Source organism: Toxotes jaculatrix, chromosome 15, assembly GCF_017976425.1.
Source record: "Toxotes jaculatrix isolate fToxJac2 chromosome 15, fToxJac2.pri, whole genome shotgun sequence".
NCBI lineage: Eukaryota > Metazoa > Chordata > Actinopteri > Toxotidae > Toxotes > Toxotes jaculatrix.
The window spans coordinates 17,359,828-17,431,059 of record NC_054408.1 but is presented as its reverse complement, the minus strand read 5'-3'; the positions used below and the strand labels follow the sequence as shown (position 1 = coordinate 17,431,059).

At 39.8% G+C, this 71,232-nt stretch overlaps 5 protein-coding genes across 6 annotated transcripts; 4 read left to right on the top strand and 1 right to left on the bottom strand.

Moving 5' to 3' along the window:
• Window positions 1-12,886: 12,886 nt before the first annotated feature.
• On the top strand, window positions 12,887-15,084 carry cxcr4b (chemokine (C-X-C motif), receptor 4b). Its single transcript, XM_041057763.1, has 2 exons — window positions 12,887-13,030; window positions 13,422-15,084. The coding sequence occupies exons 1-2, from the start codon at window positions 13,025-13,027 to the stop codon at window positions 14,544-14,546; spliced, it is 1,131 nt and encodes a 376-aa protein (XP_040913697.1). The 5' UTR covers window positions 12,887-13,024; the 3' UTR covers window positions 14,547-15,084.
• Window positions 15,085-17,970: 2,886 nt separating this feature from the next.
• On the top strand, window positions 17,971-44,014 carry dars1 (aspartyl-tRNA synthetase 1). The gene is made up of 18 exons (XM_041057532.1): window positions 17,971-18,105; window positions 21,025-21,127; window positions 22,957-22,986; window positions 23,346-23,403; window positions 25,056-25,148; window positions 26,304-26,406; window positions 30,649-30,751; window positions 31,356-31,436; window positions 33,474-33,533; window positions 36,011-36,122; window positions 37,755-37,889; window positions 39,829-39,976; window positions 41,183-41,329; window positions 41,689-41,731; window positions 42,312-42,392; window positions 42,916-43,027; window positions 43,211-43,282; window positions 43,421-44,014. Exons 1-18 carry the CDS (start codon window positions 18,083-18,085, stop codon window positions 43,510-43,512), a joined length of 1,596 nt encoding a protein of 531 aa, XP_040913466.1. The 5' UTR covers window positions 17,971-18,082; the 3' UTR covers window positions 43,513-44,014.
• Window positions 44,015-44,141: 127 nt separating this feature from the next.
• Window positions 44,142-48,825, bottom strand: LOC121194588 (protein lifeguard 3-like). Its single transcript, XM_041057533.1, has 12 exons — window positions 48,721-48,825; window positions 47,955-48,245; window positions 47,773-47,840; window positions 47,513-47,577; window positions 47,356-47,409; window positions 47,162-47,212; window positions 46,985-47,024; window positions 46,717-46,754; window positions 46,485-46,572; window positions 46,024-46,119; window positions 45,853-45,906; window positions 44,142-44,661 (listed from the first exon to the last, which is right to left on the bottom strand). Exons 2-12 carry the CDS (start codon window positions 48,226-48,228, stop codon window positions 44,512-44,514), a joined length of 978 nt encoding a protein of 325 aa, XP_040913467.1. The 5' UTR covers window positions 48,229-48,245; window positions 48,721-48,825; the 3' UTR covers window positions 44,142-44,511.
• Window positions 48,826-49,513: 688 nt separating this feature from the next.
• Window positions 49,514-58,241, top strand: pnkd (PNKD metallo-beta-lactamase domain containing). The gene is given in 10 exon segments (XM_041058024.1): window positions 49,514-49,671; window positions 50,250-50,365; window positions 50,670-50,782; window positions 51,577-51,635; window positions 52,055-52,147; window positions 53,074-53,237; window positions 54,458-54,544; window positions 54,806-54,921; window positions 56,189-56,344; window positions 56,346-58,241. Coding segments are annotated over 10 exon segments (1,083 nt in total). The 3' UTR covers window positions 56,367-58,241.
• A 1,346-nt stretch (window positions 58,242-59,587) lies between these two features.
• On the top strand, window positions 59,588-67,812 carry gmppaa (GDP-mannose pyrophosphorylase Aa). Of its 2 annotated transcripts, XM_041057989.1 has the most exons (13): window positions 59,588-59,712; window positions 60,704-60,801; window positions 61,287-61,390; window positions 61,686-61,878; window positions 62,106-62,165; window positions 62,277-62,407; window positions 62,561-62,575; window positions 64,791-64,925; window positions 65,268-65,365; window positions 65,451-65,497; window positions 65,688-65,780; window positions 66,628-66,796; window positions 67,285-67,812. In XM_041057989.1, the coding sequence occupies exons 1-13, from the start codon at window positions 59,673-59,675 to the stop codon at window positions 67,383-67,385; spliced, it is 1,284 nt and encodes a 427-aa protein (XP_040913923.1). In that variant the 5' UTR covers window positions 59,588-59,672; the 3' UTR covers window positions 67,386-67,812. The 2 variants fall into 2 exon arrangements, with proteins under 2 accessions (XP_040913923.1, XP_040913924.1); XM_041057990.1 differs by lacking the exon at window positions 62,561-62,575.
• Window positions 67,813-71,232: the final 3,420 nt, after the last annotated feature.

The following is a 71,232-nucleotide window of genomic DNA, read 5'->3' as shown; positions in this document are numbered from 1 at the left end:
GACTGCCCGCCTACACTGAGCAAGGTAAAACTGCCATTTATTCTCATAGTCAGCATTTAAGACTTATTTTTTTCAAACCAGAAAAAAAAAATCAGCGGAGTGACATAATTCCACATGTTCCTGGAGCAGTTGCCCTCATTTGAGAAATTTACAAGAAAGGAGTTTAACTGTCTTGACAAAATATGGCAGATCAGTTAGTATCAAGATGATGACACTTCATTTAAGGAATTTCTCAAAGACGTTGATTTGAGTTGAGAACAGATGAGGGTGTCAGGGTCTTTTCACCTGTTCTAACAAGAAAATAAGATCTTAGACCTCAGTAATTGAGCAAATGACTTGTTAAGATGGAGATTTATTTTTGCAGTGAACTGAACTGACCTGAATTGAGACATACACACAAACAGACACAGACAAAAGTGAACACACCAGATCCACACAGACATGACACACCCAAGGACACACACAAACACACACACACACACACAGATACACAGAGAATACAGATACACCCTCCCCCATTACTGATGGAGGGGCTGCCATCTGCCCTCTGAAGCAGCCACACAATGACCGGATCAGACGAGTCGACTAATGAGCAAGACTTTTCTGCTGTTAAAAATTCATTCGCTGCCTCTTGTTGTCAAACAACCTGCAGTCTCTGCAGCCACATTACAGCTGGAACAGGAGACCAGGGACAGACTGATGTCTGTTTGTTTCCAAAGCACTGGCCCAACTGCTTTAGCGCCTATGACTTAATCACCTGTGGCTTTTTTAAGCAATACGTCGCAGAGGTCAGATCTGTGCTGCTGAAGACATGCAACTGTTGTGTAAGAATTCATGACAAAACACTTTGTCAACAAAAAAAAAGCTGGTGTTTTGACACAGTCTGACGCCAGTGTGGCAGCATGAGGAGACAAAAACAAGCTCCTCTACAGCAGTCGATAGTTCATCTTTTGAAAACTCTCACGCAATATGAGATGAGGGAAGTGCGACTTGAGCAGTGCATGGCTGCTATAGTGTCTCGTGGTCCGTGGCACAGTGGGGGTGGAGGTGTGGGAGGTTATTGATCTCACTGTGGACATCTGTGGCATCTATTAGGTGGGTTGTCAGCCATCAGAGAGGGGAAGTGAGGGCAGAGTGGAGTGGTTTTTTTCTGTGTTCGTGTGATGGAGCAGGCAGACAACAACAGCAAGACAAAGGTTCACTAAGAGTTCACTCTGTTTCTTTCCACCAGACCAACATAGGCAACTTGTTTTTGTTTCTCTCTGTCCTGTTTGTTTGTTTCTCCCTCTCTCTCTCTGCAGAGTGTTTACTTGCACTTGAGGAGTTAACAGGATTCACTGGAGTATTAAGAAAGCAGCAGTAAAAGAGATAAGCAGTGCATCTGCAGCTATCATTTAATTACCACGGCAGTGGAAAAATGGGCTTGCTCGGGCCAAAAATCATAGATAGTGCCAACAAAATATAGTACTGGGCGGATTTTTCACATTCTTTGGAGATGCAGCCAAACCACTGGCTACACGTGTATTCGTAAAAAGATTTTGTCCAGCCTGAAGTTAAAAAGATTATTTGATATCCGAAAAGAAAAAATGTTGTAACATCACATAATTTAGATTCAATAATTGTAGTTTGGGTTAGGTTTAGAGTTATTTTTGAGAGCTTAGAATGAAAGTCTCTCATACAAAACCATATCACATCATTAAAGGACAGAAAAGAGACAGCTCGGAGATAGATCAGTGCACTTGTCGGAGATATGCATTATATAACCAAATCTAAAATGGATCCTTTTAAAAACTTGATTTATGACATCTTGCTGTCTCCGTGTTACAAAGCTGGTGTGTTGTCATTATCTATGTAGGAGACATAGTAAAACCCTACAGATGATTTAGAAGCTTGATGAAGGAAGAAATAATCCTTGTCACCCTATTTTGATGGCAGCCAGCCTCTGGGCATTCAAACACAGTACGTGTAATGAATCACTGGAGATGGGGGGGCGGGGGTGGGGTAAAAGATACAGAAAAGTAGTTGTGTGTGATGCCAGGAAGGGAATAAGGTAAAACACAGTGGGTGTTGCATGAGTCACCTTTACTGGAGCCATGTCAGAGACTACTACTGATGTTAGGTGAGTAAGACTAATAATAAGGCTGAACAACAGAAAGGTGAGTAAGGTCAGGTTTCAGGTACAGGAGAAAGTCTGTTTTATGTTTATCTTGAAAATTATGCCACAAGTTCCTGTGATTACATGTATGAAGTAGGAGCTTGTTGAAGCTGAAGTGTTTACGTGATGAAGTGAGATTACATTTGCATGTTAACATGAATAAAACCTACAAATATCCCTTTCTGCAAGCTCAGTTTTAACAAAGAAGACAGCATCTTTTCTCTGTTCATGATAAAGGAACATCAAATAAACCAATACTTTATTCTTAGTTAGTCTGACTAACTAAGAATAGAGAATAGTTTGGCATTTCAGGAAATATGCTTGTTCACTTTCTGGCCACTCTCATTTCTGTACATCAAATGTGAAGCAACATAAGGCAGTTTTTAACTGACCTATTTAAGAGGACATTCTGTGCCTATTTCATGGACATGCTGGTCCTTGTCAATAAAACAGCAAATTGTCATTTATACATTTGTAATGTAACGTTACTGTTACTGTCCAAGATGAAGTCTACCACATACCCCACTGGAAAACAGCAAATTGTCTTTTGCTTTAGATTATGGCTAAAGACAGTACCTTTATCATCCTCTGTAAAATTTATAAGCCTTGATGTTTCACTGGAAAAGGTTTGATATAAAAAGAAAATCTGACTGATGTCACATGTCATCTCATCTCATGACATTCTCCATTGAGGACATGGAAAAGTGGTTATTAAAGGAAACAGGAACTAATGCTTTTGTTTATACAGATCAAAGGTTGGGCGCCAGTGAAGTGCCATGTCTACAGTTTTTTTTTTTTTTTTTTTGGTTTTTGTTTTTTTGTTTCTTTGTATTTAAAGAAGCAGCAAACAACAACAGAAGACCCACAGTCACGGGGCATGAAGGGTGCAACTAAGAAGTTACTTCTCTAATATTTCTCCTACAAATAAACCTGTGTGTCTGTGTGCATACATAAAAAACCAGATGGAAAGCTCCCGAGGGGGACGGGGGTCCTCTTTAATTCTATTACTCTGTGCACACACGCACAAACACACATCACTCCAAGACATAAGCAGCAAGTGGATACCACAGCGGGTAGTTCTTACAGATCCAAAGCTGCCCTGAAGGCAAGAGGCCCATGATGGATCAGACATTGATTTGATTTGAAGTGAGTGTGAAAGCCGCCGTTCGTGCCCTCTGCCAGAGAGGTGAACCGTGATTGAGCAATGGCTGTCTGGAGGGTTCACTTAGGACACTGTAAGTAGACAGGGTGGACCTGCTGCTAACAATCACCTTTTGTACAAATCGGCTGGAAATGAATTGTTGATTCACAGAGTAGAAACAAAAAGCCAGTCCCAGCTGCCTCCTATTCCGCCACTCCATCCCTGAGCTGCTGCTTCTTGTACACGCAAACAGATGCACACAATATATGTATAAAACTATTGTTTTACTATTCTTGCATGTCATCAAATATGCTGTCTTTTTCGAGTTGGCTCACATGAGGGAAAAGTGCCCCACCCCCTACCTAAGATTCTACTTGTTTACCCTTCAATAGAATTCTGGTGCCAGGTGGGTTACATGTCTGAAATCTTTTCCACCTACACACAGAGATGAATCACAACTTTTGAGTAAAATCCAAATCTGCCTTCTATGCAGCAGTAAGCAGTTTAAAAACAAAACTGTGCCCCTTTGCCATCTTTTCAGATAAAAGGGTCGCAGAAAAACTGAGCTGGCAACATGCTGTATGCAGTGCTGAAAAAACAAGGATATTGGCAAAACATATGAAAGCATCTAAAGTAAAGGTACTCATTAGGCAGAATGGCCCCTGTCAGTGTTATATTACAGTATATTAATGGATCCCTATTATTGATCTTTAATGCAGAACTTTAATGTTGTACTGTAGTTGTTGGAGTTTAACAGCTTCACAGGTTGTTGTGTTTCTATAAAAATGAGGCATATTCACACATTCACTTAATCTGAAAAGCAACTTGTTGCTCAAGCTCTTAAATGAGTCAAAAATACAGTATTTGCCTCCTAAGAAGAGGTTTAAAGCAAGTACAAGAATTCCCCTCCCTCAAAATTATAGTCATAGTACAATAGTTGAGTAAATGTAATGTATATTCCACCACTGGCGGTATGGAGTTTACGGATATTGTTCAACTAGATCAAATACATATTTACTGACTGTTTTTAAGTTGGATTAACTACCTCGCATTTTTTTCTATAAATGAATCGGTTTGGTGTTAAACTCAGTTGACACAGCAACAATACAACCTAACACCAGTGCGTTTGAAACAAAAGAGGAAAACCCCAGCTGTGATGTACAGGATGTGATTTGTTTTGCACCTAAAATTCATTTGAAACAAAACTAAAAAGAACAGAAACAAAAACTATTACTTCATCAAAAGAAAATCCCACAGAAGAGACACCCCGGTACTGTCCGCGTTGTTTTTCTTGACAGGTGAACGCCACCACAAGTGGTGCTTGGCAACCAAAGATGGGGAAGAAAATAAAAACAAGTAAAGATGTCAAGGACTAGCGCGTGGAAGAAGCAGGGTGTGGAGGTCACCTGTTGGTGTGCAATAAACACTCAAAATACACAATGTTTATCTAAGACAATTAAGCGGTGAATCACAGCAGGGCATGGAGCTAACTGAAACACACAACCTACGCCTGCTGCCAGATGTTATTGATGATAACCCAGAAGTTTTGTTGACACTCCTGATAATGACAGGTTCCACCAGCTGCCTCGTGGCTGTCCTCTCTGGCCACTACCGCTCAAAGCAAATATTCAAGTGTCTCACTGTTTGACAGATAATGATCAGTCTGAACAATATGAGTTCATAGGAGCTTGCTCCCACCTGAAGCATGAAAAACCTCTGTCTGTCCCCAGAAAGGCAGCACTTCATCACATCCTGCTCTTCAAGCTCACAGTTTTGATAAGCTGCTAATAATTCGTTAATGCCTATTTCCTGCCACGCTGTTGTTCAGAGGAGAGTGTGCTTTGACCAAGTAGGCCTGCTGAGGCAGAGGGGAGACCCCGTTATAATTTCCAGGAGGATAATGAGAAATAAGACTCAAAACAAGCACAGAAAGAAACAGCCCCTGATGTATCCTGATCAATAGTCTTCCTGTGGGAATACACTGTTGTTGATATGCTGACAAAATGACCAGCACCCGTCCTATTTCCTGTCATAAACAACAGTAAGCCTGCTAGATAATCAAAAAGTCAGAAGCCCAGATGATGCTCTAGGCGCAGCAGATCCAGATGTATTGTTTACTCCACATCTTTGTTTACACAAAAACACAAAAATCCTCCCAGATTTGGGGCGGTGGGGGGTAGGGAAGGAAAAACTCTGTATCAGCAGAGGGATCTACAGTCTTTGCAGTCTTTAGAAAAAGAAAAGAATTCAGTTGTGCTGAGAAAATAAACCCAAAGGCAGCTGAGTACAAAGGACCCAAGCCAGCACCTTTAGGATTTCAACTGAAGAGTTGGCTCGAGGAGAAAACTCTATCATAGGGCTGAGGGAGCACAGAGGGTTGGATTGTTTAGCTATAAATACTGGTATTTTTTAATTCACCAGGGGCACTCCCTGTCTGCCTCAATACAAACATGAAGAGGAACAATCCCAGACTCCTTTCAGTGGCATTGTGATGCTCCTCTCTAAGAAATAATACACATTTTAGTCAAAGAGCTTCCTTTGTTTTCACATTCCCAGTGTTAGGTGCAAAGCTCCGACATCACCAGCGTTGGAGAAAACACTCAGCAAAAACAATGTGCTAGCCTCCTTTTACTCCAGGTAAAACAGGAAGTTGGCACGAGCATTGAAATGCTTCACAGCAGGCTCCAGCCTGATGAGTAAACTGTGATTAATTCATGTGAGTCATTAACTGAAAATGAGCACAGAAAAACAACATTTTGTGTGTGTGTGTGTTAAAAGACAGCAATGGTTTTTACTAGCCACTGCCCTTTCCTGGAGACTGTAGGAAGAAGAAAATAAAACAACTATTTGTTTTCTGTTAGCTTCAGGCAGCCAATGTAGACAGTGTCATCTTTCAGACGAGCAGGCACCGCAGGGGCGGCAAAGCATCCCTCTGGCCAGGGCTGATAGATGTTCCTCCACTGGTGCTTTGTTCTGATCTGGTGCTGGACACTTGTCCCCCTCGCTACAGACCAGAGCCTTATGCTGTCACTCATCACAGGAAGCTCTGTCCATCGACAAGGATGCTCCCACACACAAATCCAGCTCGTCAGTTTCTCATCACAGTGTTTAAATAATTAATGAAGTCTGCCTTCTTGTGCTGAGTGGTGCTATAAATCAGCACAAAAAGCCGAGCGCCAAAGGCAAGAGGTTTTTACGCTCAGAGCCTCTTTGGAAAGGATAAAATGTTAGGTTTACTTCAGTAATCTGACACTGCAAGGTAATGCTCACGTGTCGCCACCTTTAACTGGCGCTCTTCAGAAACGAAATGTAGATTAACAGAATAATATGAGCTTCTTTACCATCTTTATTAAATTACATTATTTGCTGTTGTTTGGGGGTTTGAAATTTAGACACACCGTGAATGGATCCTTTGCAGATTGAAATGCAACCAATAATGCATGTGCCTAATTTCAAATCATAACATTTATATTGATCAATAAAAGTGAAACCTGCTAAAAAATAAAACTTTTATACTGGCCAGCCTTTATGAGATTAAAAAAAAAACCTGTTGCTGACATTTAATTTAAAAACATTCTCCTTCAAGGCTCTTGATGTTAGAAGTAATGCAGTGGTCTGGCCTGACAGCAGGTTTATTCCCTCTTTCCCTACTCTGGTCACTCGACTCTGGAAAGCTTATCTGCTGTCATCTGGCCTATTGTCCCCATTATCTGAGGTGATCAGGTCTGAGCTGAGCCTCTGTTTGCATTTGAGTCTCCTCCACCATCCACACAGGCCAGATGGAGGGCCTCCACCTGCAGAGAGCCTGAAAGAACGCTCGCTGTGATCTTCTGTCGCATAGAAATGCAGCAGAGGGATCTCCCACCGCTGTCTGGAGAAAATGGTAACTGGAGAAACTCACTCATAAAGTGACTACAGCAGGTAGCTGACATGCTCAGGCAGTGACAGTTATATTATCTTGTTTTTTTATGAAAACCTAAAAGGAACTGGTTTTTATTTGAGCATCTGAACCGTCATGCAAATGAATTCACTCAAATCATCTGAGCAAGTGAGTTTGAGCACTGCATGATGGAAAAATGCCATGAGCCACTGGAGGTCGTTTTGAGTTTTAATACTGTTGCAAGGCAAAACCACAGTGGAGACGTTGGTGAAAAAGGAAAGGGAACCCCGGTTGCATTTATCATGGACTCATAGAAAACACCCTTCCTATGCAACAACTAACTGTATTTCTCAACCAGCCTTGTGGCTTGCTTTGGATAAGTGCCACATATGGATATATATTTCTCCCCTAAATGCTCGAGGCTAGTGTCACCCATTTCAGTTTTTATTGGTTCATGCCCTGTTGTCTAATTCTGCAGGGAGTCCATGTCAGGACAGGCAGCAGCAGGATTCTGGGTAATCAGTGTAAAAATGTTCTAGAGTTGGAAAAAAAAGCCTGCTTCCAGTTTTTGCCCACCAACGTTGTCAGACTAGTGGCTGAGGAGTGTGCTTGTTAGTATTCAAGTGAGAAAATAAATCACTTGGGCCTCATTTTTGAAGGAAAGATCCTTGTGTATTGCTATCCTGCAGTGACCCCAAAATATCTAACTGAACACAATTTAATCTGACTGTAGACATTCACTAAGGTAGATGTTCAAAACCCTTTTTTAAATTGGGTAATGAGACACCAACAGGAGTTTGAGCATCATTCCTTAGATCACAAAAAGACAGAAAAGACCGTGTTCAAAAAACAATGGTTGGTTACAATATTTTATACAATATTTTTAAGTTAAAACTCTGATCCCAAACAGGGAAATAAACCAATGCATCCATCTACCTTGTTAATGTTATTCTAAATGAAAACTGAATGCAGAATGGCATTGAATAGCTGGACTATTAATGTTTCACATTACATTATAAAACACTAAAACATACAGAGAGTAATATTGAATGTAATTTCCACTGAGCTACAGGCTGGGTTTCTGCACAATCCTTGCATTTCATACTGAAATCACAGGGGTGTTGTGACCTTGACTGAGGTCAAAGAAAGAGTTTTTTTTTTTTTTTTTAAGGCCCAGAAACACTTGCAGCCCTGCAGCAAAGTAGGAAGTTTAAGAGGGTGTCGTTCAAAGATAAGGGACAAGCTTTGTCTTTAAAGTGGGTCTATTGTTGAAATGCAAGCTCTTTCTTCAAACACAAACATTTAAGCAGGCATGCAAACCGGATGCTTTTACAAATATTTTTTTCTGTGTGGAAATATAATCATTCATATTTATCTGTGCCAACTTTGTGAAAAAAAAAAATTCCACTGGTCCTGACAGCTTCTACATGCCATTCAAATCAAGCAAAGACTCTTTTTGAGACAATGGTCTTTTCTGCACAATCTGCACATTCACAGTTAAACTCTTGTGATAAGTTGTGTATTAGAGTAATACTTTTTTCCAGTGTTATGTTTTTGACAACTTCCCTCACAGGATCAATAAAGTATATCAGTCTATCTATGTGTCTACTCACTGAGACTTGATTCATCTTGTCTTGACACAGGAAAAAACCCAAACAAAGACTCAGAGAGCATGTGGGATAAGTCCCTCATCTTGGCTGAGGACCACCGACACCCCCCCCCCCCCCCCCAAACAACCCTCTCCCCTTAAAAAGAGCTGTACGCGTCAACCATGGAGAGACGGAAAAACAAAAGCACCCTGAGAGAGCCTTGACTGATAGATGACTGATAAAGAAGTTGTGCATTCCAGGGTGAATAATGAACATAACTCTATGCGCAAACATGCAGGGACATTCAGATCATCTTAAGTCATTTAAAAACAGCAGAATCTACACTTCAGCCCTCTTGGAATATTACAGAAGTCATAGCATTTAAATTTGGAGGAAAAAAATACAAAATATACGCCACACAACAGATACAATACTACCACAGTAGCTATGGTGGAACAAACAGTACTTTAATAAGCAGAGGATGTTTTTGATGTATTAAATCAAAGTGCTAGTGAAAAGGGTCACTACAAATAACACAACACACATGAAAGCCTCCTCTTTCACTATTACACAATGCAGTCTCCAATGCACTAACAAGCACACACAGTTCTTTCATGCATGTATTGAGTTGAAATACACGTAAACCATTTTTCAGTGCTCAGACAAGAGATTAAAGGTATTTGAGTTACCCAAAACCTTTTGTGTATTTATGGGCAACACCCAAAGTCAGCTCCAGCGACAAAGGTTGGATGTTATTTTTCTATGTGGTGATTTTTAAAAAAAGGAGAAAGTGAAGGTGATATTTGAGCAGAGGTATCATTATGAAAAATTATCCCGTGCCAACTTGCTGGGGGCGGGGGGGGGGGGGGGGGGGGGGGGGGTGAGTTGGAACTGGAGGATTGGTGTTGACTGAACAGCACTGCTCATTCTTCTCTTTATCTCAGTGGCATTCTTCTGCTTCATTTCAATAGCCATTCTTCACTGAAGAGCCCCCTTCGCCGTCGTTCACACTTCTTGTGATTTGTATTCTAAGTAGCTCACAGATCTTTTGTATTCCGGGGCGATAGCAATCTGAATCCTCTCTCTGACAGTGGAGGCCGCAGAAATCCTGTTGAGCCAAAAAAAAAAAAAAAAAAAAGAAAGAAAGAAAAGAAAAGAAAAACAAAAAAATAAGACGAAAAAGTCATATTTATTACGAGGAGATGAGGAGTGAGACCTTTTTTGTTGAAATCCTAGAAAACGATAAGCTCCATGTAGGTTACACTCAGACTCACACAGAAAATGGAAGAAAAATTGAAAAAGTGGATTTATTGAACTTTTTCTGGAAATTATGTGGGTTTTGTTTTTTTTTTTGTTGTTGTTTTGTTTTGTTTTGTTTTTGTCCCAGTGCATTTGTTCCAAGTTATTTGACATTATTTTGACAAATCTGGGAATTTCAAGGTTTTGAAATTCCAGCAAAGTTACTGTTTAGCTTCCATATGTATCGTCATTTCAACATTTTTCTAAAATCTCCAAACATTTGTTGAGTATGAATTCATCCATCCAGGGGACCTTCTTTATGTAAAGTAATACATGAGAATAAATATTGTATAAAAAAAATACAAATTGGTTGTAATGTTTTGTTATGAAAGAACAAATACATTCATATGTCTGTGTACTTTGCATTGCTGGTGGTTATTGCGTTTTGTTTGTTATGGGGGTTTTCTTTTGTGTGTGTGTGTGTGTGTTGTGAAATTTTCTAAACATTTTGCACACAAATGTTTCATGTGAGCAAACTGACCCAATGTCACACAACTTGATCATTTTAAAAGTGCATAACCATGAATTTAAAAACAGACTTGGGAAATATGCAAACATTGTAGTTTTTTAAAAACATACAAAGGTATCAGGAGAAATACTTCTTAAAATGTTATTAAAAAAAAAAAAAAACATTTCAAAAAGTGAGTCAGTGGAATTCCCTTGTGTGAGTTGGGGAATGTAAAAAATAAAATGTATGTGAGTAATCCAGATCCAAGACTTCTGCTTTCTGACAGATAACAGAGCAACTGTCTGTGTCTGAATGACGTTGATAAGAGCATCATACCAATACAGTGGCCTTTCTCTGAGCTGCTGATTCCCTGGTTGCTCTCCTCAGGAGTCTGACTGCAGGAGGATCTGAGGATGCCAAACACACAGAATTAGCCTACACCCACTTTGATAAGACCAAATACAGGATTATTACTCTCATTTAAATCCAGTGATGTGGCGTTAATATGTATGAAAGTTGAATTATTGCTGATCATTAGATTATCAAATCATTGATGTTGGGTTATTGGATTAAATAATGATCACTGAGCTTCTCGTTTGTTTTCTGTCTGCATCAATGTGGGGTTTCACAACGGCATTTTCAATAGATTACTTGTAAATCAACCTGCATGAGTGTTTCCTATGTTTTCTGTTGACACCTCACATGATGACCATCCTCATTCTAGAGAAACTGAAAATGAAAACTACACAGTTTCCCTCACACAAGGGGATTTTAGGCATACCAAACACCAGGTGTCTGGAACAGCAAATGTAAAAGCCCTAATGAAGTGGCTACAAAGTGAATTAGTTTTCTCAGTATGATGGAGAGGAGCAAAACAGTTTGTTTGTTTGTTTGTTTGTTTTTTTCATTATGGTTTGTGCAAACTTAACGTCAGACAGTAATGTTCAGTGCTGCTCAGGAACAGGAAGTCACAGAGTACAGCCACAACACACACAAATCAGCGGTTTTGAGAAGCACCTCAAAGTCTCACCTTTTTATCACAGTTGTGTGGTGATGTTTTCAAACTCAACTGGGGGAGGTGGTGGGGGTCCGGGGGGTCCGGGGAGAGGCGGGGGATAAGGGTTGTATGAAGTTCCAAAGTGTACTGTACCTTTAACAGTGTGGTTTTAGTTGCTAAGCCTTCACTTTACCTTAACTAACCTCTGACATTGCTTTCAAAATATTAGGTTGCCATGCAGCTTCAAGGCGAGGAGATAACATCAATCGGGTCAATGATGCAGATCGATTCACTGAATCTATTACTTCTCTCATATATCAAAGACATGAAGTAGTATTTGCATGCCACATGGAGGATATTCAGTTTCAGACAACCGTCAGCATCGTCTGATAGGAGGGCGGGGAGTTTCGTGTGGCCTGGCCCTGTCATCACTGCCTTAACTGAAATCAGAGAGGGTTGGTAAAGCTGGGAGAGAATGAATGTTCAACACTCTGAGGTTCGAGAGCCGTTTGACAGAAATCCCACATTATAGGGCGTGTGGTTCTTTTCAAATCCACTGGGGGGGTCATTTAGCACTTGGGAGCGCAGACATAACATCACTTGAGAAGTGGAAGTGTGTGTGTACCAAGGTGAAGACAGATTCAGACCTCAGCTGATGAAAACTGTCATCAGACACCGTTATAAAGTGATTTGTAGAGAGAAATATGAGGCAGGGAGAAGACCCTGAACGACCAAACTAAATGTCAGTCCTTCCTCAGGAGGGAAGTGCAAAATGTACTACCAGAAAAAAGCATGTGTAAGCCTAAAATTGCTCTAATTTTCCAACAGCACTCCTGAGGGGACATGTGTGCTGACGTAATATAGTATCTATTACTATGTATCTGTGACTTTTTTGACCTTTGCAGCTTTTTTGTCAGCTCTTGTAACACAATAGTAACATATTAATGTATTTCCTGAAGGGGTCCTGAGTGCACTTCATAAAGAGGTAATAATGATATAAGCATACTTAATATGAGATCTCCTACTTTGATTAAATATTTTACAAACAGTGTAGTATTCATTTGGGGTGTTTTGGTTGGGTTAGATTTGGTAAGAAGAGCAAACACCATTAAAAATGTGTGTCTTTAGAAATAATCTAAGCCCTAATGCCCTTAAATATTTTTGTCACAGAGGCCAAATGATAACTCACACAGTCCTTCACAGTCCCCAGACACTTGGTTCAGCCTTGCGCGTTTTTTAAAACGAGGAGATAACAGACGTTTTTTTTTTTTTTTTTTTTTTTTTTTTTTGGAGGGGGACACAAAAACTTTCACAAACTGACGCCCTTACCACAGGCAGACTGGTCGGTTTTATAGCCAACCTGTTTTTGGAGACGGCCTCCTCCTTCTGCGGGGGAGGGGTCACGAGAACTGGCGGTATTTATTGAGTTGGTCGTTGAGCGTGAACTGTTACTCTGCTTTCGAAACGCGGACACACGCTCAGGTTATAACGTTACATTTTCCACGAGAGGCAAACATGCAGGTGAGTTTCTTTGTTGTTACTTTTCCAACCTAACATGTGCCAGTTCTTCATTTTTGTTTTGTTTTGTTGTTTATTTATTGTTTGTTTTGTGTTGTTTTTCTTGAGGTTGTTTAATTACCGTTCATGAAGGTTTCTGTACTATCGGGTCACCCGTGTGACATGTTTTTTAGTTCACCATATTCTTACTTTTTAATGTCAACTTTTAAATGAATACTTCCAAAAATAAAATCAGCAGTCTGGAGAGAAGTGCAAGGCAAAATTTTGTGCAAATCCAGTTCAAGAAAAACTTTATCAGAATTTCCCTTTTTTTTCCTTTTTTTTTTTTTGTTTGTTTTTTTGTATGTGAACAATTAGTTAGATCCTTTCTAATTTCAATTCTTTTTTATTTCAGTTTGACCTGTCATATGAGATGTTCGAGAACAGTACTGACAACATCTCAGAGGAGTCAGGAGAGTTTGACCTGGACCTGGAGGAGCCATGTGGCAGTGCGTTGAGCAGCGACTTCAACAGAATCTTCCTACCTACAGTTTATGGAATAATATTTTTTCTGGGAATCATTGGCAATGGATTAGTCATTGTGGTCATGGGCTACCAGAAAAAAGTCAAAACTATGACCGACAAGTACCGGCTCCATCTCTCCGTGGCAGACCTTCTGTTTGTCCTCACGCTGCCTTTCTGGGCCGTGGATGCAGCCAAAACCTGGTACTTCGGAAGCGTCCTCTGTGTCTCTGTGCACATGATCTACACAGTCAACCTGTACAGCAGCGTGTTGATCCTGGCCTTCATCAGTCTAGACAGGTACTTGGCAGTCGTGCGGGCCACTAACAGCCAAGCCACAAGGAAGCTGCTTGCGAGCAGAGTGATCTACGTGGGTGTGTGGCTGCCTGCAGCCATACTGACTGTACCTGACATGGTGTTTGCCCGGGTGCAAAACACAGGATCTTCAAACATCCTCTTGACAGATGAAAGCATGGAGACTGGAGACTCCAGGACCATCTGCCAGCGCATCTACCCACAGGAAGGTGGTCTCATATGGACAGTTGTTTTCCGCTTCCAGCACATCCTGGTGGGTTTCATACTGCCCGGCCTGGTCATCCTAATCTGCTACTGCATCATCATTGCCAAGCTGTCGCGTGGCGCCAAGGGTCAGGCTCTGAAGAAGAAAGCGCTGAAGACCACGGTCATCCTCATCCTGTGTTTTTTCTCCTGCTGGCTGCCCTACTGTGTTGGCATCTTTCTGGACACGCTCATAATGCTCAACGTGATCCCTTCCTCTTGTGAACTGCAGCAAGCAGTGGAGAAGTGGATTTCTATCACTGAGGCGCTTGCCTATTTTCACTGCTGCCTGAACCCCATCCTGTATGCTTTTCTGGGAGTTAAGTTTAAGAAAACAGCCAAGAGGGCACTGACAGTCAGCAGCAGATCAAGTCAAAAAGTGACTCTTATGACTAAAAAGCGAGGGCCAATTTCATCCGTGTCAACTGAGTCTGAGTCTTCAAGTGTTTTGACAAGTTAACAAACAGTCAACATTAGAGTCTGTGACTTGATACTCTCAGAGGATCTAAGCTTTAATTTCAAAGAACTTACTACATTTTGTACAGATGTAAAAAAAAAGATTTTTTTATACATTTTGTTTTTGTTATTTGTTTGCCTTGTGTACTGCATTTGTGTGTCTTGTGAGGGTTTTTATTGTGAGTTTTGCAAATTTTATGATACTCAGAGCAGATTGTGTCCTCAGGCAGTGCCTCATTTTCATTCATTCAGCTTTACAATCAAGGTCCATTTTTCCTGTTTTCATCTATACAACCTGTGTTGCAGTATCAAAGCTCAGGCAAACAAAGCCCGTTTCTGGCAGGGATGGTAGCTGCATTAGGAAACATGTACATAGTTTGTAGCATTTTTGTGTTCGCACTTAAGTTGTGTGATAATCTGAAAGCTATTATTTATTGCTGTCATCCACACTGGAAGTTTTGTAAAAGAAAACTGCATGCTGCTTTTTTTCACCATTTTAAATGTTCTTTTTTATGTAGAAATAAAAAATTCAGTGCTTCTCATAATGAGTGTGGTGTGCATTTTCACCTAAAACCAGCTCCTCCTCCCCTCAGGGGTTGAGGTGTGTGTGTGTGTGTGTGTGTGTTGAGGTGGTTGGGGGGGGGGGGGGGTCTCTTAACACAAATGTCTCCACCTGATCTGGCTGTAAAGCAGAGGGAGGACTGAACAGACAGACCTTGTAATTGCAAGAACATCTGTGCACTTTTACATCTTAAGCAGCCATTACACAAAAGCTAAAACCTTCAGTTATAATTAGCACCCATATGGCTGTTTAACAAAGAAAATAGCATGTTAAGCTCTCCTTTGACTTCTTTCCTTTTCTTGTCAGTTTGCAAGAAATACTGCTTCCATTATATTTGGCAAACAAGCTTTATCCTCATTCTCTTCCCAGAATGGGTCGATGGGTCAACTTAGCCACTCCCTGGCTCACAAAAAAAAGAAATAATGGTATTCAGAATACAGGTTAGATATTCTGAAAATGCAAATAGGCAGACATAGTCTTTGTTGAGGATTCATGCAATATATCAATGGTAATAAATTTGTTACGGAAGACATAAAAATGACAAGTTTGAACACTCATGTCAGCCTCTCTGAGGACTCTTTTATCTGATTTTAATGCTAGCAATTTAAGTTCAAGTTGAAAACCAAAGGAAGCTGCCAACAATAGATGTCAAGGAGAATGAAGTCTTCAAATAGCCGCTGTGCAGTGCAGTGCTGGCATCCATTCAAGACTCCAATGGAGATACATTTCCATTTCTTTACATGTAAAATAAGGGTGTGAAGTGCCCCCATCAAGCCACAAGGTTAATGGTTATTTTGGGGCTCTGGTCTCTCGCAGTGAGACAGGATAAAACAAGAGGATCTTTTTCAGTTGGAAATGTTCCCAAATGATTCAGAATTAGCATAAGAGCTGTGCTGCCTCAGCTCGTGCAGGGAGAGATTCTTGATTAACACTTCACTGTGCTCAAATGAATTCTCCTCATCTGCTTCTTCAATGGTCATCAGGAAGCCTTGTTGCTGGACTGGGATTATATCAGCCACCATATATACAGAACTATATCTGATGTGCACAATGTACACAGTAAACTGACTTATGGGAATGTAGTTGATTTAAATCAGATATTAGTTGAGACCTCAAGAAGGACACAGGTGAATGCAACGGTCAAGAGGACATAATACACATACAGATTAATAAGTTTTTAATGCAAAATAGCGCTTTCTGCAGAGGGGGGTCAGACTTGTGCTTGAGTCCAACACATTTCCATGTCATTTGTTTCATTGATTTGACGGATTACATAGTTGAATGTGTAAGAAAGACCTTTTTCTAAATACTAACCACCATCATCATCATCACCATAAGAAAGCATGTATGGATGACACTCCAAATTGTCCAAAGTGCCCACTTGAGTGCGCAGATTGTAAGTACTCATAACCCCCTTGGGAAGTCAGTGAGGATTTCTTTCATTCATAATAAAAGCTTTTGTTCTCTTTATGTGATGAGAAAATATACTGCTCACCAACACATCTCTGAAACTGCCTTACAGAAGTGTTTATTGTAGATACACTAAGCCTTCCTAAGAGGATGATAATCTTATGATCCCATGGCCATCATCTCTTGCAAAACATCAACATCATCTTCCTGTGCATTGCTGCAAATATACCAGATTTCTGACATCTGCTAGTTTAAGCAAATTCATGTGTGTATGTTGCAGTAGAAAGGGGTTTCGTGTTTGCTTTACTGGGTTAAAGGCCAAAGCTGTTGAAATGGACAGGAAATAGTTTCTGCTGGTAATTCATTACCAGTGTACTGGAGACCATTGTGCAGTCTGCATAGGACCTTATTTGGGTTTTGCTATTGAGATGTATTAAAATTATGAGTGACAGTATTAGTACCAGTAAGTACAGAGATCAACTGTTTGCTTTTGCAACTAAAGATGATAGGAATACAAATATTGCATGTTCCTTTTGACCTGCTCCTCTAATGGTTACATTGTTTTGGCTGGAAACGTGAGCAGCAGGAAGGCTGTTTCCTGCATCAGGAGCTCCTGTGGCCAACAGCCTGAGAAAAGCTTTGATGACACCCACACTGCATTCAAACCACCATCACTCGCTGTGCATGGCCATTCCTGCAAAGGTCACTGGATGCACTTAATGCACTCAACCAAAGGCGTGAAAGTAATTTCATGGAGCTTGTAAAAAAAGCCCACACATGGTGTTAGCAGTGTTACCATGTGATCATGTATGTGCACTTTGTTGTAGGTGTGATGTTTATTTACTAATTTAATCCACTTTAAATTGTAATTTTTCTTTATCTGGCATTCACACAGAAATGTTGTCATTTGTATAGCATACTTTAAGGGACTATCATGATTCTTTAGACCACAATTTGTCCTCGTTTTTCTGTTTTATTTTTTGGTATGTGTCTCTGTATTTTGATGTAGAGATGTAGAAATACCCAAAATACCTCACAATATACTGTCATTAGTTACATGCCAGTCAGCACCATTTATTACGCATTATTATCAATTTTGCTCTCTTTATCCAGTTCACTTGCAGTCCAAACATCCAACAGTCCAAAATGTGGCCTTACTGGAGATACGTCCGTTGTCTCATGTTGCTTAGTAAATTCACTCATCAAAGCAGCTTATTATTTCCAGGATTTATTTTAGAGCCGATTGCTGCTGATAAGCATGCTATGACAGCACTTGATAGCAATACGTCCAGTTTTGAACAATGTACTTCTAAGTCATTTTCCATTATGTGTTTACATTATTTTGTCTACCCCGTGTACCGGTCTGGCAAAACAAAAACACGTCTCTCGGAACCACACTTTAGTCATGCGTTTCTAGCCGGAACCCAAAGCATCCGGTATTTGGTGCTCCGTCGAAGCAAATCCTTCCTTCCTGTGCCCGTCCATGCTCTTAACAGCTGATGTGTTGCCTCTCTCTGTCAGACAGCCGTGAAATATTTTCTCCTCATTTTTTGAGAATATAGCTCGACATGACTAAAGAGGAAGTCCAGGGGTAAGGATGGCGTGAAAGCTGTGCATGCCATAACTCACGTCTCACAGCGTCACCGGCACACAGCGTGTTTTACTACTGTAAGATAGGGCTAGCACGGTTAGCAGCTAGCTAGCGTTGCCTTAACATGCAGCAGATTGCATCATCTGACAGTTTTAGTAAAGATATCAGTGGGTTTACCCATAAACGCAAAGTATTTAAAATATCAGCCACATAAACATAAACACAAAATGAGTCTAAACGATGCTAGGTAACCAAAATTACCTTATCTGCAGGGGGAGGAGTTGTCGTTGTTTGAACACCAAATTACATTAAAAAAAGTTTGTCAGTTTATGTTGGCCATGCTTAATATGCATGTTGCACTGGTAGAAAGTCTTTTGAGTTTACAGGTGATTTCGGCCTATTACATCTTGGTTAATATAAGTGAAGTGTCAGCCTTTATGTAGTTCTTGGTAGCAGAAGCCAAGCTGGAATGTGAATTAAGTATTGCATAGTGTGTTGCATGGGGCATTTGCCCAGATGCCTGATTAAAATCTGGCTTCTTATGAGTCATATAATAATCTGAGTTATATTCTTTCTCACATACATACTTTTTTTCTGCATACAACACAACATTTAATGCTCAGTTTTACAAAAGGAGTTTTCAGATCCCAACCTGTCAGGTCGTGCTCATCCACATTCCATTGTTGTACTGTTTCAGTATCTCCTCTGGTTATGGGCCACTTCGCTCTCAGTTTTAAGCTGGAGTTATAGAGGAGGAAGACTGTATGCGGTTCCAAGTAAATTAGTCTGCTTTAAGTTACTTTAACTTATTGCTGAAAATACATTGAGTGACTGATTGAGAAAAAGGAAACCAGTATGGTTTAATGCAATACACAGTCCCACAGTAAACATTACCTTACTTAAAATGTTCATGTGTGTTTTGAGACTACCACTAGTAGTTATTTTTGTTACCTCAGTTCTAAAGACTGAACTGCAGTATATTAAAAGGTGTTTACAACAGTTTGTTTTGGTAACTCAGTGTAGTTTAGACTGCTAAGCCTCATACAAGGCAGTGTTTTGTTTTATGTTCAGCTGTTCCTATCCATTTATTGTTCTTTTGTGATGTTAAATGTCTGTGAGGGTGTAACAGTTGAGCTGTGGCTGGGCTCGGGTTGTAATACACCTGTTGGACATATGCTGTCATGTTACTCAAGTTAACTGACTGGTGGCAGTTGCCAAATGGAATATGCTGTTTATGTTTAACTGTACATAATTATGTTTAACATATAATCATTTGTCTGTGTTGTCTTAAATAAGGAGTGTAAAGAATAGAAAGCCACAAAGTTTGTTTGTGTGCTGATTTCACAGCAGACTATAGATGTTTTGTAGACAGCTGCTCCAGACAGTAAGACTGACGTCACTTGCCTGAGGGTAACAAAAATTGTTGATCCAGTTTAGCAGATTCAACTGGCTGTTGGAACATATAAATAAACCTGCTCGAGTTAATTTTTATTGATCTACTTCAAACTCTGTTTTAATGTAGTCCACGTTCATAACACAGCTGTAAGACAAGATGGCAGGAGGTTATTTATATGTATGTATGTATGACTGTATCTATGTGTTAGGTTTGATCCATACGTGTAGAGGCTTCAATGAGAAATACAAGACATTTTACAAGTGCATCCTAATTTATTTATTTTTTCACAGACTTGTAATATATAATTTTAATTTTTAATTTGTTCCTTAATAATAAAAGAAAAACACAATGGCTGTTTGAACAGTGATGTCCATTTTAAATCTGGCAGTGGGGGAAGTGTAAAACCTAGTCTGAAATCCTCCCTTGGATGACATCTGTTGGGATTTTTGTTTCTTGTTTAGGCTTTATTGCTATTCATAGTTAGCCTTTGGTCCTTGTTATTTCCTGTAACTAATTGGAGCAGCTCCCATTTTGCTCATTGGCTTCCTTCAGGTCTACACACCTGGTCACTGGGAAAACCAAACAGCCCTCATGCATTCATTCATTCACCTGCAATCTTAGCACACTTTTTCTAACAGTGAATTCAATGATCTAAAGACGTGCAAAGTTCAGACTGTTTATAATCTTAAGTCTGTGATCCACTGGTTTGTTGCTTTATCTTTTACAACTTTTTAGTGTTTGATCAGATAATTAGGCTTAACACTTTCCCAGCATGCATCTGATAATACTGTGATGTTGCTGATATCGACCAGTATTTTTAATGTAATTAAAGTAAAACTCTTAAATTCTATTATTAAAGTCAAATTCAAAATGTGAACATACACCTAAATATCTAGGTGTTATACAGTTTATAAAGTTTTACAAAGTCTCAGCTCATGTACATTCATACCTTAGACTGGTTCAGGTTCATTTCTGATGACCTGTATTTTGCATTATGACCTCATTACTACATCTAGATAGGTTTGTGGTGTTTATTTAGTTGACTGTCCTGTGGCTGCAACTAAACAAACTTTATAGTCAAATGTTACATGTTTATCGGGTCTGACATTGTGTTGTGCTGTGGAGTGTGGCAATAGCATTTAAAAAATAAAGACACCTTTACTTTCAGATAAGACTAAATGTTATCATAATCGGATAATCTGTATTCCTCACAAATTCTGTAATGGATTAGAGAAGTGTTGGTGAGACTACTGTCTTTTTAAAGCCTTAGTGTTTGTTTAGCCAGTCTTACTTTCTGACATCTCTGACTCCAGACTCCCATCCCTCCTTTCACAAAGGCTTACAGCTGTTTGGTCCTGTGAAAGAACAATGGGATTAAAGGTAGCGGAGACTTAAAAGCTGTAGGTGGCCATGGTTCAGAATTGATTTTCCCAGGCGGTCAACAACTTCCTTGTGGGATGCAGGAGAAATAGGAGGTGGAAGTTGACTTAAATGTTTATGTTGAGTGTTTCTTCCTGTTTCAGGGCAACAGAAGAGGAGCAGCAGGCTCAGTCAAAGAAAGCCCTGAAGAAACAGCAGAAGGAAGCAGAGAAAGCAGCAAAGAAGGCTGAGAAACAGGCCAAGCTGGTCAGTGTTGTGTTTTTTTTTTTTTTTTTTTTTTTTTTTTTTTAGTTTGTTGTTTGACATCCGTCGCCCCCTCTTACAGCTGGTAAGGCTGTGACGTGCAAGTCTGCTGGGCATTGTGGGTCCAGGAGGGTAGGTTAGTCGGCAGGGGTGCAAGAGTATCCATTGTTTAAGTATTCCTGTCATTTTGGCTTTGTTTATGTCCACCCAAACAAAGTGCTATTTTCTTCTACGCTGAATGCATGACACATTGGCTCCCTCTTAACATGCAGTTGCAACCATTGTTCACAGTAAAAGTCTGACCTACTGCAAAGTCCTTGCACTACAGAAAGTCTAGTGGGTGGGTATGTCTGATCATAAACTCTGTGCTGAGTACCGATCCAACACCCGTGTTCTCCTTTTTCCCCAAATCTGTATTAAACTTGCTTGTTGCATAATACTCACTGTGATCACTCTTATTTATTTTACCATGAGGCTGTAACTAGAAAAGGTAACTTATTTCACCATTCATACACCACTCTTTTTAGGCTTCTTCATATTTTAATTATATTGTCCCAGGAATTACCTTTAACATGCCTAATACATGTTACACACATGGTATTTGCTGTACTGCCGGTGTTGTGTACAGATAAACACCTGACAAACAGGCTTAGCTACTGTGATAAACGATGATCAGGTACAATTCTGCATTTCCTGTCGGTCTAACCTTATGTCTTCAGCACAAGGTTTGCAAACCGCTTGTGGAAAAGCTTGATCAACCTTTGATGACATTAATCATGAGTGGAATAGTCAACACATCTGGCCTTCACACTAAAATGCATGTTTTAGAAGAGCATTCAGGAAGTGATGGTTAACATAAGTATGTTGGTCGTGCACTCTCAGCACGGCCTGCAGGATATAAATGAGGAAATCTGTATCCTTTGGTAGAAAATGTGTTAACCAGCTTTGGTGATGTATCTAAGGCTGATCAGACTGTGCGTGTGATACATGTCTGTCATGTATCAAGTGGCTTTTATAGATGAATGCATCAAAGTTTAGTGTCTTCTCGCTGGAATACCCTGTCATCATGCGTCACAGAAGAAGCAGGTGTTATCACGGTTCAATACACCAGCTATTGCTGCCTACATCAGCTTGGTGTAGTAAGCATAACCAAGGGGAAGACCTGAAAGCTGAGTTGAATGTTTATTGAGTGAGTGTTGTTGTGTACTTTCTCTGCCGACACTTGGCACTTAAGTCGCTCCGTCGTGGGTCGGTTCCTTCGTGGCTATAGCAGGTCTATTTTCAGTAGATCGTAAGCTGCAATATCATCCATCATGTGACTGGATTATCATATCATATCAAGGATGGGCGATTCCAATTCACTCCATTGCCATGAGCCATTTCATACTCCAATATCAATTTGCATAGAAAATGGAATTGTAACTTTGCCAAGACTCGATCTCGGCGCACTCTGGGAGTCATTTGCCTAGAAGTCAGTGCAGACATAAAGAATATCTGTCCACTTACGCTGTTTCTATTACAAAGCAATATCTCCTGCTGCCACTGCTCATTGTCTATGATGTGTTAGAGCAATGTGTAGAAGAGCTGTGCATTCCAGGGATCTGAGGCTTGGCTCCAGAGCTGAGCTATGATTTATTAATTTCATTCAAATCCCCAATATCACAAGATGAAAACACAATTTATACGACTGTTGTAGCAAAACGTTTCAAGTTGCCCCATTTGAAGTTGAATGTTTTTGAACAGTTTTTTGAATTTAATAGATAGTTCTCTTGTTGTTATTTCCTGGCTATTGGCAATGCCCTTAAAACCCCCGTCGCCTCTTTGTGTTTCAGGCTGCCGAACAACAAAGCACAGAAGAAGATGTAAGTATCCTGTACAGATCACAGTACTCTTCCCCTAAAACCAGTTCCTTGCCTTTCTGCCTGACTTTGATTCTACCTCTGCTTTCACACCTTTGCAACAGGTTGTATGGAAATACTTGTTTGCTGAACTCCTGTGTTTCTGTCGTCTGTTCTACAATTTTCTCTGATAAGCCTCATTATCTGTTCTATCTGTCTGTTATCTCAGATGTAGTAGACAGACTGACGCTTTACGAAATCAATAGTGGTGGAGTTGCTGTTGAGAACAACAAATAGTTGATGTGCATACGTGAAAAGCAGTATGATGTGTTATTTAGCCTTTTAATGAAATGAGTGATCTCGACTGCTTTTATTTTTTTCAGGACTTTGCCAAGGACCGATATGGTGTCTCGGCTATGGTCCAGTCCCAACAAAAACTGGGTTAGTATTAAAGCCACTGGAGCAAATTAGAAAGGGATAAAAGCTTTGTCTTTATGTGATCATAGGTTTAGTGACCATATATACCTATGTCTCTGTCACCTGAGGGGATATTTGGTGTTTTCAGAGTAGATGAATAGAGTTGCATTTGCTAGCATTAACATGTTGCCCTGCTCCTGTCTCTGTGCATCACAATGGATCGGTTACTCCCTTTAGATGTTTTGTTTTTTTAAACATATTTCATTGTGTACCTGCATAGTGTCACAGGGAAAGAAAGCTATGCAGAGGAATACATTTATTCACACCTACAAAGTGTGAAAAATGTTTCACAGAATACAGTGCACACAGTAAACAGTGACTTCCTTTGTCTGGAACAAATGTCTTCAATGTTAATATTATTTCAGAGTATCAAGGTTTAGCTGGGGATTTTTTTTTTGATTTATCTGTGCACTGCATTGCACTCAGTTTCCTGTCAGTCATTGACACTAGAAGAGGAAGCCTGCTACAGAAAACATTCTCCTCAAAAGCCACTGTTTTACAACTTACTGTGTCTTTTTATTTTTAAGTGTTCGTCTCTCTGGCTTACCTTTTTTTAAAAAAAATTTTGTAATTTTTCACATAAATAATTGGAAAAATTTAAACCAGGCTAACAAAGTTGGCTTGAGATCTTGGTCAGCTGGCGTGATCCTTGCCATCATCTTGCTTAAAAGACAAGGACATTGCAAATCATTATTGCAAGTCATTGATATAAAAGTCACACATAAGTCAGCCTTGTGTTGGAAAACACAGGTTGAACATGGACACTTTAGTACAAAGAGTTAAAAGGCACATTTCGCCTTAACATCCACTCTAGAGGTGAGTAAATTACAATAACATGATGAAATGGAGAACGTGCAGGTCCCTCCAGTTTCATGTTTTCATACAATGTGACATCCTGATCCAGAACTTCTCTGATTACGTTTGTCTGGCTGTCAAAAGTTACTGATGTAACACGATTACAACTGATAAACATCATGAAAAATGCTTTTGATCCCTTCTCTCATCACTATTGCCGCAATGTCAGTGATAATTGCAGTAACTAATAGTGTGTGATAGCTCCCGGATGAACGAGGCAGCAGGCGGACCTGTCGAGGTCGTCCGTCTGTCTGGATGCTCTTTCAGCTCCAGTGGCAACAAACAAAGTGGGGCCTCCCTCACCTGCGTGCCAAGCTCAGCCATAGGAACGGGAGAGGGGAGGGCGGCTTGGCTTTTATGTGGGTTGACGCAGAGTTCCCAGCCAAAAGGGCGGCTCTGTTTTCTCTGGTGTAGCCTCAACGTCTGCCTCTTCTGCTCACTGATAATAAGGAGAAAGCATGCCCCTGAGTGACACAGGTGAAACTAGAGTCAATTTGTCATAAAGCCCACAGAGAAAAGCTGAGTTAGACAGCTTTCAGCAGGCCTCCTAGTGTGTCTTATTTATTAGGCAAGTCTGTAATTTGAGCATTTTATTGTGTGTACGTCTACACACGCACATGCATGCTTATTCACATTTCTTTCTGCCTTTGGGAGTGTGCAGGGCAGAGAAGGGGGAGAGGGGCGTGAGGTGATGAGGCAGAAAAGTTCTTTGAAGTAATAAAATTTGTGTGTGTGTGTTTGTGTGTGTTTGTGTGAGCCAGACAGGGTGTTGGTACGGGTCCAAGACCTTACTCCTGAGAAAGCTGACCAGCTGATCTGGCTGCGTGCCCGAGTCCACACCAGCAGAGCCAAAGGTGAGATCACTCCTCATCTTTGTTCACCATTTTTCAGCTCAGAGCGACTTTCCTTCAGGGAAAAGACCAAACAGCCACGATTGGATGACCTCTGTGCTCATCCTCAGTTTACTATACTGAAATGTCTAAAACTTCTTGAGCCACTTTTAATCACACCCTTCTCTTCAAGACCAAATGGCAGTACCTGTTGGCTTTGACTTGCTGTTATTAGAGTTCCCTTTGACATCGCTGTCTTAAGGCTGATCAACGCTGAAGGTCAGAACATACCAAACCATACCTCAGTGTGAAATGAGAATTTTTCTGCTATATATTTCTTTCTGGGATTGTGTATGCACTTGCAGAGTTTTTGTTTTTCCTTTGACAGCCTGAGGGTGTTGTTGATATCATTGTCAGACTTAGCATGTCACTGCCAGCTAGAAGATCAGATAACCTCTGTTAGCTGGGTTCCAGCTACTGACAGCCATCTAGCTGCACTATTTGAATACAATGAACCCACTGAGCTTTGTGAGGTTATTACATTTCTATATGAAACCTGAGGCCTGTTTACTGCTGTGCTTCAGCTGTGATTACAAATAAACTAAGGTCCCAGTGATGATCTTTTAGCCATTTCCTTCCAAGATAACGTCCACAGTTAAGAGTCACTTCCCCTCCACTCAGTGTCTTCATTCTCTCTGCTCGCTGTAAGGATGTCCGTGTAAGCAGAATAACATCCTGATTTGGTCTGGGATGAGGTTCATCTGTTGGTGGGATTTTGGCATCACCACCCACCCCCTTCTCACAGACAACAAACATCAAAGTACCTGGGTGGTCTGACTTTGTCTGCTGTCCCAAGTTATTGTTGGCTAACGTGTTTACACTGGTCCTAGGTGTGTGTTTTTTTTAGGAAGGTAGCAATCACCCTTTCTCCACAGAATACTCTTCAAAGAGAAGACACAGTTCACAATTGTGTGACACTTTACCTGTCGATGACAAGAAGGATCTTTACAGCTGAGGGAAACCCTCTTCATCCCGAGTAACACTTAGCCCATTTTGACTGCACAAACTTGCATTGCGTCAGAGTGAGCACCCAAGTTTTTATCGTGACAAGCCTGTCAAGCTGGTTTGAAAGAGGTCTTAACACCACAGCACTATCTATTGTTGTTGTTTTGTTTTCAGGGAAGCAATGCTTCTTGGTCCTGCGTCAACAGCAGTTCAACGTGCAGGCACTAGTTGCAGTGGGAGATCGTGCCAGCAAGCAGATGGTCAAGTTTGCAGCAAAGTGAGTACTGAGACGGCTCTTCCTGTCAGAGAGGGCAAAGAACAATGGTGGGAAAATCCAGGGCCCTAATCGTGCGTCGATCCATTTTCACACATTCTGAGTGAGGTGGATGCCGGGGAAATCAATCATTTTTCACTTGACAACAAAAGCCGGCTTTTAACAGGGTGGGATACAGCAGTGTTTTAATGGAGCTGTTCCTGTCAAGATGGCAGATACAGCGGCGTGGATCAGAGGAGGAAGAAATACTTCAGATCCAAACACCATTAGTCATGTTAGCAGCTAAATTGTAGCCCATTATTGGTAGTCTATGAATGAACACAATTATCGCGGATATGCACTTTATTAAAAGGGCTGAAGGTTGTACGGCTGTTAATAGGGCTGCTTTAGGCTGATGTTGTTCACGAGGGTGCTCATTTTTGTAATAATTCCAAATTTGGACTTTAAGTCCACATAAAAACATTCACAATGTAATTCAGGTTTATGGTGTAATTCAGGTAATTTACTAAAACATACAGTGTTTTAGTAAATGACTGTTTTCCAGCACTCCCATTGTTTGGTGAATGCAGTGTATTTGTAAATGGGGAAGATTAACATCAATTACTTAACTGGCGCCTCCTCAGATATTGCTAAATTAGGCATAGGGCAACACCCGCAACTGTAATCTGCCAAACCAAAATGGCAGTTATGACACTGGATAGCAAAGAAGTAAAGTAATGCAGAGACTGTAGTGTTACTTAATACTGTTTGAAACAAGCTCAGTATTAGGTTGCAGCAATTATAGCCTTACAGCCTCACAAAAAGCTGCCATCAAGACTGAAGACGGAGCAAGAATCTGCCATTTCAGCCTCCCAGAGAAGCTTACAAGAGTTGAAAGAAATCAGATTCATTAGAAAGGTTAGCTATCACTAACTAGCACATCACTAACAAAGGAAGCAGTGTGATGCATCATTGGGGATTTATCAGACTCCATCATTGTTCCAGACAATGACCTCATACCCAGTGCTGAGACTGCTGTGGGTTGACCAGAGGGCGAGTGTCTTTCCCTGGCTTCTCACTCCAAACATTTAGGACTGAGCAGCAAAATAGTAGCTGCAGAACAGTCTGCCTGACAGACAACTAAAAACTGTTATTGTATCATATAGCATCTCCAGTAGACAGCAAAATAAATATTTCTTTAATTCATGCAATACTTGATTAAATATAGGCATCAATTCAGTACAGACAGTACAGACTTAATGAAAGAAGGAAGTAATGAATGATGGGAGTTTATGTACACACCTGCCTGAGCCATATGTAAACAAGTCGGAGCTACTAAATGTTTGATGAATATCCAAATGTGCATAAATTACCATTTTACTTCCATTCATTATACTCGTATTTCATAAATGAGACGCTAGGCAGCCTCTTGGCAGGTTGTTGCAGTGTGTGGAGGTTTACGGGAAACTTAACTCAAAAACACGGGTATGTTTTGCTAATGAGGGCAAGGTCACTGCTGCCCGACCTGAGTCTTTACCTCTGCTGCCTGACCACACTGACCCCACTTTGTTAGAAGTGTCAAAATCCCCTGGCCATCCCATAGTTCCTCTAAGCCGCTCAGCTGACCGGCTCACAGTTGTCATTGAGATTCAGCTTCGTTTTCCGTTCTCTTGCGGCACTTTGTAGTTTCAGAAACGGCGCTGAACACAGGCAAGAAAGGACAGAAGGTTCCAAGCTATGTTTTGTTTAATATTGTAGAAAAGTTGACTCTATGTCACACAAGAGACAGTTTTTTATGTGTTTTGGACATCATTTCCACTTGATTCAACGGTCAGATGATTTCTTTTATGTGTCCTGGTTCCTCAATCTGGTTCTGCAATATTGTGGTTGGACAGTTAGATTGTTGTGCCATACGTTGTCACCTGACAACAGAACAAGTAAAAGTGATGACACAGTTTCCATGAGAGCAGCAACAAACAGCACAGTCACGCTGCAGTATAACAATTTTCCAAGAGGGTTTCTGAAGGTTCCTGTTAGGATCGAAATGCAGTGTGGGTTTTTTAAAAAATGTAAATATTTCAGAACAGGTGGAACTATCGCTTCCTGTGGCTTCCTGGTCCCAGTCTGGTTTCACACACTTTGGTGTGATGATTGACAAGCTGAGTGAAACCCTGGATTACAAGTAAATCCTCTCATAATCATGTTGAGGGCAGTTGATGACACTGCTGAGGAAGTCTCCTTTTACATATTGTATGTCCAAGGCACCCTCCTCTCACTCCTCTCTCACAATTTAATGACGTGATCTTCAGACTCTGCAACTGTTACTCGACTTAAGCACCTTAGGCATACTGAGTGGCTAATTTGGCCCCTGAAACTGGAATAACAATCAACGTGTGATTGTTGTGCAGTGTGAAGTTTGTAGTTTTAATTCAATCTTGAGTTGAAGGATTTGGTCAGGATATGTTTTAAACATTTTCTGATTTGGATGATGTTTAAAATAATCATAATGTGTCCTGTTTTGTGTGTGAGACCCTCACTACTCAGCGAGAGCAACAGGCCTACCACTGCATACAAGACTGGAAAGTCTTGTCCACTCAGATCCCTTTTCCTTACATGTTGTCAATTGTCAATACAATTTTAGGTCGATTATCTCTGTAACATATTCATACAAGCACATGCTTAATACATTTTGAGTAAGGGCAGGTTTGGTTTGGTAATCCTAATCCAAATTATTGTAATTTCAGCTTCAGTTTAATGACCAAAGTTACACTAGTATCCCTAGTAATCCTATCATTATAAACATCTGCTCCTTTTTTGTACCAATTCCAGGCTATCATGGACCCAGATTAAAAATACAGATTCAGTGTGGTCTCTCTCCCTCTTTCTCCCTGAGTTGCATTTCTCATCTCCATGTGATATTGTCAAATCTCAGTCTTGAGTTAATGAGTCTGTTTCCCTCAGTGTGTGCTGAATGTGTTGTCACCAGCCTCTGGGCCCTGCAGCGGAGGTTATTAATGTGGGGATTTATTTATCTAACTGATCCCCTACTAGAGGGGAAGGACTGCGGCGGCAGCTGTCGTGGGGCTAAAGGGACAACAGTACCCCAGTGTTCAGTCCCTCATTACTGCTTTTTAATGAGCAGGAATGAAAGATTTCAGCAGGTTTCCCATCTGGCCTTGCACTGCATGATGATCAGAGTTGTTCCTCGCATCTCTTATGATACTCTCTGAGTTTCAGTGAGGAGCTGGTGTAGGAGGACGGTGCCTTGTTTATAAAACCCAGAGTAACAAAATAAAAAAAGGGTTCCCTTTGCATACTGTACTTTCTCTTTCTTAGGGGAATTCTTACTCTTGCTCTCAATATCAGACTGTTTTTGTAGTAGAGCTGGGTACTTCCCAAGAGCTCACACTGTAATGTAAGCAACAAACCTTTTGCAACAAGCTGCTGCTAATCAGTTGACAACACTTCTCTTACTCACCTGCGTCTGTTTATTTAATACTTCTCCTTTGTGGCTAACTGATTTTATTAGAAGAAATGAGTGAAAGTGCTGGTTTAATAGCACACACCCCAGTTGGGCAATGTAGGGCCAAAGTCTGCATGATGCTACCATATGAATCTTTGCACCAGATGCAGAGATTTTTCTAAAAACAAAAAGTGAAATGGGCTCCTTAAAGATGATGTGGTGACAGGAATCATCTTAGAACCCCAGAATTTATTTTGAAGTGAGTAAAATTGTGCTGTAATGGTGTATTCTCCACCCCCCCTAGCAAAATGAGCTACTCCATAACAGTCAAATTTGTCTACAGTATGAAGTGTGGAAATGCTGTGAAACATTTTCTACTCTGATGCACCCTGCTGAGCAAAAGTAGACACTTTTGTGTGTGGCAGAGAAAGCAGGGTTAGCGGTTTTGTTATGAAAGCTGCATGCTCTTGTGGTACCTCAACTAGCCCCTCTCACCCAGTTAGCAAATGTCAGTGCGTCAGTTGTATTTTTAGGAAGTATGGTGATTTGAAAAAACAAACAAAAAAAAAAAAAAAAAACACCTACCGCCCAACTCAAAATCACTCGCTTATGCCCCCCCCCCCCCCCCCCCCCCCCCACACACACACACACACACACACACACTCATCACACCATGAAAAATGAAAATGCATATCTAAAAGCCACAGTTACAGTTTAGTGGAAATATTGTTCTCACACCCTCCCACACAGAGTTTGTTTTCTGAGTGTTGCCTATTGTTCACCATTCCAACCGTTTCTGCCAGCATCACCAAGGAAAGCATCATAGACGTGGAGGCGGTGGTGAGGAAAGTGGAGCAGAAGATCGAGAGCTGTTCCCAGCAGGACGTGGAGCTCCACATTGAGAGGGTGGGCATAGTTTCACTACAGTCATCAATGAGTGTGAACACAGAGCAGATTATACTGTTTCATTCTATGCACTGCAGTTCTCCTCTACATCTAAATAAAAACTCAGCAAAATGTACATTTTGCCTGCAACTATGGTTTATATGAGGTGAGTACATATCTGTTCACACAGGAACTACACAGATGACATGTAAACAGCAACACACATCAAGGCCCTCAGCATTAGGCAATTGATTATTAGTTACTCCACGTTATGTGTTTTGTTTTTTGTTTTTTAAATTTGTACTTGGTACACAGATACATTTAATGTAGCGAAGGTGCAAACTGTCACACGGTCCCCAAAAGAGAACAAAACTCAACAGCATAAATGTGATAGAAGATTTATTGTAAGGCTCAGTGAATTACAGAAAGTAGTTTGAACACACAGTCAATTGCTCACACATAAATGAGGTTTTAACAGATGAGGCTGTCACTGTCTTTGATTTTGACACGCTTTAGTCTGTATGTGGAGTTCGGGTACTTTCCACTGTCAGACGCATCTAATAAAAACATTGGTGGTTTGTCATCCTCTGAATTTTAATGCTTGTTGTTTCTTTCTTTCTGTCAGATTTTCGTCATCAGCCAGGCAGAGCCTCGTCTCCCCCTGCAGTTGGAGGACGCTGTCAGGCCCGACGGAGAGGGGGAAGAGGTGAGGATGATTGGAGGGATGAACGAGAGGGCATGGAAAGCATACTTTCACCTAAGATCCTAACTGATGGAGACACCCCATTGCCATTTTTTCCCCACTGTGCCCACCAATGTGAAGCACAGTGCTTTGTTACTGATGTTATACATTTTTGAAGCTATACAATTCAGTTCATGAAGGGACATTTTAGTGGCATTAGGTGGTTAAGACCCTTCATAAAAGGATCCGCCATGCAACATTTTCATGAAAAATATTGCTTCATGTTCTCTGTAAGTTTTGTGTTTTGGCTGAGAAAGAGAACATCCAACCACCAGGAGACTTGGAATAACAGGAACTTCCAGGTGTGGTACATTCTTAAGGTGAAACTTTTTACTGTCAGGTGAAAAGAATCAGCTTGTAATGGCAATGAGACAGCTCAGTCTCAGCCAGGGTAAAAAAAAAAAAAAAAACAGCTGTAGACTCCGCTCCAGGCTCTGCTTTAATTTAAAAAAGAAAATCTGACATCAACATCACAGCGTGAGAAAGACAAAAACTGACTGTGAGTGTGCGTGAGAGTTCATTCTCAAACTCATAATGTGCACAGATAGGTGTGGTCTGACTATACAACGACAACAGCGTAATTAACCATTAAGCCCCCGTTTATCTGGATACTTTAAATCAATCCATGCGGTGAATTAACTTGAGCCTTTACCGAGCGAAGGTGTTGTCGGTAAGGGGAATAGAGTTCTGTGCTTTTGGCAGAGTCAAGGATTGGGTAATTAAACCTGGTTATATTAAACAAGATCAAGAGCAGAATGGCTCGAACTGATTAACATCACATTCAGTGAGTGAAATCACCTCGTTTCGCTCAGCCTTCTTCATGCAAAATGTGATTTAATCACAAAATGCTTATAAGAGCTGGCAGCCAGGGTTTAGGGAGCCCTCTGCATTCCAATTAAAGAGATTTGTGCATTGATGGTGAATCACTTGAGAGGATTGTGCTGCATTTAAGAAGCCGTTATTTTCCCACCTACACTTTAGAAGGTTATTTGTGATTATTAAACCCCGAGGCTGTTGTCGTTGGGTGTCGGTCACTGGCTTAACAGCAGATCAGTTCTATACACAACTGATTGGTTACCACTTCAGCTCGAGAGAGGTTATTGCTTCTTTTTTTTTCAGCTCAGTTTTTTTTTAATTTCACTGTCATAGATGCACATTGTATTTTTGCCAAAACCATATAACCATTATTTTGGTTATTGAGCTTCAATTTGAGCTGCAGGTTTATAGCGATTGCCTGTCTTTAAATTAAACTATTTTCATATCATTTTATATATGACGAGCAAATCAATATATGGGTGTCACCATACGAGAGACAGCTAAGAGCCTGTCTGTTTATCCAGTAAGTCGATCTCTGCAGCTGTGTCCCAGGTGTTTTCCGCAGGAATTCTACATGTCAGTAACACACTTGTTGCAGCACCTGTCTTCCCAAGAGACACTGGGTTTAGCGGCCCTGTCTATCTGACTGTCTGCCTGTCTAACCCTTTGTCACTGTGTGGGGCTGTCTGGAGCAGGATGTGGCTATGCAGGCTATTAGCTCAAAACCCACTGGGTCCTTTAAGGAAGCCTGACATCCATGACCCTGGAAGCAGCGGTTCCTCCTGTGATGAAACATTTACTTTTTCATTTGTTGTTGTTGGGTTTTTTTTTAAATTTCCTTTACTATTGCCTTGTTGTCCTACATTGCAGATGTCTTTTGTTGAAGTTGACCCTGTAACATTTGGTGACTATAACAAAACAACTATACTATATATTTTTTCATGTTCTTGCAAGCAGATAGCCTTGTCTTTAGCTGATATTTGAACTCAGATTTTTATGCTAAAAATGACTAGAATTGAGTGTTTCCTATATTTTCTTCAGTGTGAGGTTTGAGTAGCCTCTAAAAAAGAATTTACACATCACTGACCACAACACTCCTGTGAACAGCACTGAACAGACACACTGCTGAATATTTCATAGACGCAGGGTTTTTGCTGATGTTATAATGTTTCTGTTTGCCCACAGGAAGGCAGAGCCACAGTCAACCAGGACACCAGGCTGGACAACAGGGTGATTGATCTCAGGGTAAGCTGTTCCCAGAGCTGAGGGAAAAAAAGTTTAAAAAAAAAAGCCTGAATATGTGACAAAGCCTGCAGAGTATTTGTATTGTTTCCTGTTAGTTCAGATATCTGAATCCACACCAGTTTAGTCTTTCAGTGCTATTTATTTACCATATCTATTAAAATGGTTATTTTTCTTAATCTTTTTTTTTTTTTACATTTTAATAAGCTGCAGTTAGAATTGCTTTACTGTAAAAACGAAAAAGTAAAAACACATGTAAATTAGCTTTTAATTTAAAAGGAAATCAGACAACCTCTTAAGCTACTCAGCATTTCGAATGCAAAGCAAACCACCACACCTCTAAAGTGAACAGAGGGAGTCTGTGATTTAATGGGCTGATGTTATCAATCTTGTGCAGTGTGGGAGACGTGTTAAGCCTGTGAGAGCAGCAGAAGACACCAAGCCGCAAAGTGTCTCATTGTTTTGATCTGTGCCCCCACATGGATGATGCGACAGGCAGGAAGGCACTAACACCCCAGTACAGAGCTGTGCAGCTCACAAGTCTTGCAGCAACACCTGTTTCTGTGAGGCTGTTCACTTTGAGCTCATGGACTCGGGTCTGTCATCAGTTTTACACTTTAGGGCCCAGTGAAGCTATAAAGTGGTTCCCACACTTGCAAAGAGACACTCCTAAAGGGAACCATAAAACTAGTCCAATAATAACCTAGTTCCTATGGAACTCCCCGTGTTACCAGTACCGTCCTTAAATATACACTGATTCACACTGAAACACAGTGGAAAAGTTTGCTTGTGTTCATTTTAATTTAGTTTGCATAAGACATCTGGACTCACAGTGGGACAGTCTTTAGACAGAAACCCTGCCTGATTATTTAGTGTTGAGCAGAGTCAAAGCAAATACCTTAACAGTAATGTTGCCATTGCCACAGCATTGTGGACATGTAATAAAAACTGTAAGTGTAAGTGTATACAAGAAACAGTCCAAGCCTGAGTGTACTGGATGTTCATTTTACGATCAGTAATATTTCTAGTATTGATTAATCTGGCATTTTGAAAAAAGGATTACTGTCACATAAAGAAAACGTAAGAAATCCTGTCACCCAGGAAGCTGGAACAAGAGAATATTTGAATTTTGTGAATAAGTAAGTATGTCTTAAACAGAAAATTGATTATTAAAATTAGTTGTTCATTAATTACAAATTGATTCAATTGTTTCAACTACACATTTAACAAATGCAGAGAAGCAGAGGATGTGTCCTTGGCAAAGTCTACTGGTGAGACCAGGAATGAAGCCTAGCAAATATTTAAACTTTCATTCTGTGCTGGATCCACCACAGGTTCACCACAGTTGGGTTTCAAACCAGTACTCTTTGCCACTGAGGGGTACGCAGGGTTCAGGTAGCTTTTCATGAGGTGTCACACTGTTAGGGCACCATCAGAAGAACTGCCAGTTTCAGGAGATACTAACCACCAACACACCCTCCAACTTCTGCACCTACTCACTGCAGACTTGCTGTAAACAGGAAGAGCTTTCTAATTTTTGAATCTGGTCCCACACAGACAGGTTTTAGGTCGGTTTCCCCAGGTTTAACAAGGGGCACAGCCCGATGTTTAATACATGACACAAATGAGTCATAAGTGGTGTGAGGCTTGATGGTTTATTTGGTTCACTGCTTTTTGAACGTAGGTAGAAGTGTTTTGAGGCAGGAAAGTTTTATGTTTTTCCTCACTTCTTCTTTTCACTGTATGAAGTACTGAAGAATTCAGTTTGGAAATGAAGGAGTAGTTTCTGCCAGACAGCCCTGAGGTATTGTCTGCAGATTAATGAGCTTGCCAGTATTTAGACATTATCACCTTTCCATTCTGCCAGCTGTTAGTCAGAGAAGGCCTATTCAGGACTGGACAGGCATTAGAGATGGGGAAGGAGGGAGAAATTAAACTTTTTAATTAACATATACCTGGGTGTCCTGTATTGAAAGGACCAGGGCTTGTCTCATAAAGATGTATAATAACTGGAGTTGAAAGCCAGTAAAGCTCACTGGTAGAAATCTTGTGGTCATTTGAGATGAGTCAGTGGATTTTAGGGAGTGTTCACTTGTGTTTTCGCATGCTCTGTCAACTAACTGTTGTAGATTTGGGGGATTTTGGGGCTTAGGTTTTTACAGTAATCTCCTGGTTTGCTTCGACCAGTTTTCCTCCCTGCCTTGATTTCAACATTTATGTTTATATCTGACATTTCTAATACTTTAAAGTTCCTGCGGCTGCATTTGAATGCACGTCTTGCCCTTGTCAGCAAATAAATGTTTCTCACTTTGTGTCGAGAGGAGTTGCAGAAATTGGCTGTCTTGTTTTCACACATCTGTGACGATTGTGTAATAACTCAAATGAATCATGCTAATATGTGGTAATGCCTGTGTGTGCGTATGCGTGTGTGTGTGTGCGTGTGTGTGTGTTTGTTTGTTTGTTTATGGGTCTTCCTGTAGACGACCACCAGCCAGGCCATCTTTCGGCTGCAGTCAGGAGTGTGCCAGCTCTTCAGAGACACCCTCACCAAAAAGGGCTTTGTGGAGATCCAGACCCCTAAAATCATATCAGGTACAAGCACAATCTTGGTCACACACACATGCGACAACAGAGCGTAACGTGCACTGAATCATTTTCAATTAGATGTTTCAGTAGAGGCACACTTTTTTTCCATTTTGCCACCCACAGGTGTCCCATGAGTCATTGTGTGACAGTTGTAAGGTTAACTTCCTGTTTGAGTTGTCCATTTTTTTTTCTCTGCACTGTAATTCAAATCAGGAACCAAACGCGAGGTTCTGTTAAAGCTCACAAAACGGTTTTAGTGGCTAACAGAGTTTCTGAGAAACAACATTGTCTTGCACATCTATGTTCAAGAAAAACAATAGACAAGAAGGTATTAGAGTTTTATTGTTTCAGACCAGTCAGAATTATAATCCAGCCCACTGGGAATTTTGATACATCGATCAGCTCTCTCATGTCCACACAGTTCCCCTCTAATTTGACAGGGGAGGCCTTCCTTAAGCTTTCTGCCAAAAGGCCTTATCCCATGTCACTGAAAGAAGAGGAGGAAGACTGGGATAAAAAAAAACTTCAGATTTAAACAAAAATCTTCTCACGAAAGTTCAGAAGATACAGTTTTTGGAGCTTTTCCCTGCGTAGCGTCTCTCTCATCCTTGAATCGTTTTCTCAAGATCAGGCGTGAGCGAAGACTTGATATTCTACATGCACAAGTTTGACGTTTCTATTTTTCACCTAAAATGAATACCTTGTTTAAAGTCTGGAGTGAAAGCTTAGAGACGAGTGTATCATTGATAATGACTGATGTACATAAATAAATTGGAACAGAATTTGATCTTAAATCATTTATTTTTAATTTTATTTTGAGTCACTGTAGATGAGAGTAATGATACTCTCTTTTTCTCACGACAAGTAGTAGTTGTCTTCAGTCCTCAGCCTCCCACGTGTCTCTGAGATTTGAAATATACAGTGGAGAAACATGTGGCAATCTCACTTCCTCTTTTCTTAAAGAGCCAATGATATTAGCCATGCCTGGCACGTCTAAATTCAAAACTGCCGCTCTTTTATTTTGGCGGCACCTGTGAACCAACTTTGTGTACTTTTTTGCAAAAACCACATTTCCTGCCAACACCCATTTAGTGCACAGTTTGTGCCGTGTGAACCCCCACCCTATTTTTGACTACATGTGAATATCAGATTAGGTCCTCTGACGTCCATCAAAAAGGGAACCGCAAATGTGTTATATAAGTGTGGCTCATGTTATATAATTCCCTCACCTGCATTATGTTATGTAACAATATGATCAGCATTTGTTTTTTTTGTTTTTTAAATTAGGTGAATATTAAAAATGAATTCTTTTTAATGACTTTTGTCAGAATCTAACAGCAGTCAAAATTTCAAAATGTGTCACAGTTTCTGTCGGCCTCAAGCTGCCGTAGAAATATTCTCATTTCAAAAAAAGGGAGAAATTACTGTAAGCTGATAAGTGAACAGGTGATGCATATCATCACCACTGGGTTGGTTTGAGTTTGTGAAGTGAAAAACCTTAGTTTCCGTCAGAGCGGCCACTGAGTCAGGTGTATTTGTCAAAAGTTCCATCAGCTCCAGCAGGTAATGGTCATTTTGTCATTTGGGGGCAGTAAAAATCTCATATCATGTCTAAAACTTGCCTCTGTCCACTTCTAGCTGCCAGTGAAGGTGGAGCAAATGTCTTCACAGTGTCTTACTTTAAAACCAGCGCCTACCTGGCCCAGTCTCCCCAGCTCTACAAGCAGATGTGCATCTGTGCTGACTTTGACAAGGTCTTCTGTGTGGGACCAGGTAAGAATGCCTCCCATCTGTCCCCTCACATCTATCCATTCACTTATGGCAAACAGTTAAATGAGCAGCAAGAGTATTGTAAAAACTGTAGACCCCTATTAACTGAGATGTCAGTTTTAAAATGGCTCCAAACGCATTTAGATTATTAAACTTTTAACAGACCTCCCTCTGTTGCTTTCACTGTGGTCAGAGCTGTTTTGAAGCTTAGTGTGTTAGAGACACAGTGAGACTTGTAAAAGATTTTATGGTGCTGTACTGGATTTAAGAGTATCTCTAGCTCTTTAGGTAAGCAAACTGCCACCTAAACACAGTATATGACCAAACAATGCGCATAAATACACCAGCTCCTACACACAGCCACCCTTTGAAGTTGGCTGCTGATTTTGAAGTTGATACACGAATCTCACCCAACATAAACTGGGAGAAGGATGCACATTCAGTATTCCACTGACTGGACCGAGGTCTTTGTTTGCTTCTCTGTAGCTACTGTACACCAGAGAAATCAAAGGGCTTAAGGTCATCACTGCTTCTAAGGCAACAGTGTACTCACTGCCGTTGCCTTAGTTACAGTCGCACCAACTCGGCAAGTAAAGAGAATTGGGATCAAGTCTCCCTGTAATCCTGTTGGCCAGAAGTACCTCCTTTTTTAAATGTACGGTGCCGTTATCTAAAGACGGCTAAAGAGGTCCACAATGGAACAGACGGATGTAAACACAAGGCTGGTCTTCAGCACTGAGCAGCAGATGTCATGTTAATTATGCTCGGTGCCGTTTTATTTTATATTGGCTGTTTCAGTAAATGTATGCAGGAGTCAGAGGCACAAAGCTGTGTAGGTTCTTAATTAAAACTGTGTGTGCATACAAAAGTAGAAATATGCTTATCCACATTTATAAGTCCATACATATGTATGCTTCTGCTTTATAAATCTTAGTCATTGTGAAATCGTGTTCATGTGCATGATTTCCACTCAGGTCAGCTGTATATGGATGTGGACACACATTGAATCAACTGTTTGCAGCATATGTGTACATGTCCAACAGTCTGTTCCCATGTAAATGAAAAGAACAGAAAGCAAGAAGAAGCTCGGTGTCACATTAGTAAAGCCCTGCAACATCGACAGAGCAGCCGACCTTCTGCACCACTGTTACATGTGGCTCTGGCTAATTATATGTAGCACTCGTGATGACATTAATTCAGCAGACGGGTACTTGTAAACCATCATCAGTGGTGGTATCTTGATCGTCATCAGAAAGGTAATCAGTACTGATTTAGTTTATAGGACACATATCACACAGTTTACAAAGTGCTTCACAATCAAGGATACAATGGAGTGAAAGATAAAATGAAAGTCCCTGAAGTTACTAATAACTCTTTGCAATATGATTACCTTCTTCACAGCATCACTACTAAATCATTTCTTGGTAAAAAAAAAAAAAACTTTTCATTGAAGCACAAATTTGCAAGCTGACACATATTGCTTCTTACATGAAATATCATGGGGAAAAGAGAATTTAGAGGCCAAATTTTGAACTCGATGACCCTTTTATTTGGAGTCCTGCCTCATGACCTGGTCAGGTGCTCATTTAGGGATTCAGCGTCCCTCAGGCATACAGTGAGGGGTGGCTGTGCCCGCAGGAGTGGCTCAGGAGGTAGAGTGGGCCATCCACTAATTGGAAGGTTGGTTGTTCGATCCCTGGCTCCTCCAGTCCGCATGTTACGCGAGATACTGAACCTGTAATTGCCCCTAATGGTTGTACCGTGTATATGTGTGTGGCACACAAATGTTAAGTACTTTAAGTGGTTGATTAAAAATAGAAAAGCCATTTATGATACTGAATTAAAGAATCATTAAAAGATGTGTTGAAGCTTGCCACTTTTCTTCTATTCCCACTTACTTTCAATAGACACTGATGTTAAATCTGGATTTCAAACATTTCAGTTTTCAGGGCTGAGGACTCCAACACCCACCGTCACTTGACTGAGTTTGTGGGTCTGGATATTGAAATGGCCTTCAACTACCATTACCACGAAGTGATCGAGTCCATCACTGACACCATGGTTCAGATCTTCAAGGGCCTGAGAGACAAGTAAGATTAGCATTTATATAGTAAAGCTCAAAACTAATGGGCTAACATTTTACAAATTCCCAAGGTATTTGTTATATTCAAACTTTTTGTGAGTTCAGGTGATGAGTGCGCAAAAACTTGGTGCAAATTACATGCCATAGAGGCTCATGTTTTGCTTTCCTGCTCAACACAAGAACTGCATTTTGACAGGACCAATTCCTGGTGGGGAAATTTTATGTATGGGAAGAAGCTGAAATGTTGTGTGTGTCGTAGTGAAACTACTTCAGCTGTTGAATCCAGATGAAGTGTTGTCATCCATTACTGTCTGCTCTGTTAAAAGTCACTCACTGTCTAGTGAGCTGCCAACAAGAAAATGCAGAGGTGTAACTTTGTTGCCTCCTAGTGGTGTGAATGGGTGCCGCATGTGTAATGAGCTGCAGCATTTCTGGCGTCAAATGTCCATGAAAGTAGTTTTTAGATTTAGGTCTTCCAGTAATCTTTTTCTTTCTTTTTGTTTTACATTGCTCCCCATAATGGCAGCACTGCAGAAGAACAGCACTGAATAGAAAGTTATGACACCCAGTAAGAATAGTCCTCTCAGTTCTCAAGCAAGTAGCTGTACGTCATTAACTAAACGTCTCTGTGAAACCCCGTTCTAGAGATCAGTGAAATTAGGCATACCAAACTGGCTGTGGTTGGCAGTCCCTTTTAAGCTGTAAACATAAGTCTCTGTTCTTTAATGTCATCTTATGACCATTGTTCCTCTTTCAGGGCAGTTTATCTGCTAAGCTTTTGTTCTCATAAGTTTCCAGACCGGTCCACCATGACGTATTAAATGATTTTGCATGTGCGTGTGACGGATGTTCCAGCTACAGATGACTTGGTCTCTTTCAGGCTCTGTTAGTTGGCTTATGTTGTTCTCAAAACAAATCAAAATACTGATTGTTAGAAAACAAGATATCTGCTGCTCTTCTATCACCCCACATTGTAAAAGTATTATAATTGTTTGGTAAGTTAAGTATTTTTATCACCTCCACTAGCTCTGTTTCTGGTTGGAGAGCATGTACAGTGGCCGACAGGGACGAAATTTTAAATTCAAGCATCCCACCCCAGTGTGGGATGTGACCTTTGTTAGGTTAACACCTAAAGGCGAATTTGCCTTTCTATTAGCAGATTTTAAACACTCAACCACACTCTCTTTCTCAACTCTCTTTCTGTCTGCATCAGCTTCCAGACCGAGATCCAGACAGTGAACAAACAGTTCCCCAGTGAGCCTTTCAAATTCCTGGAGCCCACTCTGAGGCTGGAGTACACCGAGGCCGTGGCCATGCTGCGCGAGGCCGGGGTGGAGATGGGTGACGAGGATGACCTCAGGTCAGAATACATCACACACCCTGTGCCCCGCAGCCCGCTTGTCTTGTCAGATGATTTCTTTTGATGAAAGCAGAAATACATTTTAACCTTTCTCATTTAAAGTGAGGAAGTGAAACATCAGACCCATAACTCAGCAACATTTCCAGACTGAAGTAATTCTTGTGATCAAAGCTGCTTTATTTGACTGTTTACAGCACAGCTGGGACATAGAAACACTTTTTTGTCATGCTGTTGGTGTAAACACATTAGTGGAGAAATTGTATGATATTCATTTGTTGTCAAGTTATAGGTAAACCCTGTGACGTAATAAGGTACAGTTATCAGTATAACACTGAATGCCTGTTTCTGTTGTTCTTTAGCACACCCAGTGAAAAGCTGCTCGGCCGTCTTGTCAAGGAGAAGGTATGACCATATGCGTTTTGTCAATTTAGTATAGTATATATAGTACAGTATATAAAAATATGAATATTTCTTTATTGTGCACTGACCATAAAAGATTGTATCAGCAGGTTAAACAAAACTCTTGAGTCAGTTCAGTAGTAAAAAGTCATTATTTGATGGGTTAAACATTAAAATCAGCTCTCAGCAGCTGTCTGACGTCATCAGGGTGCACCAAAACAAACCAAGGTGATCGAATTATCAATTCATTACACCTGAGACTCAATGAATTCTTCACTTGATGCCTTTAAAAATAATGTGAAGGGTAGTGTATCTACAACTTCACATAGCCTTCACCAGCACTGCACATGGCAAAAACGAGCAGTACTGAGCAGAGCTGGCAAAAGCAGGAAGCTGTCCTGCAGTATGGTGGAAGTTGCTGTCATAGTGCAGCAACACAACATCAACCTGCAATCATAAGTTTACTAAGTAGTTTATTACACAGGCTTTTTGTTTTGTTTTTGTTATGAAACATCTTTATTAATCCTCACTTGTGCAACTACTTCTTCTTTGTATGTTGTATGTACACTCTTTTCTTTCTCAGTACGATACTGACTTCTATGTTCTGGATAAGTATCCACTGGCTGTTAGACCCTTCTACACGATGCCTGATCCAAACAACCCTGTAAGTCTTTCACTTACACACATACAGTTATTGGCTTAAACTTAGTTTTGTGGTTGACCTGTCCTTAAACTTGCATCATAGCCAGAGAGCTGCTTTAGACCCATCAGCCTTCTGTCCTTGATAGATATTCTTATATGCTGATTCACCACAGTTGGTTCTGTTGCATGAGTAAAGCTCCTTGCATTGCGGTCATAAAAAATTTGACTTATGTGCCAGTGCAAATTTTTATAGCATAATAAGAAACCTTCAAGCAGTGTCACAGAGGCGCCACTGCAGTGTTATGTTTGTTTCTTTTTCCTAAGTTGTGTTTCTTGTCTTGTCTTTTTGAGAGAACTCAACCTGTTTAGGTGGACTTGGAGCACAATTGTTGCTATTCTTCTTGAGCTTTGTGCCAGTATAATCTACTCTCAATCCAGACTGCAGCATTGTCAGTTTATAATCCTTCTTTTAACCATGAAAGTATTTATATTTTGTGTGTCAATTCTTAATATCACAGGTGATATCTCTTTTTCTTTTTGATCAGAAATACTCCAACTCGTATGACATGTTCATGAGGGGTGAGGAGATTCTGTCTGGAGCTCAGAGAATCCACGACGCTCAGTTGCTGACTGAAAGGGCCACCCATCACCAGATTGGTAAGAGCCAAGTGTAGAGAGAGAGTTCTTTACATATGATTTCTGTCTCCCTCTATTGGTGACCAGTGGGAATTACAACACCGGGAAGCTTCTTGAATTGATAGTTTGAAAATTTAAAGTCATCATTAATCAAGTGCTTTTTTTCCCCACAACTGAACCTCATTCTGTTTTATGATACTACAGATCTGGAGAAGATCAAGTCATACATTGACTCTTTCCGCTACGGAGCTCCCCCACATGGCGGTGGAGGCATTGGTAAGTAATATACATTTTTGGAAGAGAACCCACAGGAGACAGTCCTTTTTCTGTTTTACTGAAGATGTCCTGTTTTAAAAGGGTATTATCTGAATATAGTGCATATGGATATAACTACTCAACTGTCATCCTTCCCAGGCCTGGAGAGAGTCTGCATGCTATACCTTGGTCTCCACAACGTACGTCAGACCTCCATGTACCCACGTGACCCTAAGCGCCTGACACCTTGAACCTTTAGCCGTGTGGACAAGCCCAGTCATCACTGGACTAACACACAGATGCTGGTGATGGGAAACAATGCTAATCCAGAAAAAGGAGAAGGTGTAGGAGCTAGTGCCACCCTATGTGCCACTATGATTAACCATTAAGATGACCGAATAAAGCAGTTACAACAGAAGGGTGTACTTTATTGATTGGTGTGCATAGCTGTCTAACAACAACAAATAAGAGATAGATTAAAGAGAAAGAGGAGTTGGCCAGTGATTTAGGAAGTTGCTGGAAATCTGCACACACTTGATCCATCTTTTAAATCAATGAGTCAGTGTTTGTCTAAGTTCTTTTCTATGGAAATGTTAAAAAAAATACTTTACTACAGATCTCAGTCCCTCCTACTACCAGCACAGACTTAGAACTAATGATTGTGGTCTCCAGCAGTATGCCTGTAACTACAGGTGTTTTGTAAGTAATTAATAGAACTTTACTCAGATGATTAAAAACCTCTCAAACCATCAACTGTTTTGTCTCCATTGTTGATTTTTTGTTGTTGTTGTCATTGTAACTCTTAATAAAGATCACACTGTGTATTGCTTATTCATTCAGTAATGATGAGGTTTGATAGAACTATTAGTTCCCAGACTAGTACACAAACATATACATTTTGAATGGATGATCTACTAAAATACCATTTGCTAAACTAAAAAGGCAACATATTAAATTGCAGCTGTACAGGATGCAAAGCTTTCGTATCTCTCTTCATTCACACTTGGGTAAACGAAAGCCTGAAATCAACCTCCCAGCTTCACACAGTAAATCAAAGTGCTTAAGTGTTATTGACATAAAAATATATACAGTACAGTTAAATTGATAGTTAAGAAATGTAACATTGATAGTCGGTAGTGATATGCAACCTAATTTACATGCTTCCTGTTGATATAGTATCATGTTTAATGACAAACACAATATAATGAAAGTACAAACTTGAGATGACAAGATGCGCTCTAACCATGGTCTCATTCAGTTGCCGCTCCACTGACTTGAAGGATGAAGAGAAAGATGTGAACAATGTCAACGTAGAGAGAGAGAGCTCCATAGATGTACTCCTCTGGGCTGATGGCCAACTCCCGGTTTCCAATAAGAAGCTGGGTGTTGTATACTAAAAACTAACAGAGAGAGAGAGAGACAAGAAGATTCAGCTCTCAAAAAAAAAAGAAGGAATATGGGTTTGTCTGCTTAAGATGTCTCTAGCTACAAACTGATATACTTTTTATCTTGTTAACTCCAACTAAATTCAGAAGCATGAACTTATATTAAAAGATGAAAAGTGTGTTGATGCTGTAGCCGTTTCAGTGCTGTTAGTCAGTGTGTCAGTTCAACACTTTTGTCTAAAGAAGATCTCTCTTGCTAGATTGTGATTTCCATGTTTCCCATCTGAACAAATCCTAATCTTTTTGTAACACTTGACTTTACCTTGAGTACAACTAGCAGGCCAAAGTTTCCACCAATGCACAAACAAGACTAAGAGTCTACAGCAGATATATAACTCTGTACTTAGACACCTTAGTCTTTTGAGCAAAAGGCTAACATCAGCACACGAACATGCTCACATTGACAATATCAATATGCTGCTGTTTAGCATAATGCTTACCACGTTCAACGAGTATTAGCAAGCTAACATTTGCTAATGGGATTGTCATTAGTTTTGCAGGTATTTGGTTATAAACCTAGAATTGGACACTGAAATTATGACAGTGCTACATGAAAAGTCATGGGATCACCAAAGCTATTACATTTCATCCCAAGGGGACCATGCCATAAAATTGGGTACAAATTGGATATGTACCCAATTTTATGGCAATTCATCCAAGAATTGCCAAGATGTTTTACTCAAAACCACAAATGTGAAATTTCATGGCAATCCATCCAGTAGGTGTTGATATGATTCGGACCAAAGTGATGGACTGACCGACAGACCCATACTTGCTTTCCACAAGCTAGTGTGACTAAGAATCTAAAGAGAAAATTGCCATGAAATTCACAGATCGTGTTCAATATCCCCAGAAAATGAACTCTTGGTCCACCTCCATCATCTTTTGCAGCACTCTCAGACCAAAACACTGATTTACTTCAAATCATATCATATAATTTGACAGGCAGAATGCTATGTAACTTGGTCCCAGAGTGAAGACAAAACTTGATGGACCCAAACCTCAACTTTGTCAACATGTTATTAGCTCTACTGAATAACTGTATATATTAGGGTGGAAGGACTATGATGTCTCTTGTTATTTAACAATAACCTTCCAATACCAAGCTCAAAAGTTGTCCTTAAATTCAGGAGAGTTTAGACTCACCAGAGTGTAAACGATGGCTCCAATTGCAGCGTACAGCATATGTAGCCAAGGGACCTGTTGAGTGACATAAGGCCTTTGAATGTGAAATCAGTCACACAGATACACTACTCCTCACACTGAGAAACACGAGTTGAGAGAATAAATTAAAAGATTTGACCAAAGAGTCCTCACATATTGGAAGGAGAGGACGACTGCTGTAACAATCCCAATGATCATGAGCAAAACGGCAGCAATACAGAGAAGTCCCCCACAGGAGGTGAAGTCCACCTGTGATGAGAAACAAGTCATTAATGGGATGAAAGCAAATCGGCTTCAAGTCACATGAAAGAGCAGGCAAGGTAATTTGAAAGAGGATCAGAATAAGGTAAAAAAAAAAAAAAAAAAAAAAGTAATAATAAATGGGGGTGGATGTGTCATGCACCAGCCAAAAATGTAACCTATTCATCTTGAGTTGCATCAGACAGAGAAGTTGGATTCACATCTTTTCCCAAAATGTTATAAATATTTAAAGGAACTCAGTGCCCCATTGTAATGCGAGACAAAGGCGTTCTTTTACACTGACAACAAAGACATCCTCTGACAAGCCACGAGCTACTGAGCTACACAGAGACACAGTTTACATCTCCATCTACCTTGGTTTGGAAACAGAAGATTGTGACAGCCACACAAACTAATGCTGTTATACCCATGGCGAGAAATACTGCTTTTGTTTCATAATAGCTGTAAAAGACAGATAGCATTAAAACAATGATTAAAACAAAAACATAAAATAATATAATTATAACAGTAATAAGGCATCATTATGAAAATGTACTCTCTTTGTGTATTGTGGTGTTTTGCCTGAGTTGGAGCCAAAAAACAAACCTCGAAATTGTTCCAGTCATGTAAGACAAGGCGAGAGTCTGCAAGATAAAACATGACAGCAATATGTCATTAAGGACAGAGTGGGCCCTAGCCTTTTTCAGGGTTGTTTCTTTCTTTCTTTTTTAATTGGCTGCCTTTGTTTTGTTTCAGTTTTCCAGTCTTCAGGTCAAATACTATCTAACTCCTCACAACATGTTCTCAGTTTTGCTATATGATTTGCTGGACCATAACCAATACTGGCTTCAGACTCATAACCTAATATACTTACAAATATACCCAGCAGCACAAGATTACATGGGAAACGTCTCCTAAACAAACAAAAAAAAAATGTGAGTAAGTATACACATAAGAGTATTATTGGTTATGAATACTTGATTAAGATAGAACATTAGTAAAAGTAAAATCTATTTTCTATCTTATTCAGACAGGCCAGGGCCATGCTCACCTCGGCTCTTTGCAGCAGATGAGAATGCAGTAAACCAAAAAATAAACCACACTATGGAGAGATAAACATTCATATTGTTAATGTTACATCAAGTCATGAGAATAATAGCACCGGGAATATTCTTGATTCTGAGGAGTTGCTCTTTTCATTGCACTTAAAACATGTGTCTGTTTTGTTCCTAGGGTGTAACTCACAAAGATGCCCAGTAGATGCCAGGGTATCTGATGACAAACAGCCTCACTGGGTCACTATGAAAGCACAAATATAAAAGGTCACTCAGGAGTAGACTGCTCCTTATCCTCCCACAGATACGTTAAGCAGTGAGATGGAATATTGTACTGGGTCACTTACACAAATGTAAAGACAGCAACAACTGAAAAGGTGAAGGCAAGCTGTGCTGCCAAAATTAAGTAAACCTGCCCACAAACACAAAACCAAGAAATTCTGTTGAGCACACCAGAAAACATATCAGTAGATGAGATTAACAGGGTTGTCACCAGCACTATGAACACTAAAAAAAAACAAAAAAAAAACAAAAACAAAAAAAAAAAACCAAAACACTGTTTAAGTCTGTTTGTGTGGGGGGCATGACAAATTGTGAAAATCCTTACCTTCCTGATGAAAGCATGCCGAACAGATGTGCTTTCCCACTGGGTGCTGAGAAGATCCTCCATGTCTCCTGCAGAATTGGGAATAGCAAAGGGGTAATTTATACTTATTATTACCCTTGGTAGCTAATCTGAATATAATGCACGATGTGATTAACTGAAGTCCTGTGTCATTTCCTCAGAACCTGAGTTAGATGCAGGCACTCCAGCAGACAGAGTTGGTATTGTGGTGGGCACCCCAGACGGAGAGAAGCCAGGGACTGCCCACATGCCTGCCTGCGGGTAGACACCCTCCTGGCTCCAGTAGCCAGGCGGGCCGGGGCACATGCCAGGACTGGGGCTGTACGATGGAGGTGGTGGAAGAGAGGAGCCATGTTGTGGCTGGTGGGGGCAGTTTCCATACTTAGGATGATGTACTGCCTCCTCATAAGGTGGAGGACTTTCCATTTTAGACGTCATGATTTTTGCCAGCTCACCTAGAAGCAAGGATAAGAGGGGATCGGCTACATCAGACACACTGTACGTGTAATGTACTAGTGGCATGACACATATTGACAAGAAAATATGACTTTAAGCAATAAGTCATAAGCGTGTCTGGTCAGTATGTTATAAACAGTTATCCAGTTAATATATTATCTACTTTTCATTGTCACATTAACTAAATTAACTAGTTATTATATTATTGTGAGAAAACTACAACACACTTAAAACCACCTTGTAACAAAAGTAACAATTCTGTATTTTTATTGGCTGGGCAGGGAAAAAAGCTGTTTGTGTACTACTGTAATAAATACACCATATAAAACAACCTAGTCTTACTAGAAAGCTCTGTGGAAACAATGACGCAACTGAGACTCTGAATACCCATAATGGTCTAGACTAAATAAATACTTTCAATGTAAACAAAATGAACATAAACAAATAAAAAAGAAAGAAAGGCATTTTTCTTACCTGGTGGCTTTAGCCTAAGATGGGAGCAGTGTGCCAGTGTGCCCTTCACTCCTTTCTCTCCTTAGAGGTTTGCAGACTTGCACCACAGGGGGATGTCATCTTTGTAATAGGATATGCTCACTGAAACTTACACTGTATACTGATGTGTCTCAGAAAGCGGAGACTCTGTTGCTCAGGCTCCTGCTCGGAATAATAACAATACAATTAAAAAAACAGAAAGTTGTGTGTATCTGTCTTCTACAAATATTTGGTTAGATGTTTGCAAACTCTGCACTGTCATGAAAATATTTTTTTCTCGATAGGCCTACTGTATTTTCTCTCTATTTGACCCAAATGTTATTTAATTCGAAACAGAGTACTGTATATTGTCCCATCTTGTGCCGTAGTCTTATCGGTGTCCCATCAGAAAACGTTATGTGTTAAATTATTTATAAGTCTGGCTTGATTCTATCATCAACATATACGATTAATTAATAAATGTGGAACTGACTCGTACATGTCACAAAGATAAAATAGCAAATGCTGGGCTCAGACAGACCTTGAAACTTTTAATAAGCTTTTTCTCCCACTGAATCAATGTGAATGAGAATAAGTTTATATATATTATGAATCTCAAAACCTTTAAAACAAAATTTTCTTGAAACAAGATCTTATTCTGAATGAAATGAATGAAAAAAATGAAAATGTTTCACAATTAACACTAATTGTACTAATATGTTTTGTTTGTTTTTTACTTCCTTACTTCCGGGATTGGTGTGTCACTTGACACGTCATTACGTTACGCTCAGAGGCTATGGCGCTACCTGACTGGATGGTGACTCTGGTAGCTGCTGCATCTTTTTTCTGTTTCTTATGTTTATGTTTCCGCTACAGACGTTCAGGACAAGTGTTTTGGAGAAAATTGTTCAGTAAGATAATGGCCCGCACGGAGAAGCCGCTGTTCCGAATCGCGTGAGTATAGCATGACATTCCGTCATAAAATAAAATTTTATTGTCGTCGAGGTGATTCTCTTTAGCGTAGCTTAGCAATATCTAGCTCTTCTGATCAGGGAGACCGTCCCACCAAACTGTATTCAGATATGTTCCCATTTAAAGTTGCGTTGCTATTCGACAAAATTCCCTGCCAAACATTTTGGTCTAAGACCATTCCTAAACCGATAATAGCTTTTGTTTTATTCGGCATACAAACGTTAAACTTAAATCTTGAGCAGCAGTTTCTTTTTGGAGACACTGTTGTTTACAACAGCATGTTAAACGAATAATTGTAGATGTTGAAACTATTCGTAGCTATGTTGCTGCTGCTTTGTGGAACGCATTTTTACCCAATCAGAAAATGGCTCCATTGATCTGTTTTTGGTATTTTAACTAATGTAGCATGTTGGGGCTTTGGTGGCCTTACATTTGTAAATTTCTCACCTGAGTAGGTGTGAGCCCTTCCTGTTCAAAGATGGTAACTACATGGTGAGGTTAGCACTGCCAGCCGCTGCCACCAGACACAATGTTGACTTGCCTTTTGAACTGTTTCTTAGGTACACACTGTACACCAGGACCAGACTTGGCTACATCTACTACAAGAGGCAAATGAGAAAAGCCCGGGAGCATTATCCTTCTGGACATTCCACAGTTCACCCCATGGAGTTCAATGGTATGTAACAAAATGGATTTTACTGCTATTGTTAATACAGTGTTGGTTGTGGCGAGATGCCATCATCAAAACAGAAAAGGCCCTGCTGTCTGTGTCAAACATAGTGCATGTTATCACATGTTGTACAGGCCAGAGAACTGTCATAACTATTATTACAAAGGTTCTATCATTCTACCAAGATGTACATCTGGACATGTGAACATTATACATATATACCTTTAATGCTACACATCAACTTCTACCACTCTAAATAAAAATGTGTAATATTGTACTCCATATTTGTCATTTCTTTCTCTGCCTGCAGATATCAAAATAATTCCCATCTCGGTGCTGTCTGACAACTACAGCTATCTTGTAATTGACACAGCCTCCAGTGTTGCCGTTGTTGTAGACCCTGCAGACCCTCAAACAGTTCAGGTGAATGCCTCTACTGTCAGTTGTGTGTGTGATGTCTAGGCACCACTCGTAATCTATTTGTTGTTTCTAAGGGACTTTAAGACTGACAGTAATATGCAGAAAACAACTGACAATTTGTTCTGCAGTCAGCGTCATGTTACAAGAGGAGACGGCTCGACTTGGCTTTTTGCAGACGTGTTGCTGAGACATGTTAAATATTTTCCAGAGCTCTTTGAAACACTATCTGGGTTTTTTTTTTTTTTTTTTAAACTTGCTTTGCCTCCATTTTATACCCATGAAGTACTGTCAATACTGGAATATGAATTTTACCTGAAAGAGACCAAATATAAACTAAAATCAATATCAGGATTAAATGGGACAATATACAATGAGATGTCATATGATCCTCTGGATGCTATAAAATGGGTTATATGGAAAAAAAAGGGGTTACTGAAAAGGACTCAACACACAGTACAAGTAGATGAACACAAATCACTTAAATGAAGCCTACAGACTCAAAGTGGCTCTGTGATATAATTAGGCCTTTCTCTTACTTTCTCAGTTAACATGAAATGACTCCTGATTTCTCAGCATCACTCTCAGTGCACTTTCATTTTTTTGTTACCTTACAATCATATGTCTTTTACTAAAGCTACAGCTATTGATTGTCAGTAGCTGTAGTTATTTTTGAAACTGCTGCACTGTGTCAACAGTCTGGAGTATTTTGCTGCTTTATGGGCATTTGAATAAACTGCTGCTGAAGTGTTGATTTTACATGGTGATTAAAGGTTTTAACAGCACTTACAACTTTTCAGGCGGTCCTCGAGGAAGAGGGAGTGATGTTAGAAGCAATTCTTTGTACACACAAGCATTGGTGAGTTTTTATACTTTTTATTCCTAAGTATTACTTTAATGTGGGGTTTGTTTTTTAGGATTGTATGTATAAATTATTAAACATAAGGAGATGGGGCTAAATAAAGCAAGTATGACATGTTACAAAAACTACATACTGGGTGAAGGGAATATGGGTAAACATGCTTCTCTCATGCACATAATTCTTGGTATTTTAATACATTTAAAATCTAATCTAAGGGAAACCCCCACACTAAAGTGAATACATCTGAAATGATATTTGTCTGTCAGTCTCTCATATTCAAAACTTTACCCTTCAAACTGAAGTCATACATAAAATATGCGTTGTTGAAAATGTTTAGTTTAGACTGAAGGCCAAATGCACAGCTTTCTGTTGTGTTCACATCACTGGCAAGCTTCTGCTTTTTGTTTCATTTACAGGGATCACAGTGGTGGAAACAAAGGGTTGAAACGGCTTCACAGCTCATGCCGAGTGTATGGAAATGCAGCTGATAACATTCCAGGCCTCACGCAGTAAGTCTTTGCTCGCATATTATAGGGTGCCTCTTCTTAAAGAATCAGCCTGACTGTACTGAGCCCTGTCTTGTTCCTGTCAGCACTCGTAGCAGCTGACTTCACAGTAGATTATCATGGTATGATAAACTGTTCCGTTATGTCGAGCAGGCGGGGGGTTGTGGCCTAAGACTAGGCTGGATGGTATGAAAAAAATAACAGTAGACCAAAGTGTATTTTCCAAATGATGATGACTGATTTAACTGCATATACAAGAAGAGTAGTTAATGCCCCATATATTTAGATTGGCAAGTACATTACGTACATTACATACATTACATACATTAAAATCATTTACGAGGATTCTTATATTTTAGAGTTACATACTTTTTTATTTACTTTAATTAGCTATAAGTAAAGCGATTTACTTCTCAGTGCCTCTCTCCACTTCTTAGGTAACTGGTTTCCCACACAGTAAATCCAAAGCTCTGAACTTAATATTCTACTTCCAGTACTTATTTCTTTTCATCTGGATACCTGAATCAAATTGTGTGAAGTTTTGGTATAAACTCCACAGATAAAATCTATAGACAGCCTCTAGTCAACATAAAGGCAGGATGGGATCCAGGTTCCCCAGATGTCTAGAGAGATATTGGAACAGTATTAGAATGGCTTGTATAAGATTGTTTGCTGCTGTCAATGACTCTATAAGAATGACTGGAACAGCACGAATCTGCTTTTCACAGTTGCTTGCTATTTTTTATCACATCACACCATTTCTTGAAGTTCTTCATTTCTTTATCTCTGTTATTGATCTGAAATTACCAGATCATAAGATGTTCCCTCGTAAGGCAGTGCATATACAAGCTGCAAATGGCAGCAGGCTGTAGCAAAACAGTGGTGTTGTACTGACATCAGTGCTGTGCATTTTGTGTCTGTGCTCCCAGCCCTCTCTCACATAAGGACTCTGTAACAGTTGGCCGTATGCACTTTAAGGCCCTCTTCACTCCAGGGCACACGGTGGGCCACATGATCTACCTCCTGGATGGCCAAGCGGTCGGTGCCCCCTCCAGCCTCTTTTCTGGTGACCTGGTGTTCCTCTCAGGATGTGGTGAGTTATACACAGAGAACGGGATCCATAGCAACAATCATATAAAACTGCATTTTGACTCACAGTTTATGTAAAGGACACAGAAAATACAGAACAACACTGACCTCTGTGATGGGCTGCATTAACTTGTCCTCATGCAGAGATCCACACAGAGATACATACACGTAGGTGTAACTTGAATATTTAATTAACTGCCAATAAAATGGATGACGGTGTTTAATGATATCTACAGCAACATGAATCATCGGGTCAACATGAAAATGGGGTGGCTGGGAACACAAACCTTTATGACCTATCTGTTCTGTTTTATTTGTGTGGGAGAATCCTTTTTGTGCAGTTACGTGGTGGCTGTTGACCAGCTCATATCTGTCTTGTACAGGCAGTGAATTTTGAATTCACGGATCTCTCTCACATGCCTAATTTGGATGCTTAATGTCTTTTACTTTACTCACACACTCAGACCATCTTGTCCCTCCACATGCACTCAGCTTCAACATGTCTAGTAAACAATGAAGGCACGTCACCGTCATCTTCACTTCCTCGATATGGAAATCATTCCTTTTTCATACGTTTTTTTTTTCCAAGCATGCAGATTAGATTTGCCTTGCTAATTCCAGAGTAGCATAGTGTTTGTAAAATGCAAAGGACTGTAAATTTCCTCTCTCTTCTTTAGTGTTGCTAGTGTTGGGTACGTACCATGTTTTTTTGGGTTTGTCCATCTCTCTGTTAGTTATATGGTTACTGTTTTTATGACCTGTGGTGGCTATAAAAAGTATAATTAAATTAAACCAGCAGCTCACAAATAAATCATTCATCAAGTACAAATTTGAATATAGTCATTAGAGTTCTTGTTTTGTTCATTATGCAGTTCCAGCATTTTCTGTGCTCTCCGGTGCACAGAATAGACTTAGTAGTATAGTAGTATACAACCAACTGTACTAAACACTGTGAAAACAATGTGCCTTTCAAAAATAAATTTGCAAACGTGCCTTTTCCTTTGCTTCCCATTTACATTTTACTTCCCAACTTCTGATCGATCAGAAATGGGTTTCCTTTTTCAGCAGCTGGCCATTTTAAAGCTCAAAATCTTTACTTTAAGTTTCCAGGTAGCAGTGAAAAGATCCCAAAAAGTGTGAAGCTTGGGTTTCTAAGTGCACATACACATTCTAAAGTTTTTTAACTCAGAATCAACTGACAGTAAAACCTGTTGTTGTTTTCAGGGAGGATGTTTGAAGGCAGTGCAACAACAATGCTGTCATCTCTGGACACAGTCGGCTCCTTAAGTGATGATACGCTGTTATGGCCTGGTAGGAAAATCTCTTCACTTGTCAGAGACTCAGTGTCAGTGTCAATCTCTGTGTGATGTGGATGTGATGGTGTTGTGAATGTGCAGCAGCTTGATTGCTGTACTTTCAGAGACTGTAGCACCAATTCACTTATTTACAGTCAGAGTCTTGAAAGGGATTGTACACTTTGTGTACAAGTGTAAGCTTTTAAGTGTGGATATGCGTGTGGGCATGATTTTAATATAATTTTTTTTGTGTGTGTGTCCACTGGCTATCCCTCAGGTCATGAGTATGCAGAAGACAACCTGCTGTTTGCTGCCGAGGTTGAGCCACGCAACACTGCCAGGGAAAACAAATATCAGTGGGTGCTGCAGCAGCGAGGCCAGAAGCTGTGCACGGTGAGAGTGATATATTGCCATTGTTATTCCTTTCGAGCGCACCATCCCAGAAAGGATTCATGTTGTCCAGCACCTGGGAAGCAGGGCTTATCACCTGCGTACAGTGTTCTTGTTGTCAGTGCCCTGAGCGCTCGCTCTTTTCTCACTTCCTCGGCTCTTTCACGCTCTCACAGTTGAATCTCATCTATGATACCGTCTGCAGCAGAGCAAAGGTTCACTGTAGAGCGAAGTGCCTATCCAGAATTTAGATTCGTTTTTTTCTGCCATCAATACATCATGGCAAAGAGGCAGTTTCACAAGTTTGCACCTCAATGGATTTTGCCAACTTCCTGACTCAAAGCTTATTAAAGATTTACTGTTGTTTTTTTCTGCTTTGTTACATGGAACGTGGCTGGGGTTATTCCTCAGAAATAGCTTTTGACAAATTTTGGTCTTTGGGGCTGTTTTTCAGCAATAACATGATGAGCAGATCAGCTGTACTGTAAGGAAGAAAACATGTAAACAAACAAAGAAAGATTTGCTTCTAGTAGAGCTACATGAAAGGTCAACTGTTGTGAGAACAGTGTTTTAAACCGATGCACTAAGCACCTAAAATACTGTGTTATACTGGTGCATGGGATTCTAGGTTTAACTAGCGTCAGTGAAGCATTAGAAACACACAGCATACTATATATATGACCAGGTCATACAGTGAATAAAAGATTTTCTTTACTATTAAGACCAGTGTCTGATGTCAGAATTTTGTTCTTCTGTCACTGGCCAGAAGTGAAGAGGTAGAGGTTGGTAAAATCCTAAAACAAAGGGGGCTTTAAATAAAATATCTGTGATGATATTGCTTGTTGATGTTATATGAATGTCACAGTGTGACAGTGAGGCAGCGTGAACAATACCAAGACCCTGACACTGAAGCAGCTAAATGGAATTCATTCATCATTTACTTTATTATATGTACCTTTGCGTTTCTTACAGTGATGTGTCTGTTGTAAAAAAAAAAGGCCTATCACTCTGATTATTAGTATAAAATTAATTCAGTTAATTTAAAAAAATTCAAATTACAACAAATTAGCAACTATAGTGGTTTTAAATGGCTTGTTCTAGTATCTCAGTTGTGTTGTTCTAGCTACCTACCTCTGTGCTGGGTTAAGGCAGGAATACCTTGATACCCATAATGCCGTTCAGCAAATGAATGAATGGCATCTGAATCATTGGGAAGTTTAGCACATCAGTTTTGAAGAGGGCTGTTTTTTGGCATGCGCTTCCTTTTCAGAGTCCCTCCACTATTGGAGAAGAGAAGCAGTACAATCCATTCCTGCGCAGCCACTCTGCTGAGCTGCATCTGGCCCTGGGCCTCCAGCAGTTCCAGGACGAAGACTGGACCCAGTTCAGGGCTCGGGTGCTGGAGGAGCTGCGAAAACGCCCTCTAAGACCTCTACAACAGGAGATAGTGCTTGTGATCCACTAAACAGCAGGGAACAGAGCTCTGAGCTCACCTGTACTGGACAGTGGTACAAAAGCAGTGATTTGCAGTTGTTAAAAAAAAGAAATAAACATGCCAAGCTGAGCTCTGAGGTGTTGTATAAAGCCTGACTGGTTTTGTACATTTAAAGGGGCATTAAGTAATTTTTGACCATTATCAGTTGTGACTTCGTTGTTACATAGTCCTCGTACTAATAATCCTATTACCTCTCCACACGCTGTATTTTGTGGTAATTTTGTGCTTATAGACAGAGCAGTGCTCATGCATTGTCTCTTTGACACAGAGGCATAAACAACAAGGAAGATTTGCATGAGGACCTTCCTGTTCTTACGAGTAAGTATAACCAGATTTCTCATTCTGATGTGTAAAGCACAGGGTGAGAACAGGTCTGCACACTACATGTGTTAATGAGCATGTTAGGTACTGTACAGTTTACTTCACAGCCTGGTTTATTTTTAGGACAAGTAATAAATTGTCTTTAAAAGCTTTTCATGAAAATCTCTGGTACACTGGCTGTTTTTGGTACGCTGGTTTCACATTTATGTGCTGCTGAAGAGTATTTACCTTCTCCATGGAAGATGTGACATTTGGACACGAGTATTGTGATTATTTAAAATTGTTATAACAGTAACGGTACCGTTAATTTATCAAATCACACAAATACTCTTTGATACTTTGTCAGCACAAAATATGGGAAGACGTTTGTACACTACCCCTTTATGTGAATGTCTTTGTTGTATCTAAGAGCCAATTTTGTTTTGACTTAAAAAAAAAAAGATGTTACTAACATGAGTTCTTTATGGTGCATGTGATTTTCCTACTTCTTTTTTTCGCTAAAAGTTTTATTTTATGATTCACTTAAGAAACAAATGGAATTTATCTGTTAGTGGGCCAAAGGTGAAACATGGTTCCTTGAAAAAAATTTTTGTGCCTCTCATAAAATGATTTTTGCTGAACTTATTGTTTCACATTTAGAATTGTGTTTGTAGTGGCACTACATAAGCAGCAACGTATGTGAAAGATTTGACAGGTATACCATTGTTATATGTGAAATACGTTTCTGTTGAAGATATGTTTTCTTTTGTTATGTTTAGATACATTACTCATGACTGCCAACAGGAATAATGATGATAATTCAATTTACATGATGATGTTGAATCTGTACACATACATTATGTTTTGCCACAGGGTTTAATTGATGTTTAAATATGTAATATTTAAGATGGAATTGCAAGGTCTTTCATTTTCTTTCTAATGTGAGAAGACAATTTGACATTGGCTGTGACAGTCAAATGAAGGAATGTTTTTATAACCAATCTGGAAACCAAAACTATACATATTTTTTTAATATATTGAAGGATTTATTATACTGTGACAATTCAGAGGAGGAAATTTATTTCAGTGTAATAAACATGGTCTTTTGTTGCGTTTTTTTATGTCTTTTAAGGAAGTCTAATTCAGCCTCTGTTTAGGTGGGGACGGGCTCGAATGCAAAGGAATAAACCTTGAAACCTTTGAGGAGATATAAAAGTGCTTCAGATTCCTTCGTTGCTCCTGCAGAAGAGCTCGTACCAAAGCACCCTGTCCCCTGGTGATTGTTGACTAAAATGTTATTCCAGTTGTTTGATGCAGATTCGCATCTTATTTGCATATCTTTGAGTTACGAACACCACCACATAGGAGACTGTTTTACTCCAGGTTATGTTTTAATGAGGAAATATGAAAGTAAACTCCTCTATTAGAGTTGTGTATGTGTTGTTTGTTGTCTTTATGAGTGCTCAAAACTGACAGCTGTGTTATTTTTCACACTGCTACAACTTCCCTGAACTCAAATAAAAGCATAACCTACTTATCCACGTTTAAAAGATACTTCATGTCAGAACAGTGAACACAGCTCAACTTTCTGTCGATAAAGCAGTGTAATACAACAAAAACAAGTTGTAGAATTACAAGGTGCCGTGTCCTGAGTCCACATAAGGTGCCAGATTTTAAGTCTTCAGCAAAAATTAGAGGGACACAGTTGAAAGTAGAATCACTAAATTATTAGACATAATAAGAGATAAAGGAAAAACACAGATAACACTATTTGACTTTTTATTCCTATCATCATTGTAAATGCCTGTGTAAAGTGTAAACCTGTAAGCGCAATCAGAAGCAGCTCCTGAAACTCACAGTACCTACAATACTTTATTAAAAACAAATCACTGCTAGAAGCTGTCTTGACTGAGAAGAGCACAATCTATAACTAAATCCTAATATACCTTGAAGCAGTGTAAGATGCTACTGGTTACTTTGTCCTGTAGGTCAGTTGGTATCACTACAGTATTCGTCCATGTAGACTTTTTTCAGCGAAGACATTTTGACAAGCCATGGTGGTAAAAGTGCTGGTATAAATAATAAAATCAGCGACGGATGAACGGCAAACCAAAACACTGTGTAGAGACAGGGAGACGTTGTCCATGATGGAAAGGAGTCTTGACAACATCCTCCTTTGTGCGACTACATGCAGAGGGTCCAGCTCCACCCTTCTGACTGAGCCAGCCTTCTGAATCAGTTTGTTGAGTCTGCTGGTCTCAGCCACCCTCAGGCTACAGCCTATCCCTAGTGTACATAGATGATGGTTCAAAGTAAAAGGGGGAGCCACCATGGCAGCTTTGTCCAGTAACTTTAAAGGCCTAAAATTTCTGATATCACTTGTAATTGGTACACTGTTTCTGTGAGCATGACTGAATTTCAAATTCAAGTTTCCATTCCCTGCACTTCATAATTTAAGACTGTTCCCAATCATCTGTGCCCATGACTCTAAAAATGCACATGTAGAAAATCTGGCAGCAGGGATCACAAATTTGCCATGTGTCAAACCCAAATTGCCAGCAAACTGAAACTGAGGGTTTCTTATTTATATGTCTATGTAGTTTCAAAATTATGTAGGTTCACAAATCTCTACAAAAACAAAAGGAACCAATTGGTTAAGCTATTAATTTCCCTTTTTAATTCGTTTAATTAGTTTATCTTCTATCTTCAGCTCGATACTATGATACTTAATCTGATAGCTTTGTTGCATATCTACCTACCTACGTATAAAATCCTTTGTGAATACAGCCCCGGGTCTTTCTAGTCACTCCGTTTCTGTAACGTGACTCCGCTCCATGTTTTCAAGGCGATCTTGTCGACGTCAAAAGAAGGAAGTGGAAGCGGAAATATCCACGGGAATCAGCTGCAGGTAGTTCTCAGGCAGGTCTTGTCTGTCACAAATCACCGCGTTTCTGTCAAGATGTTGAAGGCGGTTATTTTAATTGGAGGCCCCCAGAAAGGTGAGAGAATAATCTCATCACTGTCGTGTTTTAACAGCCAGCTGTGTGCGGTTAAAGGGAAGCTAAGCTGCTAATGCTAACAATACTTACAGAAGACTCGCTGATCTTGTTTATATCACTGACGTGGCATAATGAGAAGACACCACACAAACAAAGAAAACAAATTTCAAGTTATGATAAAGTAATAAAAGTGTGGGAATAAAAATAAAATTCGATGAGCACAGCTGAGTGACAACTTGTAAATATGCGCATTGTCCGAATAACTGTGTGTAGCTTACCTAGCAGCATTACTAACATTTCAAGATTACTATTGGAACAAGTTAACGAATATGTGTAATCGTTATGATACAGTCTGTAGTTCGGCATACATTCTCCACTATGACTCCACTATGCACTCAAAGTTCAATTTAAAATATTAGCTGCCTCTTATTTTTCTTGAATATGTGGTAGAACCAAGTGAAGACTTAACAGAAATGAACGTCATATACCCCATATCTGATCTCTTCTGTGTGTAATTGTGGCTGCACCTCACGATTATTATATTGATTAAACTGCCCATTATGTTCTCAATTATTATATTAAGCATTTTGTGTTTAAAAAAAATCTCTTAAAATAGTGAAAACTGTAAAAAGAAGGAAATCTTTATATTTGAAGGGGATTTTTTCCCCATTATTTCATAAAAAAATAATGTGATGGTTAATTGACTATCAAAATTATTTTTCAGTTGACTAACTGATTGATTAACCAAGTAATCATTTCAGCTCTAGGTCTTTCTACCAGAGCTTTGTCGGTACACTTTCTTGCCCATATAGATGGCTGTTTAAAAATACCAAATTTCTGAAACAAGTTCTCATATAAGAAAGTACAGTACATAGCATATAGTGTAGTTAAAAGTTTGGTTTGGTTCTGATGCATGCTAGAAATGTGAGAGAAAAGTTATCTGAACTGTAATGTGATTTGTAATAATGTAGTGAACTACATTACGTTGCAGGCACAAGGTTCAGGCCTCTGTCATTTGAAGTTCCCAAACCCTTGTTTCCAGTAGCTGGTGTGCCCATGCTGCAGCACCACATTGAAGCATGTGCCAAGGTAAGTTTCACTGCATTGCCACTGTCATAATAGTCTGCAACTGTTGTATCGCTATAATTGCAGCATGTAGTAGAGATTTTTGTTTTGCAGCACTGATTCCTTTGCTGATTGTGGAACATAAAGTAGGCTGTCTTAAGGTTAACATGGTAAATATATGAAACATGTTTCAAAATTAGTTGTCTACTAGTTTGTATTGTAAGGGATTATCCTTAGTGCACAAATGTTTCTCAGACTGTGTGTTGTGTACTTGTTTTTAATAGTATTAGGGTTAACTTTAATTTTGCAATTTAAGTTCTGACCCTGCATAGCATCACACATACTCTTAGGTTTTATCAGTCTGTCCTCACTTGACTGGGTGTTAAAATAGTAAAGAGCTTGTCCTCCCAGCCACTGGGTAGAGTTAATAATTTGTGTGTGTGTCTTGTGGTAGAGAGAATAGTCTAATAATTAAATCAGTCCAGTAATTAACATCTTTTGTGTTACAGGTACCGAATATGAAGGAGATTTTGCTGATCGGCTTTTATCAGCCAAATGAAGAACTGACCAGATTCCTGGTTAATGCACAGCAGGAGTTCAAAATTTCCATCAGGTAAACAACAGAGCTCAAAAACAGGTAAACAGAAGAGCTCTTGGCTATGTCTCACTAAACAAGATCAGAGTAGTTATGTTTTATACTCTCCCTTGCACATTCATAGCAATGACATATTTCTTACTGTATGATTAATGGATTGTGGGAGCTATAACAATGTGCTGCTAAGGTTTCAAGATCCTTCTTTTTAAATTGGTGTTTTATGTACAACAAGTGATGGGACTTTTCTTGCTGCTGTTCACCACCGTTGTTGAATGACTGTAGGTATGCTGTTCTGTTGGACTCTACACCATAGGTATTTGCAGGAGTATGCAGCCCTGGGCACTGGAGGCGGCATTTATCACTTCAGAGATCAGATTGTCTCCGGCAATCCAGAGGCTTTCTTTGTTCTAAATGCTGATGTCTGTTCAGCGTTTCCTCTCACAGAGATGCTCAGCTTCCAGAAAGAGCATGGAGAACCAAACAGCTTTGTTATCCTTGGGACAACGGTGAGATTTCATTACTGATTTATGGTAATGTCTTCAATAGAACTTGTCAAATGTAGTGAAAGTAAAATTCTAAAAAGGTTTACTCTGTGGTTTGGGTTTCTGTTTGTTTGTTTTTCAGCTTTATGTTCCAGACTAAATTGAAGTATTTGTATCAAACCTTGGTTCTTTGATGTCAAAACACAGACTTTGATATGTACTAAACTGCACTGCCATTGTTGTGTTGTCAGGCAAACAGAAAACAATCAATGAATTACGGCTGTATTGTTGAAAACGAGGAAACAAATGAGGTATTTAACCATTCCTATTTTATTTCCCTAAATAGTTAGTCATTACTGTTTAATCTTGAATCATAACTAAATTAAATTTTTTTTTATTTTATTTCGTTTTATTTTTTGCAGGTCCTGCATTATGTGGAAAAGCCTAGCACATTTGTGAGTGACATCATCAACTGTGGTATATACCTCTTTAACCCAGACATCTTCCAGCATATCGGCACAGTCTTCCAGAAAAATCAGCAGGACATGTTGCTGTGAGTAGAAGCACCCCTTCTCAGGGGATCTGTGTGTGGGAACGCATGTGAATACCATTTACTCCATTTCTTTGGTTCTCTTCATTTGTCTTTTTTTCCTTCCCCTCTCCTCTCCTCCTTGCCATGATTTCTGTTTCCTCACACACTCATCAGATATCCATACGATGGGTAAGTTGGTACATTTAGGCTGCACGGTGTGGTTATAGAGCACTTGGTGTATGGTGTGAGCTGTAGAAAAATAAACAGTGGTAAGGCTGACATTGCATCGAGATTATGCTTTGTGAATGTTGCCTGTGCCCTTTTTCTGTGCACTTTTTTTGGCTAAATTATTCACCTCTTATTCTGGAAGCAGCTTTTTCAATTTATTTATTTGGTTCTTTATATTTATTTAGTTATGTCTTTTAGCCAGTTTTGTCTTTTAAATGGTTCCCAAAAGGTTTGACATGTTGGGAAACACACTTTTTTGCTTTCTTTATGAGAGTTAGATGAGAAGACCAATGCCACTCTCACATTTGTTTGTAAATGTAAAGTTATAGCCAGCAGTCCATTAGCTTATCATAAATACTGGAAACGGGGAGAAACAAGTGGCTTGGCTGTTTCAAACAGTAACAAAATCTACCTACCAGCACCCCTGAAGCTCATTACATAATACACAACATCTTGTTTGTTTAATCTGTACAAGCACAGAAGTACAAAAATGAGAATTCACTGTTTAACTGTGTGTTGTAATATCCCTTAGTTGCCTTGCAGTTGCTGACAGCTAAGAAATAATCTGCCCCATACACCAATTTTTGTGCAGATTAAACCAAAAATGAGATATAACAGGTTAATTAGTGATCTTTGCTGGTAGGCAGATTTCATTTGGACAGAATCAGAATCGATTGCTGTTTCTCCTTGTCCACTTTTTTGTAAGCTAACCAGCTCCATGTTTCAATGATAGGAGATCACTAGGATCATTAGCGATCTTCTCATCTCATCAATCCCAGAAAGCAAATTTCCCAAAATGTTGAACTTTTTGCTTAAGTCTCCTTATGTACAAGCAAAATTCACTTGAGATATCCGTATATGTTGTTAAAAAAATCTTTGTCTAGAAGCAGCTTTTACCTTTGCTCTGTCAAACACTGGATCCTGCATTTTGAACGGGTCTCTCTGTTTTGAATTGGTCCTCTTCAGGACAACAAAACATTTAGTGATTGTCTTCTGTCTGTTTTTATCTTCTTTTATGTTGTCCTCTTAGGTTCTATAGGTTAGCTAGCAAAGTCTAGGAGACTAGGAAAACTTTGTTTCCATAGTTGCCAGGGAGAATTTCATAATGGTCCTGTCTCTCATAAATCCTTCCTCTGTTTATTAGAGCAGTATTAGAATATTAGAAAAAGCTTCCCATCTGATCACAGCCTAACTGGACCCTGGTCACTCGCTCACCCACGTGGAGGACACTTAAAATGTATTGCAAAAGGTCAAACCGCACTGTGCAGGATTGACCTGCTAGCATCAATGGCACTTAAATCAAGCTGGGCACTGAATCAGCAAAATTGTTGAACACATCAGAGATGCTTGATAGAAATGGAAAGTGTTATACTTCAAATTCTCTCAGGGACTACTTTGCCTCAAACCACATCTCCTTTTTGGTAGAACTTCGATTATGGGTGCAGTCCTTTAAAATATTCTTTTCATCAATATTTAACACTCCGTTTCATCTCGGGGCTCTCACAATACACTATGCCAGAGAGCATGATTAATATGGAACACGTTGATTCTTCCACTTGAGTTTTGGTTCACTACTAGGTAATCAGCTTTAGGTTTCCACCCGGCACTGACACCATCAAAGTTAGTATCAGTGATGCATTTTAACTCGGTGCTCTCATTTCATTCTGGGACCTGGACCAGAGGGCAATAAATTTGTGTTTTTCTTCATCTTCAAGAGGTAACGGAGCCACTGGGTTGGTTTCTGCACTTAACTAAATATTTGAGGACTCTCGAAAACTGTTAAAGTGAAAGAGGGGTGAAGAGAAATCCATGGCAACTCATTCTTTATTTTTAAACTATGCGTTTCTTCATTAGTAGTACCATTTCTAATAGAAAAAAACAAAACAATAATGCAACACATTCTGTATATTTTAATTGTTTTAATTATTTGAACTTGGTGGTCAGAGAGGACTAAAATACAGATTGTAAGTGGGTGTGTTTGGTTTATTTTGCAACATAGGCCTGCAGATCCTGTTTAGTGTTCATGGTTGTAGAGGGAGGACCCTTAGCTAAGAGTTACAGGAAACGATATTGGCTGAGTTACTTTGATCATTTGATATCACACTTAATCAAAGCAGTCTTCCTGTCTCCCTGGTTTGTACCTCAGTACCATAATTTGATAATCTGTCTGTTGCAGAGAGGAGCCAACCAACGGCTGGCACAGAGCAGAGGCCATCAGGCTGGAGCAGGACATTTTCACTGCCCTGGCAGGACAGGGCAAACTCTATGTGTATAAAACGCTCAGTTTCTGGAGCCAGATTAAGTCTGCAGGGTGAGTGAATGTGTCATAAATGCTGTGAGGTCCAACAGGACATAAACTTACCATTCTAACATGAACAACTCCATAGACTACCAAATGTAAGAGGAGAGGAGAGATATACTATATAATACTGGGCTAGCATAAAAACAGGCCACAAACCTAGTTCAACATTAAATTCCACTGACACAGTGAACCTTAGTTAACTTTATAATTATCTGGACACAAAGACAGCAGCCATAGCCAAAATACAGAAACATGTTTTGTGCTTTTAACCCCACAATCATACATCATTGCTGTAATCGAAAATAAACAGCATGAACGTCCTTTGTTGTGTTTTTTTTTTGTCTTTGTCAGGTCTGCAATTTATGCCAGTCGATTGTACCTCAACCAGTATCACAAAACCCATCCTGAAAGACTGGCCTCAAATAAGGAGGGAGGGCCCAAAATAAGTGGTAAGATTCATTAACCTTCTGTATCTGTATTCCTTCACCAGTTACGTAAACAAGTTTTTTTTATTTATACTCCTTGTTTCCCCAGGTAATGTCTATATTCATCCTACAGCCAATATTGACCCCACCGCTATGGTAAGAGTTCTTTCATGTTGTGCTGCATTTAACTCTGTTATTTGGAATAAGTAAGATAAAGATGTACACTTCACATAGTGTCACTGGTAATGTGCCGTCCTCCCTCCTGCCTGAAGGGTCGAAGCTGATTTGTGTTGCCAGTTGAAGCTGTGGCGATAACTTAAGATAATTCCTCCTTCTCTTTGTGCAGCTTGGTCCCAACGTCTCCATTGGCACCGGAGTAACTATTGGTGCTGGTGTCAGAGTTCGAGAATCTATCATCCTTCATGGTGCAAATCTACAGGTGGGCCTCTGTGAATGTACAAACAGGACCAGCCACAGCTTGTTACTGCACAGGCCTCTGACTCTGTTCATTCACACCACACAAAATTGCTGTTCCTCTCTGACACAGTTGCATTAGGGTGTTTTCATCACCTATTCTTGTTTGCACAGTAATTTTGCTTCCAGGATGTTATAAAGTGGTAGTGTGATTTTCATTTATAAATCATATTAATAGTTGAACTAACTATGAAGTTTAAGGGGATGTTTTGGTCTTGGTTAAATATGAGCAACTTTTGCAGGAAATTTGTAACTTTCTTCACAGTTCAAAACATCAAGTCTGGAATTAAACTAGACCCCAAACTAATCGACTTGAAGGCAAATTTATTTGCCCGTTCACTGTCGGTGACATTTTTACATTTTATTACTAACATTATCCACACTTCAGCAGTGACTTCTATGAAATTTATCTTTACATCTGTCACACCAGAAATATTGTTGCCCGTGCCTCTCACAAAGATGTCATTTTTAACGATTTGGAGGCTGGCATAATTTAATCCCGTGTCTCAGATGATGACTGGGTTCCTGTAAAATGAATTTAGACTGCAGGTGACTTATTGGCTTTCATTGCAAACTGCCTACAAGGACAATTTGTTAGCTCAGGTCTTCTTCTATAAAAACACCTCCTGTTTTTTAATCTACCGCTAAAAGTATTCTGATTTGACTATGTCCGTATTTATTTCTTATGTGGTAACAGTGTCTAATGCAGTGTATCTGGAGACCTGAAACTCTGTAATGCATCAAAGGCTTATCCACTGATCAGCTCTTGAATATTTAAAATCTTTTTTTCTGTCATGTTGTTTTTCCTGAAGGATCACTGCTGTGTTTTAAACAGCATTGTGGGATGGGATAGCACCATTGGTAAGTGGGCAAGAGTTGAAGGAACCCCAAGTGACCCAAACCCCAATGATCCCTTTGCAAAGATTGACAGCGAGACCCTCTTCAGAGATGGAAAGCTCACACCCTCGATTACTATTCTCGGTAAGTGTGTTCTGACCTTAAGTGAAACCTGCCTTCCTCGTGTGAATTGTTTAATATTCATTATATTCTGAATCAAAGTAAGTATTGTTTTTTTTTTCTGTCAGCATTTTTAAATAATGTTCTCAGAATTGAAAAGTTAATGGATGAATGAGGGAAATGCTTCCATTTTCTAAATTCTGGTTGCTTAGACAAAGGTTCAGTCCTCAGTCCAAGTTGGGACCGGTTCTAGCAGTTACACAGTGTGTATTTGGATAGTAATTTAGCATATTATTACATTAATTTGTGTTCAGATATTCTAGCAATGGCCAGTGTAGTACAAGCATTGCATTTGTCTCCATCTCTAGTTTTTTTTTTTTGTTTTTTTTTTTTAAGCAGACTAGAAATTAAAAATGATATAAAAATATGAAGGTCCTGTATGCTGCATCTAAAATGTAATGTCTTGGCATTACACTGCACAGACTAAATACTGCCATGCTTTGTCTCCTCAGGTTGTAACGTGACCATCCCCTCCGAGGTGATTATACTCAACTCAATTGTCCTCCCACATAAAGACCTCAACCGCAGCTTCAAAAACCAAATTATTCTCTAGTTAATCTTCCTCACCCTTCTGTCCACTTACTGTCACTGATGAAAGATGCAGCTGGACGACCGTCGGCACTGCCTCTGAGTTACTGTATATAAGATGTCAAAAATGAAGAAATGGGACATTCATTATAGAGTTTTTAAAGATAGATTTTTATATATTTGTCCTCAAGCCTTTATGCATCATTGGGTGTCAGCAAAATTAGAAAGAGGCTAATCACGCATGTTGATTGACCTTGAAAAGGGCTGTCATGCCAGAGGTTTATATTGGTTTTTTATTAACTTTACCGAACTGTAAAATTACTGCAGACACTATTTGGTTGGATTAAAGACAACCATGCTGTGTTTCTCAAGGGCATCCTTGGCAAACCTGAGACTTGTTTCTTGAGCACGAGAACAGAAGTTATTAGAAAATAAAAATCACTGGGTACTGATTGATTAATGTTCAGAGGTGATTATTTGTGTGGATCTCTGATTAAAACCTTTTAGCATCTTCATTGTTTGTCTCAAAAATTGACTATCCATCTCAAGCGGGCTTGAGATTTACATTGCAATCAAGGAATGTTGCATTTTAAAATGTGAACCTAGCAGGGGGCCTCAAGACTCTGCCATATAAGCAGCAACAGCAAACACTTAAATTGTGCATTCGCAATCACTGGAGGAACTGTTCCAATTTATGGATACAGCAAATGAACATTTACTTATTAAGCCCTCAACACCTCATGATCACTTTGGCAGTTTTGTTTCAGTTGTTGCAATGAGTGTGTCTATTAAGGGAAGATGTAAATTGTGATACTGGAACTGCAGCACAATTTATTTGAATCAAATCTCTTCACAAACTATCCTCAAATGAAGGGGAAAAAACAAGTTAATGTACATTTTTATTCATGATGAGTTCATTTCAGGTTTCATATGTAGCTGCTGGTGCTTACTGCTTCAAAAAAACTGCCTCATTCCAGTCTAGGGCCCTTCATTACTGCGTTTTTATCCTCTTGGTGGGATGTTCATCAACTGGGCTAAAACCTCCATGCCCCTCACATGAAAGGCAATCCTAATATTCATTAGATCAAATAGGCTCTCCACTCCCATAACCGTGAAACTTACAATTTATTTATGCAGACAACTGCTCACAGTCGGGGGTTCAGGATCCATATTTCAAGTTTGGATCCCTACAACATGTTGTTGAAAGCTTGTACAGGGTCTTTTTTTCTACCTCTTAGGGAAAGTGAGTGGGAAACGGTCGGTGTTCATCTCTGTGCAGGTCAGCAGAGGAAGCTCTTGAGCAGGGATGTGGGTATTAAAAGAAGTAAATATACAGGACAGAGTGACAGAAACCATCAGGAGGGAACGACAGCAAAAGTGACATGTGACAAAAGCTGGATTCAAATCCCTCCCATCCTGATTCATGAAGGGCATTTTAGCTCGGTGAATCTGATGATATGTCAGCTGTCAGAAAGCGTGTGTGTACCCAACTTTCTCAGTCAATATGGATTTTTAAAAGCATCTCCTCCTCTAGTCTGTGTGTCAACTTTTCTTGTCTTTGTTCTTTTTCTGAGGGTTGTTTTCATGAATTTCCGTGTCGTAGGTTGCCTGCACGTTACATTCAGTGATATAACCTGACAACATTTAGAGGTGCACTGATGCCATTATTAATTAATAAAACTATTTTAAAAAATGTGAATGTGTGCATGAAATGTGTTTTTAGTCTACTTTTAACACTGTGATGTGAAGCACAGTGGTGCATGTCACCAGCTGAGAGGGGAAAATGTCACATACAGTTTAGATGTTATGATTATTGGTGGCACACTTTGCTGATATGCAGAGTCTACATAAACGGTGTTGTACATGATGTTAGGTGAAAAAAATCCCAACTTTATGAACAGGAAAAAAACATAAATCCAGGATGTTCAAGAAATATCTGAAATGAGAGGACCCCACATAGGAAATTAAAATCCCCAGTTGCTGCTGATATTATCTTGATATCCTTATGACCTCTATATTTTATTTGCAATGTGTTAGATGCTGGCTGCTAAGCCTCTACACAGGAAACACTGCCAGTACTTTTAAGGGAAGGACGACATGCTAAAACCAAGACACAATCCACTGTTTCAATGCAACAAAATAAAAAAAAAAAACAATATTTAAAACAAAAACGAATCAGTCTACTCTTGATCTCTCTGATTTACAAACTGGGGCTACTTCCACACTGAATCCTCAAGTGTGAGACTGAACAGTAATGGTCAGCATCAAACAAACTACCCAGCAGCCATTACACTGCTAGTACCCACACAAATAAAGTCCTAGTTCAAAGATTAATTGTTTATGTCACTCAAGTAAAATCAGAGACGTCTTAGCCACCCCACATGAAACTATAGCAGGCAAACAAATGATGACTTAGACTGGTCCATTTGACAAAGTGGATTCTTCATGACCCTATGAAAATGAATAGTAATTACAAAGGAGCCTCTGCCTATTCTTTGAACTACAACATTTAATTTAAGACAGACAACCTGCAGGAACCTTTACAGCACTTTGCAACCATACAATACTGCTAGTTAAATCACCACTTCTCTTACAGCCTTAAACTAAATGTACACAAAAACCTTCACAACAGTAGTATTTGTTGAGGGTCTGTTGTATCAGACTGTATTATATTGTAGGTGCCCAACCCCTGTATTCCCATGACATTTCCTACTCATTTCAAGCTTTTCCACTAACAGCTGCCATAATCAGACAAGTCAATGTGGAGCCAGGGGTTGTGTTTTACAGAGGGCAGTCAGTACAATGTAACAGGTCTTGTGTAAATGAAGCATGAGGAAAGCAGAAGTGTCTCTGTTAGCCTTTGGAAAATCTCCTGTGGTTGGATGCATTCTGTTTTGAACAGCAATCTCTGGTGGCGACACATGTTGGAGTTATAAACTGATCAGAGGGCAAGCAATAAGACATGACAGTGCAGGCACAAAACAGGCAAAGGAACTAGTCAACATCCACATCAGTGCCAGTTTAGTAAACTAGAGCTTACCAGGTGATTACCGTCATTCATTTCAAGGCAAACATCTAAATAGGCTCTTTAAGAAAAATAAATGTTTGCAGCTAATGCATTTCATTAAGTCTTGTCCAACAGAGTTCCCACAGACAGGCTCTTCCCTAGTCAAGATTCTCGTATCTTGACTAGGGAAGATCTGAGGCACAAGCGCCCCCCCCATCTCCACTTGATGCTAGCATCAGGAACAGTGTGTTGAGTACAAGTTTGTTATCGAGCGCTTTGTGTGTGCTTTGACATACAAATACCTGAGGCCTCAATTAAATGACTGTAGAGTGAAGATAGTTTTATACTTGCAAGTACGCAAGTGTCTGCTAGGGTCCAAGTGACATAAATTTTGTCATCAGAGGGTGTAGGCGAGGCACTGTGTGAAGGCTTCTCTCAAATTTAAAGGAAAAGATACTAGGCAAAAGGGAAGGAGATCAAACACTGTCACAGATTTCATACAAGGGAGGAATACACTGTTCTATCTTGGTTTTGAAAGTCAGAAAAAAATCAACTGGTTATACTGGTTAGCTGATGATACTCAAGCCTGGACCTGAGATTCTGTTTTTTTTCTTCTTCTTGTAGAATTACATAAAACATCCCTGTAAGCCTAAGTTCCTTGTCACACTCCCGAATGGCTGTCCTCAACAGAAAACAAATGCCGTTACTAAATTGCAAGCATTCAGAATGACTAAAAATCAACCAGAAAACCAATACAATAGCATTCATTGGTTTAATAACTACAATTAAGTTCCCAGCCAACTGAAAGGTTAAATGATTGGCTGCAACTTTAGTGGACAAACCCAATGTCTGCTCACATAAAAGA

Excerpts from the sequence above, each read along its gene's own strand:
- dars1 (XM_041057532.1), top strand. The coding sequence starts at position 18,083 with ATGACTAAAGAGGAAGTCCAGGG. Across the intron at positions 18,106-21,024 it reads ACTAAAGAGGAAGTCCAGGG|GGCAACAGAAGAGGAGCAGC; the intron begins GTAAGGATGGCG and ends TTCCTGTTTCAG. Across the intron at positions 43,283-43,420 it reads ACATGGCGGTGGAGGCATTG|GCCTGGAGAGAGTCTGCATG; the intron begins GTAAGTAATATA and ends CATCCTTCCCAG.
- LOC121194588 (XM_041057533.1), bottom strand. The coding sequence starts at position 48,228 with ATGACGTCTAAAATGGAAAGTCCTCCACCTTATGAGGAGGCAGTACAT. Across the intron at positions 47,578-47,772 it reads GGCATGCTTTCATCAGGAAG|GTTTACTTAATTTTGGCAGC; the intron begins GTAAGGATTTTC and ends GTTTGTGGGCAG. Across the intron at positions 44,662-45,852 it reads GAGCCATCGTTTACACTCTG|TTTTTAGTATACAACACCCA; the intron begins GTGAGTCTAAAC and ends TCTCTCTGTTAG.
- gmppaa (XM_041057989.1), top strand. The coding sequence starts at position 59,673 with ATGTTGAAGGCGGTTATTTTAATTGGAGGCCCCCAGAAAG. Across the intron at positions 60,802-61,286 it reads ACATTGAAGCATGTGCCAAG|GTACCGAATATGAAGGAGAT; the intron begins GTAAGTTTCACT and ends TTTGTGTTACAG. Across the intron at positions 62,166-62,276 it reads AAAACGAGGAAACAAATGAG|GTCCTGCATTATGTGGAAAA; the intron begins GTATTTAACCAT and ends TATTTTTTGCAG.